Below are 54,754 nucleotides of genomic sequence, written 5' to 3'. Positions count from 1 at the left end.
GGTGTGGTTTGTGTAAGGTTGACGCTCTAAAGGATCAAAGTAAGGCATTCCTCTAAATGGTTTCAAAAGTAGGCCGAGAATTTACTCGATTTGGAAAGTGTGTCACTATTCTAAATGGTATCAAAAGCATTCCTCGCTTGAATTTTGGATCCTCTCCAATTCGAATATGGATCCAAGATTTGGATCTGACGGATAGGATCTAGATTCAAAGATTGTTTGAATCTGAATAGTAATTTAGATCTAATCCGGGTACAGGTGGATCTGATCTGGATCTGACCAAGTTATTAATATGTATTATGTTATATACATACATATATGTTATATAGCATATATATATATATATATATATATATATATATATATATATATATATATATATATATATATATATATATATATATATTAAAATTTTATAGATATAAGATAATTTATGAAATAATTTTTTTGGATTCAGATCTAGATCCCATATACCTTTCAGATCTGGATCCAGATTCAATGTATACTTTTCGAATCCAATTCTGTATATATATTAAAATTTTATAGATATAAGATAATATATGAAATAATTTTTTTGGATCCAGATCCAACGTATACTTTTCGAATCCGATTCTGGATCCCAGTGGACCTAGAGCCGATTCAACCCATTCAAAGCCCTAATCAAAAGATGATTTTTTAGTAGCAAAAAATTTTGTGATAGCCTGAAAATTTATTTTCATCTCTAACCAGCGTTTTAAAACACGCCGAGTCGAACCGGACTCGCCCGGTTCGACTCGGAATTCGCGAAAAGGGACCGGATCGGTTGAAAAATCGGAAATCGTCCGGTTCTAGAAAGAACTAGACGATTCCGCACAGTGACTCGCCTATTCACTGTACGGGATCGGCGAGTCCGAACAGTGAATCGGCTAGTCCGTACGGATTTTTTTTTTTTTTTTTTTTTTTTTTTTTTTTTTTTTTTTTTTTTTTTTTTGTAATCCATGATAGATTTTTTTGTAATACTTGATCGATTTTTTTGTAATCCATGATCGAATTGTTTTTGTTTTTTTGTAATCCATGATCGAATTTTTTGGTTTTTTGTAACCCATAATAGAATTTTTTGTAATCCATGATCGAAATGTTTGTTTTCTTTTCTTGTAATCCATGATCGCTTTTTTTGTTTTTTTTTTTTTTTTTGTAACCCATGATAGAATTTTTTGTAATCCATGATCGAAATGTTTGTTTTTTTTTTGTAATCCATGATCGAAATGTTTGTTTTTTTTTTGTAATCCATGATCGAAATGTTTGTTTTTTTTTTTGTAATCCATGATTGAATTTTTTGTTTTTTGCTTTTTTTGTAACCCATGATAGACTTTTTTGTAATCCATGATTGAATTTTTTGTAATCCATGATCGAACTTTTTTTTTCTTTTTTTGTAATCCACGATTGAATTTTTTGTTTTTTTTGTTTGTTTTTTTCTGTAATCCATCATCGAATTTTATATAATCCATGATCGAATTTTATGTAATCCATGATCGAATTTTATGTAATCCATGATCGAATTTTATGTAATCCATGATTGAATTTTTTGAAAATTTGTGATTTTTTTTTTTTAATCCATGATCGAATTTTTTTTTGTAATCCATGATAGAATTTTTTGAAAATTTGTGATTTTTTTTATAATCCATGATCGATTTTTTTGAAAATTTTTTTTTTTTTTTTTAATCCATATTATTCAAAGAAAAAATGAGAGAGATGATGATTCTGAGGCCACCCTATCCCAGCCATATTATTCACATATCGAGTCCCAACAGCAACAGTGTAGGGATGAGCACGAAATACTGTAAATTAAATGCTGAATGGCGGTTCATGCAGGGAAAGAACATATCAATATTCGCATATTCATTCAAAAACATGAAAATTCTTAATGGAGTACCCTCATTTTTTATTGAATTCCTAAAAAACAATATTTATAATGAATTTTAATAATTTTTTCGAATTTTTTTTAAGCTTTATTCTGACCGATTCACCCGATTCCCGATCCGGATCGCCGATTTGCCGATCCGGATCGGTTTTTTGGAAGCCCGATCCGGGTCACCGATCCGTTTTTTAAACCATTGTCTCTAACTATAAAATTTAAAGCTTTAGAAATACTGTAAATCAAGCATATCTATAAACACTTTAAAATACTAAAAAATGACGACCCAAATAATACATTACAAGATGCATTATTTCCCATATTTGAAATCCATTTTTTCATGTCTATACATCTCCAGGTCGAGATGAACAATTTGAGAGTTTTTCAACATCGAAACATCCTCTTCTAGTCACATTTTGAAGTGTACCTTAAATTGGTTGTTTAGGGCCTCAACGTATATAAACGTTTTCCTTCGAATATTCATAGTTTTTATTCAATGTAACTTTATAGAAGAAAGTGAGTGCCCCTGTTTTAATATGGAAATAGTTATATAAGTGCGAGGCCCTTAACAATCAAATTAAAATGCTCCTCAAAAATTTCACCAGAAAAGGTTGTTTCGATGCCCCAAAATCTCAAATTGATCATATCGACCTCAAGATGTATAGACATGAGAAAACTGGATTTCAAGTATTGAAAATAATACATATTGTAATACATTTTTGGACTGTTTAAGATTTTTAAGTGTTCATAGATCTATTTGATCTACACTAATTTTAAAGCATTAAGTTTTATAATTAGATATGAAAATAAATTTTCAGGGCCTCACAAAGATTTTTAGTATTGAAACAACATCCTTGGACACTATTTGAAGGTACGCCTTACTTTGATTGTTCAGAGCCTCAGCCTTATACAGACCACACCCTTTTAATATTGATTGTTTTATTTTATTTTTTTAATACCAATGTTTTAAGGGGGGGAGGGGAGGGGAGGGGAGGGGGGTGTTAAAGAGAAAAAAGGAAGATCAAATGCCTAACCAAGTTCTTCATCATTTCGTGGCCCAGTTCGTCAATTCCATACATTGGAGATCACTCGGTGAATCTTTAAAAAATAAATAAACACCATGAGACTTGGGAAGCCCCCAGTTCTGGAAAACACAAGGCAATTACTTGATTCAGGTCATTTAGGAATAGGAACCCCTTGGGTCCGAGCTGACTCATTTTATTCCAAGTATATTTTGTTTAGTAAGTCAGTGGAGGAGAAGACCCCCTACAGATTTTTATTAATAATGAAAATAAAGTACAACTCAGAAGTCTATAACCCTAGAATAGGGCAGTTGTGTCACCTCATGAAGTAACGCAATAGAGAGAAAATCTGGCGGTCTAGATCGCCAAACAGTGGCATCTGAGAAAGTTGTAGCTTTCTTAGCAAGAATATCGGCCACCATATTGACCTTTCGATAAGTATGGGCTATGGTCCAAGCACGACCTGAAAGCTTATAACAACAGTTCGCAGCAACAATATTGAGTACCCATGGAGCTTTGCATCGATTACGGATTACATCAACCAATAATGACGAATCACTCTCAATTTGCAGGGGAAAACAATTTAACTGAATGGCCAGGTCAATGCCTGCTTGTAAGGCATGAAACTCTACTTAGTTATTTGATGTTATTCCCAAAGGATTGCTAAAAGCAGCAATGAAGGAGCCAACATCACTTCTAATAATGACTCCACCACCTGCAAGTCCAAGATTTTGAAATGAAGCCCTATCAATATTCAATTTGAAATGATTTGGATGAGGAAAAGACCATGTAACTGGTATGTGGTATTTATTTTTTGGTGGCACCACGTAATCTAGAGGTTGTCAACAGTTGCTCTCTCTGATAAGTGGAAGGACCAAGCTTTAGTATCTTCCATCTCACTTACATGAGAGATAATTCTCTTGAGCTGGTGTTCCTGTTTAGATGCCTTCCCCTGGAAAACTCGACGATTTCATTCCTCCCATAACATTCAAATTGTGGTGAAGAAGATGGATAAACAAACATTCAGTAGACCTTCTGATTTGAATCTAAAGGCAGTCCAGGTCCTAAGCATGGTTGCAATTGATGTGTCTTGAATAATTCTTTTACAAAATCTCTATGCAATTGATCTCCAAATACTCCGTCAGACGACACAATGGAAAAGAAGGTGGTAAATACTATCATCATTAAAATGGCAAAAGGGACACACTGGATCCGTAGGGATCACTCTTTGTTGTAAAAGGGAGAAAGTAAGAAGTTGATGATGAATAGTCAGCCAAGAAAACCATTTGGCCCTGAGTGACAGTTCGAATACCACAAAGATTTAAAGATTTGTTGAATGGTACCCCTGTGTCGAATAAAATTCCACGCATCTTTAATAGAGAATAGTCCATTAGAAGAATGAATCCATACCAAAAAATCTCGTCGTAGCTATAATGGAATTACAAATGCTTCAATCTCCTTCCAAATTCTAAGTAAGGACCAGAGGTGGGAAAAGGAAGTGTCCAAGTCTAAAGGAAGCCCTGTACATAATCAACTGCCTTAGATTTAACAAAACCCCCAAGGTCTTTATGAACCTGAGCACCATAAGACTCCCAAATAGTTTTTTTTAATAACCAAGGATCCGCCTAAAACTCCACTGCTTGGTCATTCCCAATAATCCATTTGAAATTGTGTCTGATATAAGATAATCTCATTTGAATCCCCTTCCATGCATATGAACAATTTCTATTTTTGTGGGTCCCATATAGACGAGCCCTTGAAGTATCTATACTTGAAAAAAAAATGAAATGAGGGAAGAAGGAATTGAAACAAGTCTCCAAGCTAGTTTCATCTTGCATGCAATATTGAATTATGAGATATTACGAATACCCAATCCACCATCTTTCGTGGTTTGACATACATTGTTTCACTTTAATAAATGAACCCATTTTTTTTAGCAGTGCCTGCCTAGAGAAAATTTCACTACAGCCTTTCTACCGTGTGACATGTGCACTTGGGTAAAAGAAAAGAAGGAATCCAAAAAATAGCTTAAGAGCTGAGAGCAGACTTCAATAACTGAAGACGACCTACATAGGATAAAGAGATTGCCTGCCATGTTCCAATCTTGCCAATAATTTTACCCACTAGAGAATGGCAGTATTGATGTTTCAAACTACCATGAAAAAGAGGCAAACCCAAATAACGAATCGGAAGTGATCCTTCGCCAAACCCCAGTTCCTTTAGAATTAAGCTTGGTGATACCCCAAAAAGGAAGACCTTGCTTTTTGTTACATAAAGTTTTTGGCCTGTAGATTTTTTAAAAACTGAAATGATGCAATTCATTACAAAAGTTGATTTAGAAGATACTTTGTAAAAAGTTGTTGCATCATTTGTATAAAAAAAGAGATATTTCAAAATCACAACCAGAAGGAAAAGTCACTAGGAGTATACATAACCTAATAGAGAAGCCCTGTTGTCTGCTAAGAAAGTTCATAACCAATAGAAACAAATAAGGAGACAGATGATCGCCCTGACATAAACCCCTCTTCCCTCTGAAATAACCTATGGGGGATCCATGATGAAGATCTGAGAAGGAAGGAGAAGTAACAAATCCAGGAAACAAAGATATCTAGAAACCCCAAAGCTCACATTCTGATAAGAAAAAAATTTCAAGACACCCGATCATATGCACTGCTTAAATCTAGTTGCAAGTACATATTTGGATTATTGGCCATAATAATATTGTCAGTGATCAATCTCCCCTTTAGAAATGTTGTTTGTCTAAGATCAATAATATCATCTAGTACATCTCTCAAGCGATTGGAAATAATCTTACTTACAATTTTATAGAGAACATTGCAAAGGCCAATATGACAAAAGTCCTCCATAACAGTACGAGACTTAACTTTGGGGATAAGACAAATGCATGTCGAGTTTATCTGTTTCAGGAATTTAACCCTTTTGTAAAAATCTTAAAAACTAAAAATAAATCTTTTTAAAAAATATTGAAAAACTAAAAATAAATCTTATCTCAGTAAAAACATCCTACCCGCGGTATTCTCACTTCTCATATCCCAGAGATATGTTTTCATTTCTTCTAAGGTGACATCTGCAATAAGCTTTTCTTGTTGTTGCAGATTAAGAAATGTAGGAGAAAGAAATCGGTACGCTAAATGAACATCAACATCATTCTCATGTGCAAGTAAGCCCTCAAAAAAGCTGGACCATATATTATGAATCAATCGGGTTCCCCTGTTGCTCCTTAAGCAAAGTTATCTGATCACTCTTTCTCCCGATAATAGTGGACAGGTGGAAAATTTTGGTATTGGAATCGCCATCACGCAAATACTCCAAATACTCTCTTCATGGGATAGTAGTGACTGCAACTCATTTATAGCGGCATTCTCCTTTAGCATAAGCTCCACATTAGATGGATCCCGACGTAAGTCATCATGAAGAATAGATAGTTGTTGATGGATTTTTGAAATTTGAACACTAACGAATCTAAAAGAGGTTTTCTTCCAATCACGTAAATCATTCCTTAATCTTTTCAATTTTAAAACAAACATACACATAGGAGTACCCCTACCCTACCATTCCAGGACTTAAAGACAATATCCCTGAAACTTGGGGCCTTCTACTATATGATAAAATACTTGAAGGGTTTTGGACTGCCATGAGGTAAATTAGACAAAGAAACAATAGAGAAGAATGATTAGAATTACCTTTTGGCAATAACTCTACCTTATACTCTGGATAACAGAAGGCCCACTCCATATTGGTCAGCGCTCGATCAAGCAACTCTTGTATGCATTTGCCTCTAGTCCAACTATTTGACCAAGAAACCAATCCTTGGTAGAGTCAAGGTTTGTCAATGCACAATCAATAAGAATAGTAGCAAAATCCCCTAAATCTTGAGGTAAATAGTCTCTGCCCCCCAACTTTCTCAAAGTTGTCCAAAATGGTGTTAAAAGTCCCCCATAACAAGCCAAGAATCCGTAATAGTACCACCTATGTTCCTCATATAATCCCACATCGAGGCTCTTTTAGCAATTGAATTGTAAGTATAAACACTAGTTATTGTTAAAAAAAACTCTGTTACATAAACGTTTAGTGTGAAATGTGATCATCTATTAACATCGACAACTTGAATAGAAAATATCAATGGATTCCACATCACCATAATTCTAGATTTCCCCTCCACCTCATTTGCAACTACATTATCATAGAAGCCCAATTTTCTTGCCTAATTAGCACTCAACATTGTGGGTGTTTTGTTTCCAATAGGAAAATAATACCAACATTATTATTGTTCACCAGAATACCAATATCTAACTTTCTACTAGGGCCACGAAGACCACGAACATTCTAAGAGATCATGACATATAAAACAAAAGAATTAAGAAAATAGATACAAAGTTAGGAGGCTTACCTGATTTGCCATCACTAACTGGTGTATCTTTTCAAAAAAAATTGAGCCCGCTTCGACAACATTTTAGATCCACCCAGCTGAATGATAAATTGAGGGTGAACTTTTTCCATCCCACCCCCAAGAGCCAAACTTTGCTCACTTGTTTGGTCTCGTGGTTCATGATGCAAGCTATCCAAATTGAAACCCCAGCTGACTAATGCAATAAGTTCATTATTTCCACCAGTGTTATATGGCTTGGAGAAATTTCATCTAAAGGAGTCTTCGTCATTGTCAAATAAGTCACAACAGGATGCTCGACATTAGTCAAAAGCGGCATATTGGCATTTTAAGTACCACCTGATTGATTTAAAGCATCATTTTTATTATCTTGTGTATCATGGCCTCTCGAAAGACCATCTACTATTACATCAGTAGATTGCTCATCACAGTCCGAAAGTGAAATAATTTCCTTTTCGGCATGAACCATTAAAGAAGTATCTGTAACCATTGGTGTATCTGAAATAACAAATTCATCCCTTTGTTGATGTACGAAAGACTCCACTTCATCATGCCCATGTTCCTCATTATCCAGAACACCATTCTCAGGCACAATATCCACGGCTACTAGTTTTTCAGTAGCAACACAATTCAGAGACTCGTCCTTGTCATCCCCTACACAATTTTCTAAAACTTGGAAGGCATTAGAATTATCCATTATTTTCTTTTTATAAATGAGTTGTTTTCTTCCCTTAGCTACGCGCCAATCCTCTTCTCCAGATGATGATGTTATGGGACCATTAATAACTGGTTTGGCCTTAGGAGGCAAGGTAGTTTTGCATATATATGATGTGTGACCCATTTTCTTACAAGATGGGCAAGAAATGGGGATGAATTCATATATTACTTGTTGTTTGTGTGTTTGACCTTTGATCTCGTAACTAAGTTCGTTCAAGCGTAGTGTGTTCAAATCCAACACAACACATACTCTCAGTTCTGGTCTAGATTTCATCTTTGTAGGTCTATCCATGAATAAAGGTTTCCTAACTAGTGATAAAATTAGAAAAAGGATTTCTGATTCCCAAAACACCATAGGTAGTTTTAGGAGTTTGATCCATACTGGCACATGTTGTCCCATCTACCTTGATGGTTTAACGTTAGGATCCCAATCTTGTAAAACTAGACACTTCTTATTATCCCAAGGGCCCTCAGTTCTTGCAACTTCCATCTTTACCTTGTTCTAAAAGAAAAACACTAGAAATTCATTATTCAGGGCAAAAATTTCAGAATTGCTCTCCAATCTCCACCCTCTGCTTTCGTCTGTGACCAGTTCCTATGCTTTTGGCCCTTTTCCCTAGTTGTCGACTCTCAACTTGCTATGTTAGGTTAACGCCTAATATGGGGATACGCTCCTTGGGGGGTTTGCCACCTTGTTGAGGGGCTTCTTGGTCCTCAAGGTTCCCTTAAGGGATTGGAAGTCTAGTATATCATGCCACAATAGGCTAATGCCTAAGATGGGGAATGGTTAGATAGTTTCTTTATAGGAACCCTATCATGGCGATTGATGCTTTAGGGCTTAGACCTCCTTATACATGACCTGTTACATATTTTTTTGGAGAGTTGACTGAATTTAGTCTCATCTTTCACTACCCCTTGGTTTTCCTCTGGGTTCACTCTTAGCCCTTCTATGATCACCTTTCTTTTTGGTTTATCCACTCTACCACTACTTTCTTGCCCATTAAAAACCCTACATTCCAACCGCTAATTGTGTGCCCCAATCTCCATTTCTATGTTGTTGTTAGGTTCTTATTGATTTTTTTATGGGCATCACTAGTCTTGTTGCGGCGTTTTATCCCAACCTTGGCTCTTGAGGCTATTGATGAAGGGATGGTTATATTATTTGAGGGTATGGCCAGTGGTTCGGTTTGAATGGAGGAGGTTAGACAATTCCTCACTTATGGAAGCTGTTTTGCATGGATAAGCTGGGATCCTTAGGTAGCTAGTGTTTTAGGGTCCGTAGGAGTTGATGGTTGTATGTATTTCGTTAAGTCTAAGATCAGTTAATTATGAAAGTAGAGAGCTTTATCTCTTTATTTCATCCATTCTTCTTACTGTTGTAATTAGGAGCTTAGCACTATTCATAAAAGTAACAATGAATATTAAATATATATATATATATATAAATATTAAAGTGAGACTCCAACCTCCTAGAATTCTTAAAGTTAAAATTATCCACTTCCACCTCCTACTAGATAGGGCAAAACACAATCACTTCGATCCCTTATATACACCCTTTACTACATCCATTCATGCACCAGCCTTGAGGAAAACTCCACAAACATGAACAATCTTTTTTTTTAATTATTCCACCTTTGAAAACTTTGTATTCGGATCTATCCTCTACAAATTTAAGGTTACCATTGTTTATTGGTAGAATTACTACTAAACTTTATTAAACAATCACTAATATCACTATATCCAAACTAATGGGATGAATTCATGAAGCACCTTCATTCCAGGAGAGACTTACCTTGCTTACCTCATGTCTTAACTCAATCCCAAACTATCAGTACTCCATCTTTAGGGTACCATCGACCATGATCAACACACTAGAGAGATTACAAAGGAACTTCTCATGTGGTTAATGCCCAACAACAAACCAAACGGTGGATGTGGACTTGGTATTGAAAGAGAAAATGACATTCACATGCACTTATTAGCTGAACTTTTATGGGAATTGTCTAGCAAAAGAAAATCCATGTGGTCATAATCAATGGGAAGAAAATCTATTTACCAAAGTTCCAAATGAAAATTTTAGAATAGTTGGGAGTAAGTATTAGGCATGAAAAGCAGACAAAGAAACACTCTTACTAAGCGAAATACGTAATGGAACATAAGGAGTGACTCTAAACATGATTGTTAATTATATTTATCGCTTAATTAAAGCTTCTTGTATGAATTGCATAGGGAAGAAGTCATAAAAGACCCATAAAAGATCTTTAACCATCTATCAATTGTGGGATGGAACTATACCATGGCTTCTTCTTCCTACAAGTAGGAGGAGATTGTAGGCTTAGAAGCTAATAATATAAAACTCTCCTATCGACAGAGCTGGTTAGAGAGCATGGGGTCAACAAACCAAATACTTAAACTACATGAGAAAAGCCAGTATACCTAGGGCATCATGGTTTGCATGAGTAGCTTATCACGAAAGCTATGTGCTTAGAGTAACATTCATATAATAAAAGATAAGGTGTTCAATAAATGAAAGAGAAACATTCATATAATAAAAGATGGAAAATACAGATTTCAATCAATATTGAATGAGATAGAGAAAATTTAGTGAAGCCATTATAGAGTACGACTTATGTAAGGTGTGAACCCTAAATAATCAAAGTAAGACGCAATTAAAAACATTAGTGGAAGATGCAATTCTAAAGCTAAAAACTCCATGTTATGACCTCAAAGCCCCTAATTATAAATTTTGAAGCTCCAAATATCGTATAGATTGAGCGGCTCTATAAACACTTGAAAATCTTGGAAATAAATGATCTTGATAATTTGTTACAAAATATACTATTTTAGCACTTGAAATCGTTTTTCTCCATATCCATATATCTGATGATTAATTGAGAGTTTTCCAATGTCACAACAACTATTTCTGGTGGATTTTTAAAGTGCCTTCCTTTTTAATATAAATTGCTGCCTTATGTAAACTTTTTCATAGAGTGTTATGTATAAAAATTGGTGGAGAGAAAGTTGTAACAAGGCCCAATGTACATATAAGATCACACAATCTCTTACAACTTTTATAAAGATGGGAAAGTGTTTGGTGAGTTAGGGAAAACATACGTCCCCCGACCATTAAATGCTTAAGATGAGCAGTGAAAAAGGGAGATGGACAATCGACCAAAATTTAAAACGAGAAATGTAAAAATTTCAAAAATAAAAAATAATAAATATATATATATATATATCACTTTTAAAATTTTAAAATTTATTTATTCATATTATTCAAAACCTCATGGTCGAGATTATAGATCCCTAAAAACATGGATCTAGAATCCATCTTTAAGATGAATTTTGGAGGGGGTATGCACATGGGGGAGTCACTAGACTCACCAAAAGCGGATCATGTAAGGCTTATATAACGATGGAGTTCCTGGAAGTTGAACAATATGATTTAACATGGTGTGTGTGTGTATGTGTGTGTGTGTGTATATATATATATATTAATTTTTCTTTTTGCTCACTGACTAGAACAATTACAGAGGTCCAAGTACAATAAAATTCAATTGAAATAAATAAATAAATAACCAAAAGTGGTTATTACTTGCTGCCACTAATTGCATCTTCTTTTATTCATAAAACCAACACAATACTTATGGAAATAAAAAAGTATAAAAAATAAAATACTACAAACTACAAAGCAATATGGTGGAAAATTACCTCAACTAGACTTAGTAAACCCCATACTGGGTCTTCTTCTCCAATGATGTACGAGATCAATGGTCTATCTCAAATCTATAAATTATAGGAAAGCATTAATTACAACACTTATCAATATGAGAGCAATGGAACATCTATGAGCATAAACTAGACCCTAATGTCTAGTAGCGGTGGGACGTGCCCCTCTACCCCCTCTTGCACCTAGCTTGGGTGTGCTCCTAACTTTGCCTATATTAATGAAGAGATAAATTAGATAACTAACTTAAACAAATGAGAGAGAAAACCTTAAGGGGTGGCATGCCGACCTAGGAGAGAGAAAAGAGATGAGAGGTGTATAAATTAGAGGGAGAAAGGGCCCATACTTATAGAGTTTCTAGGAGTTAGGGTTTTGTTAAAGTTAGTTATCTTTTGTGATATTAGATTCAGACCACATACCATCCTTAAATCACATATCATCCTTAAATCAGTCATAATGATTCAAAAGAGTGTGCTAAAACTTTATCTTTCAGCTTCCTAAATGTAATCCCATAAATAATAAAATATAAAAACTAATATGATACTTACTTTTATTTTTTTTAATCTTCCTACACATACTTTTTTATTTAAATCAAATATTTTTAATTTCAAAGCCATTCATTCTTGTTTCAATCAAAATATCTGCAAAACACTTTCCATAAATTTTCAACTTGATTGATTACCTTGATTCACAAGGCTAGAAATTAAGAAAGTACCCCTACTAAGTAGGGTGTGCCACCCATGGGGCCCCTATGTGGGCCCCACACATATCACAATGGTCGACTTGGTGGCCCCCCATGGCCCTCTTAATAATTTATAGATTATAAATTATTAAAATGATTTTTAGAATATTGCAAATAAAAAAATTTTCTCTCTTAATATTTAAATACTGAAAATTGAAAATCTCTTAATTTATAAATCCATTTTGTAAAAATAAAATATTCAGAGACTTATAAAAATTCAAATAATCAATCTAAAAATAATTTGACATCAAAATAATCAATTTTAAATAATTTTGATGGAAATTTGATCCAACTAGGTTTAAGAATTATAATATCATTGAAACACTATATCTTCTACTGTAACACAGGGTGACACAGTCCCTTGACTCACTCTCCTGGACAACTCCGACCTCATTAAAGGATGACTCTTCCTCATCGATTTTGTTTCAGGCCCAAGCAATATGAGTTTTTCAAACGAATTGGCCTAGTATGTCAAACTAAATATGAGCATCGGCAAATAGCATTTGCCTTTCTCGGTCCCTCTAGATCATAATCTCTTGGTCCCTCTATATTATATTCTCTTGGTTCCTCAGGACCATATTATCTTGGTCCCTTAAGGCCACATCCCAATAGATTTCTTTGTTCCACTATCAAATATTGATTACATGCTCTCATAAGGCTTTTAATGGCCACAAAAACCCAACAGTTCTTGTATAAATCAACTAGTATAGAAAAAAAAGAAATATATGAGCAAACAAGGGGCTCTAAATTATGAGATTATTTAACGTTAAATTTACTATGATAATCCATGTAAATAGGGGGTCTATTAACCATTAACTTCCCCTACTTAAAAAAGTATAGATCATGATAGCATCCTTATGTTGTTGTGGTCCTCATGCCCCGTTACCAAACTCCATTGGGTAGGAGGAAACCAAGAATCTCAAATTTTCAAACTCCTAAGTTCTGAACATCGAAAAGGCAGCAAATGTTGGATTTTGACAAATCTAAGGCAAAAATTGCCCTTTTCTAAACAAGATTTGAATATCATTCTCCTCTACTAAAGTTCATGAATGTTTCGCAATAAAAGTGTGAGGGCCATTTATGAGTGCCAACCTCACTTGCACCACTATCAACTATTTCTTAGCTCCTCCTTAAAAGCATTTAATATTGTGGACAACCTCTGGGAAAGCATAGGATGTGCATTTAATAATTTATCATTTAATTTTTTCAATATTATTATTATCTTAAAATCTTCCATGGAATGTGATTAAACCAATACTTACTGGTTTTATAAGGTCATGCATATCTAGGTGAATTGTCTTCCATTTATATTGAATTATATAGTTATGTGCTCTAGCTATTAATTGTGAAAACGCTTTTTCACGCTGATGGAAAAGCTTTGCCTATGAGCAAACTTTTTCTAATGCCATGAGAAAGTGCTTCACAATAAAGCAACATTCTCTTACATAAAATTTATTAAAGGTATAAATAATTCAATGTCATATGCTGTGTAAAAGTGACGAAATATGTGATGATAATTTCTGCCATTTGCGTGGTTTCTTTTTTAGTGAAAAGCCCTCTAAGGTCCACGCCACTATTTCTAATTTTCAAATAAAACATAATATAAAAATGACTTGGGGTAGCATATTACATACGGATGAAAGACCAACTATTTAATATCTTACATATATTTTTATTTGATTTCAAAATACCCATCAAAATATAAATTACCTAACCGGTTATTAAAGAATTAAAAGAACTAAAGAAGAAAAAGTGGGGTCTGATCTTGATCTGGTCATTTGATTAAACCAACCGGCCAGGTTTTTCAACGAGCTGACTAGAACCGACCGTGTCATAGGGGAAAACAACAGGTTCCCAATATTTTGTGGCTATTGGTTCATCTCCGACTATTCCTGATCTGAATCGATGTTTTTTTAAATATGGGAAAAGTTTATATAGAGCCGAGGCTCTAAACAATCAAATTTGAGCCTACCTCAAAAAGTTCACTAGAAGCAAAATATCTTCAAATTGATCATCTCGACATCTAGATTTTTAAACCGTTAATTTTCAAGATTCTCAAGTTTTCATAGATCTATCGATCTATACTATTTTTTAATCTATGAACTTTATAAATAAATATAAAAACATATGCTAAGGCTATCAAAAAAATTTACCGTAATGAAACCACATTTCTCGATACTATTTGAAGGTAGGCTCTAATTTGATTATGCACCCTTTAAATATTATGCTGCTTTATGAGTTGGAATAGTTTTAAAATAGTTATTAAATAATAAAAAATTTAGACGTATCTTAATAAATTTCCTAAACAACATTACTATACAAGCATAATTGCTATTGACAATGTCTTGTGAGAAAAAAAGTAGGGGTAAAGTTCAAGCGTTCTATTGCCACCTCAGCCTGAACAAATTCATGTGAACCCTAGATCTCACGTGTCCAGCTGCGACACGCGTCTTTTTCCCGTGTGGGAAGTTACTAGGCGTTATCTTCAAAACGATGGGTCTTGTTTATGAATCTTAGTAAGAATTCCACTTTCTGCCCTCCACTAATGCTTAAAATGGAGGCCACAAAGCCAGGAAACTCGTGACAAGACCGTCCTCGTCATTAATGGCCACGTGTTGATACGTGTCGGATAACGAGCCCACTAACTCTTTACGTCTCACTCGATTGATTAATGAAGGAATTAATCCTCGAAAATACCCTTGATACTCTTCGAATATTCTAAAATGTGCTTTTTTAAAAGGATCATTATACCCCCCATCATGCCCCTCTTGGACATTTCTTGCGTTTTCTAATTGAAAAATTTACGTGATATCTGTTATATTTTTTGTTATTATAAAAATACCTAAAAAAATTTGTTACCACGTAATTTGTGTTTTTTCAACTTCATAACATTTTTTAAAAAATATGTAATTATCTATTTTTAAAATTTTGATTTTTTGAAAATCAAAATTTTTAAAATTTTGATTTTTAAAAACTGAATTTTTTTAAATATCAATATTATATGTACCAAAATATTCAAAATTGAAGTTGAATCGGCTTTTTTGTTTTCATGCATGCCTTTAGATTTTAACGTTTTTTTTATTTTATTAAAAAACCAAAAAAAAGGCCCATTATGGAATGGGCGTCGCCTTTTAAGTTATCATGCTTCAATACTTTTACATCATTTTTTTTATTGAAAAAAATGAAATTTTTTATTTTATTAAAGGGTTTTATTAAGTTACACCATTTATGGTGTAGACTTTTAAAGTCCTCAATATTTTTAGACATTTAGATATTATTTTTAGACCTTTAGATACCATTATCCTATAGTAGAGTAACTTTTTGTTTAGGAGTATTTTAAATATTTAGTCAAGAGTAAACTAGAAAATCCCAATAGAAACAAAATCATTTATTAACAATAGTGGACAATGATTTCACCAATATGGTGTATGACATCACCTACATGATCGATTAATTACTTTTAACTATTAATATAATGTCACTATTTTTTTATAAAAATATTAATTTTACCTTTCTAACTGACAAAAAATGCCCCCTACTTGAAAAATTTTGTATTACAATTCAAAAGTGTTTTAGTATCAAAAAAATATTGAGTACTTTAAGAGTTTACACAAACAAGTGGTGTAGCCTAACAAAACCCTTTAGTAAAATCTTAAAAGTTATGTTTTTCTATAAAATATGAATGTTTTTTATTTTATTATAAAGTAAAAAAAAATCCTCATCATAGAAGCTTTTGAAGAAAATCATAAGCTTTTATTAATACAATATTTGAGTAATAGTGATAGAAATAGATATTGTATTGTATAGAGGACGTGGTTTAAACAATCCAATTAAGACACACCTCCAAATTTTAAAAAATTATTAGGATTATTTTAAAATTTATTTTCATATCCAATTAGAAAATTTTAAACTCTAAAAATGGTTAAAATCAAGTAGATCTATAAACATATGAAAATCTTGAAAATGGATGGTCTAGATAATGTGTTGCAAGATGCTTCTATTTTTGGGAATCAAAAACCCTTTTTTTTTTTTTAATATTCATACATCTCGATGTTGAGATGATCAATTAGAGGGCTATTCACCAGTAAAACAACATTTTCCAATATATTTTTGAGGTGCATGTGTAATTCTACATTTTAAAGCTACAACCTTATATATATACACCTTATTTTTTATTATTATTATTATTATTAACATGCCGAGTTACAAGAATTAAAATTTGGTTTTTTAAAAACTGAAAATTAAAAATTCAGTTTTTCAAAAGCTGAAAATGGGCAGTTTCATCTTTTCTAAAAAAAGTGTTATTAAGTTGAAAAAGCGGAGAGAAATAACATAAAGTTTCAGGTATTTTTGTAATAACAATAAATATAACTGATATTTAAATAATTTTTCCTACCTAATTCAATTAATAGGTATTTTGTATTTATTAAAAATAAATAGTTTCAATATATAAATCTAAGGGCAACAACGGTAAATACCAAATAAGAGTGGGAGCACCAGCTCTCCATCACCCTCCATTCATTGAATGATGATCACGCTTGTGACTTCACGTCCTATATTGGATCATAATATGCTTTACCTTTGGAGAAATTAATAAGAGCATATTTGGTACGTGAGAAAATATTTTTGTGAAAGTGGTTTTACATGAAGCAACTCCCCTATAGATTAGATGTGGGATTTTTAAAATTGAGCCGTAGGCACAAATGTAAAATTGGTGTAAAAAAATATAACATTTAATCATATAAGGTAGTTCGTTCATGTTAAAACACTTTCACCAGAATATTTTCATGTGTACCAAATGTGGTCGTAGACGACAAACCTAAAATTAGGTGGCTAAGAGAGTGTCACAATGTTTGATTATTATTTTTTCAAAATATAAAAATGGTGAATAACACATTCCTAACCACCAAGTTTTACATCTAAAGTTAAATGTGACCTTATCCTAATAGTCTAAAATCAAATGGTCTTACTATATATACCAGTGTTCGAAAATTCGAACGGGCTTCGAAAATTGGCCTGTAAAGGGTAAACCAGCCGGTTCAACCGGCATTTTTGGGCACATGAAAAAAAATGTTAAAAAATAAAAAAAAATAAAATAAAATCTAAAAATATAAAAAGTATATTTAAAACATGATTAAATAAAGCACATCTTGAAAACTAGTGAAAAAATGGATTTTATAAAATTTATTTGTGCCAAGGGTATTTTTTAAATTTTAAAAAAATGGAAAATTTTAAAAAGTATTAATGACCTAAACACTTTCCAATTTTTGTCAAAATGATGAAAAACATTAAAAAACACATTACAAACAAATCTCTTGTTTTATTTTGCGATTATATATATATATATATATATATTGAATTATTTTTTTAAAATATTCGACCGAATCACAAAAACAGACCAAATTGGAATTGGCCAATGACCGATTCCGATCTAATTGAACAGTTCAATTTAAACTACCTGATTTTGCATACAAAGATATATAGGCATACTTTTTCTAAGTTTGCTATTTTTCTAGAAAAATAAATGTAGTACTAATTTCTATAAAAGGAAAAAAGCCCTTGGACCTCCCAAGTGCCAACTGCCTTTATGTATTAAAAAAGTCCAGTAATTATAGGACTGCATGGTACATCCATTGCGGTGGGTTCATGTCCAAAGCACACATGACATAACCACGTACCTTTTAAAAAGATATGCAACAAATCATAAATACGAAAAAGGCAACAAATCATAAATAGGAACGAGAGGAGAATGCAACCTTTAATGTAAACAAGACAAAGGAGGATCTCACAAGTGCTACTTAAAATCCCGGTCTTTGTCTCGATCCCTAATAGATACTCCAAACGATAATCATGGATTCATGACTATTGTATCGAATGTGAGCTATGAGCACCGGTGAAATTCTACTCCACACTCTAGGGTGGGACCAACTAAACCATAATGAAGATAGTAATTGCCTTTGAAAATTGTGCTAAATCAAAAAGGGCAAAGGTACAAGCAGGGTGGCAACAGGTTGGGTCCAAAATTTGGACACGTACCCAAACCCATCGGGTCCAGGGTCTATTTGTCGGGAGGTTTTTTTTTTGCTAATAGTACATAAATGTTGTCAATATTGTGACAATACGAACACCTAACGTGCGTCTAAAGACACATGATTGCCATTATATACCCGATGACTACGGGTAGGGGTCGAATCCGGCTGGATCCAGACACAAATAGTATTCGGGTCCAAAATTTGGACCCATACCTAGACCCAGACCCAAGGTCAGGTGTACCCGTAGAGTCCCGGGTCCATTGCCACCCCTGGGTATAAGTCAATAGAATGCATGTATATAAGGTACACCACCACAACATCCACCATCCATTCCCTTTGATAAAGGGAGATTAATTACATGTGCTGTTATACCCGTCTGTAGTATAGCATTCAACTCTGCACATACCTTCAAGCATTTCAAGAAGAAATAATTTAGGAGTCTGTAATCGCCACTTATCTTAAAAAAAAAAAAAAGCAAAAAACAAAAGCTCATTTCTACTACCCATGGTTGAGTGCAAATAATATAGATGACAAACATTGTTGGTGTGATACATGTCCATCACATATAATTACTTGATAACGGGCAGACTATGACGATACATGTCACACACCAATAGTATGGTACGTGCCTTGAACAACGTTGAAACTAACCATGTGTATTGTACTCCATATGATCACACTGTTGGCTACTTAGACCCGACATGTAACATATCAACTCATCCAAAGCCGGTAGAAAAGGAGTTAGTTTCAGCTTTGAAAGCCACTTTTGTGACGTCGAAATTCATTCTCACTGGATCCTATATTAACATTAACAAAATAACAAACGGTTGATGCTAGATATGAGTACCAAATATTATACTATGTGAACTGATTATAATCAGCTATAGTAATTTTGTTTATGGACCTAAAGGCTTACCATCCCATAAAAAATTCGACGGTTAAGATCAGCTAACAGTACTTGTGATTTTTTGATATAAATTGGATCAACATGAAAATCTGTGTGTAAATCAAATCATCGCGCACCCAATAAAATTATTAAAAAAAATATTTTATAGATTTTAAAATGATGAAACTACCGTTGAATATTAGAGGAGTAACTTGGTCATTTTTAATTATTTGATTTTTATGTATATTTTTATTGGGTGAGTGAGGTAGAGCATCTACCCTCCGAATTTTAGATTAAATAAAATTTCCAAAAAAACTAAAATTTCGTAGACAATTTATGCTCTCAACATTCCTATCAAAACTTGATGGTTTATATCCTTTACGCCTATGACCAAAATTATTGTAGTGTTTTGGTCATAAGCATTTTGTGGGGTTTTCTATGTACATACATACGGATATATGTACATATCTATGTGTGTCTTAGTGATTTAAAAAACATCGGGTCAACAAGGAATTGCCTAGTCCGACCTAGGAGTCGGTCATCCCATGCCTATTATGTCAATATATAGGAAATCATCTTGGTTTACAAGAGAACCGGTACATTATTATAGTAAAACGGCCTTTTTTTACTGTAAAAACGCCTTTTTTCTACCATAAAAATGTTGATTCATTGATCTGGATTTGTTTTTGTCCGGTTCATTATTTTTTATGCAAAGCAAAATGTCGATCCAGATTGTCGATTCACCCGTTCGAACCGATTTTTACGATACCCTATCCACAACACCGATCCATTTTATAAACCACTGCTAATTCTTGTCATTTTCAGCATATTGAATTCAAATTAATTTGTCATGGGATGTATTAAACTGGAGAAAGCGAGATGAGCAATAGGCACAAAGCATGGGAGGGGGTGTCACGAGCGTGGCACATACGTAGAGCACGTGTCCCTCGCACGCAGTCACGCTCTCTTTCATCCAATTCGTGAGGCTTCCGTACAAAATGGAAATTACTATTGTACCCCTTGGTTCAGTTTTTTTACTCTCTTAATTATCGATGAGAAATTACTATAGTGCCCCTACCAGATAGCCTCTTGACTTTGGACGACAACGGCTTTGAATTGAAATAAGCAAGGAGCCAAATGTGACTTTTCAAAATAGAGGCTATTTGACCTTTCAACATAGACAAGAGTTGATGTGAGAAACCCTTAGTTTCAAACCTTATGTTGCCTCTTTTTTTTTTTTTTTTTTTTAAGGTTTTATATAAGGTTTTTTTTTTTTATATATTTGTAGTTTTTTTTTTTTTTAAAAAAAAATGTTAATGAGAAAATTTCATTAATAAAAATGACAACCTCCAAAGTATAATAACATAGACAGAGAAGCAGAGGATGAATCCCTACTACTTAGAAAGATCGATCAAATGTTGACAAAGCATTACCAAACTCAAAACCTCGATGACCGAACACTACCAACAAGTTTAGAATGCCTATTGCCCGTATCTCGAAATGCCTATTTGTAGAGTTTGTAATAAAAAAAACAATGATGAGAGAGAGAAAGATCAACACGAGATATTTATGGCTCAGTAATGGTGCCTACGTTCACGAAGACCAGTATTTCATTCATGAGGCATTATTCTGGTTTATCAGAGATATATAGAGTTGCAATTATTGTCTTTTAAAAAATAAATCTCACTATAATAGTAATCTCACAAAATAAAAAATTCAAAATAAGAGACTTTAATATCTTGTAATATACAAAATAAGAAACTCAATATATTTGGTTTTATAACTGTCAATAAACACCATTATTTCCACAATAAGCATACAAGCCAAGGTTTGGGTCCAAAACATGAAAGCATCTATAGAGTGTCGCGCAACCAGTGGCCAAGAAGTAGGGTTTAAAATTAAGGCAAGGGAGAAGTAGGTGGAAAGAGAAACCAAAATGAGAAAAAAGTTAAAGAACCAAGAAAAGGGTTCATGTCTGTACCTCATTAGCTTAGAAGGGAGCAATGGACTCTCTCTGTAGTTCTCAATTTTACAATGTTTGTCCTCAGTGTTTTATGTGGTTTACAACCTTATTCCTGAGCGTTTTCTCTAGTCTAAAACCTTGTGGTACAACTACTTCAAGAAATACCAACAGCTTATATAATTACCTCCAGTTCAACTATAACACCATTGCACAAGATAATTTGATCTCGAAATTTTAAGGGTGGTATATAATAAAAGGATATGGTTTGCATAATATTGCAACTTTAAGCAGTGAAATTAAGGTGCACCTCTAAATTTTATCATAAGATGTAATTTTGATGTCAAATTTTTTTTAGCATAACTTTAAATCTTATTTGATCTCTAATCATAAAATTTTAAATTTCAAAAATAGTTCAGATCAGTAGATATATGAAAACATGAAAATCTTGAAAATAGACAGTCCAGATAATTTATTGCAAGATGCACTGGTTTTGTGACAAAATCTTTTTTTTTTTTATATCAATACATTTCGATGTCAATATGAATTAGATGGCTTCCTAACATCAGAAACAACATTTTCTGATGGATTTTTGAGGTGCACCTTATTTCTACATTTTAAAGTTACATCCTTATATAAACTTTTTCCATAATAGAATTGGTTATCTTTAGCATATAAAGGTCACAATCATTTTTAGTCAACATATTTGAATTCAAGCAATTTTGGGCAATACCTTTAATGGTTGTTTCGACTATCTAATTTTACATCTGATAGCTTTGTTTGAAGTATCTGTAATCTTGCAAACCTAATAAAATTGGCTGCAGCCCTATCAAAATGAGTAAAGCCTCATCTCATAACTCATCAGCTTGAACATTATGATGTGAATAAAATAAGGATTTTAAGTTTTAAAAATGATGTATATTGCAACAAATCATTTGGACTATCCATTTACCCTAATAACAAGTGCTAACAAATATGCAAGATTTGTACTATTTTTTAAGTTTCAAATTTTATTGTTGGTGTTGGAAATTGATTTTAAGCCATCATGAAGATTTCTGATGGTCAAAGTGCTTTCCGAATGAAGATTTAAGATGAGACTTTATTTTGTTTTTATAAAGTCTGTCCTATAAAAACTTCATACATAAAATAAACATACCATATACTAAAATACAAATCATATTATAGTGCGTTCATGCAACACATGGATGACAAGTTCAACAATTTCTTAAGAACCACGATTTTTCTTAAGTGGTTTGATTAAGTTGTCTTCAAAATTAAAAACAAGATGTCCACTTCTCCCATTTCTATATTGCTAAGTATCATTATTCTTTTGACATAAAATATTTCCGTACAAATCTCACATAGCTGAAATCCTCCAAGACTTCACCAGGCTTATTTGTAAGGATTGGAAGTCAATGCCATTGATATATATATATATAGAGAGGTGTGGTTTGTATAAGGTTGCAACTTTAAACTATGAAATTAAAGCGCACCTCTAAATTTTATCATAAATATAATTTCGTTCTCAAAAATTCTTAGGAGTTTTTGAGAATCTATTTTTATCTCTAATTATAAAATTTTAAACTCCAAAAATGTTCCAATTGAAGTTGATTTATAAATATTTGAATCTTGAAAATGGACAATCCAGATAGTATGTTGCAAGATATACTATTTTTAAGACTCGAAATTTTTATTTTATATTCATTTATATCGATGTTGTGATGATCAAATAGAGGGATTTCTAACATCAAAACAACCTTTTATGATAGATTTTAGAGCTGCACAATTTTCCAGTTGTATATTCCTATATATAATCCAAACTTTTGTTTCTTATTTGGGGTAATTAATGTCTTAAAACCCAGCTATTCAAATAATAATAGTATTGAGGACCGTTCAAGACCAAACTAAAACTTTCTATTTCATGTTTTTTTTAATTTTTTTTAAACTTATCTAATATTTTTTTAGTTTTCTCTAAATCCCTATCCCATAAATCCCTATTTTAATTTTTATTTAAGTTATATATATATATATATATATATATATATATATATATATATATATATATATATATATATATATATATATATATATATATATATATATATATATATCCTATGTCATTGATTCATATGAATCCAACTCGCTGATCCAGCTATCAGATACAGATGCATACAATAGACACTCTGCTCCACTTATTCGGATTTTGAAACATTTATTTCCTTTTATTCTCTCTCGAGTTGCTTTTGTAAAACTAGGTTTAGCATGATAGCATTGAAGGGTTGTGCTTCTCTACTCCACCTCTCCCCCATTCTTTCCGTCTTTCTTTTCCATTTTTAGTTTTTCCATGTTGCTAATGTTTCATATCATGACCTCCCGTTTCACATCTGCCCTTTATTGTGAATGGATGGTGAGGATGTTATACCAGATTGAGACAGCCCCATCAATGAGGTAGACTAGCTAAATTGTGCTCATTTCCTGGTTTAATCTCCACCGTCCATCTGCGGGGAGACTATTTATTTGCACGTTACTATGAGACATTTTAGGGTGATCCTCACAATAGTATGGAGTTGTGGATGAATAATTCAAACTGTGAAGAGATATACTGCTCCGGCAGGTGCATTTTTCCCCCTTCGGATAAAACTCATATTAGTAATATTTTTCGAAACCCAAGTGTTGTGGGGTGTAGCCTCTAGAACCTAATAAGTAACCTCAAAGTAAGAAAAGAGCCTGCGCTTAATTGGAAATATATACAACAAGAAAATTTATTTTTGATACAATAAGGTTATAATCATTATTAGAGTTAGATTTAAAATCGGGTGGTTGAGGATGCATAATTGTTTGGACACAAAGTCTAAAATAAAATTTCTCAAATGTTGTGGCACAATTTCATCTATTGGATTTCACATCTAATGGCTAAAAGTGATTGACCTCCTTGTATAAAAAATAAATGGTCGCATAGTATATAATCCCAAAAAATAAATAACAAAAGGTTGTGGTTTCTATAACGTTACAACCTTAAACAATCCAATTAACGTGTGCACCTCCAAAATTTGTCATAATATGAAATTTTGGTCTAAAAAATTATTAGGATTATTTGAAAATCTATTTTCATCTTTAATTATAAAATTTGAAACTCCAAAAATGGTTAAAATCAAGTATCTATAAAAATATGAAAATCGTGATAATGGACGGTCTAGATAATGTGTTGCAAGACTCACTACTTCTGGGACTCAAAATTTTTTTTATTTTTTTCCATATTCATAGATCTTGACATCGAGATGATCAATTAGAGGATTTTTTAACATTAAAATACCATTTTCTGATGGATTTTTGAGGTGCATCTTTAATTCTACATTTCTAAGGTTACAAGAATGTATAAACTTTTTCCATAACTAAATACTACTCTCTATATGCCTCAAAAAAATTAATGTCCCTAGATTGAACAAGAACGGTTCAATTTCCATAGGGCGATCTAGGTTTTTAAGAGATTGAAATCCCAGTTCCATTCATAGATTTGAGGCATGAAATAATCTTAAGTAACTTGAGATGTGTTAAGGGTCATAAATCCCTAAAAACTACGGCTAAATACTTTTTTAAAATTAAAAGGGAAATTTATCAAACCACACCTAAAATATGAACTAATTAACAAATTCACCCATTAATTAAAAAATAAATAAAAAAACCTATCAACTATTCTAACTCACAATTGTATATCATTTGATAGGATTTCTGAAATTGAATCAAAAGAAATATTTGAGATGTCAAATAGTTCATCTCTTGGATGCTTTTTAATAAAGTTTCCTATTAAAAAACTATCACTAGATAAAAGACAATAATGAGTACAGGCCATTTTAGCAAATAGAGCAAAATATTGGAGCATGCCTTTTGAGATTGCCAAAATATTAGCAGTGGAGCTAAGTTAAGAATGTGAAGAAAAGGAGGCAAAGGCGCATATATTATTAAAGGAAATTACATATCCCCTATAGTGGAGAGTAAAGTTTCATTGGTGTTAAAAGTCCCTCGTAAAAGTTTACATGAACATAATTAAATAAAGGGTGTGGTTTTTATAAGGTTGCGCTCTAAACAATCAAAGTAAAGCGCACCTTCAAATGGTGTCAAAATATGTCGTTTCAATATCGAAAATCGTTATGATGGTGATAAATTGATAGACTAATAACTTATTTGCAAAATAGCTTTTAGTCATAACTCACAACTGATCCACACACTCAAAAAATTAAAATAAGAAACATTGCAGTATGAAATACATAAGGGGTGCGGTTTGTATAGGGCCTAGGCTCTAAACAATCAAATTAGAGCCTACCTTCAAATAGTATCTAGAAATATGGTTTTAATATTGAAAATCTTTGTGATAGTGTTAAAATATATTTTCTACTTTATATAAAAAGTTTAAAGCTGAAAAAATAGTGTAGATCCTAGATCAACAGTTATATGAAAACTTGAAAATCTTGAAAATTGACGGTCCAAAAATACATTACAAAATACACTATTTCCAAAACTTGAAATCTATTTTTTTCTCATGTCTATGCATATTGATGTCGAGATGACCAATTTGAGGATACTTGAGAATAAAGACAACCGCTTTTAATAAAAAAATTTAGATATGCTCTAATTAGATGGTTTAGAGCCTTCGCTCTATATAAACTTTTCACATACATAAATATATAATTATACCAAAATCCTAGCCATCGAGCTCACAAACAATCATCAATGGATGACCCGGATAAGCATAATCTGTTAACTTGGAAGACAATGAAATTTTTTCCAACATACACCCTCTGTGATAATTCATCAAGTTTTTAAAAATTTAGAAACAAGAAAAGGGTGGATGAGATTTTCTATTTTAAAAAAATTCGGGGTGTATTTAACAAGAAAAGGGTGGATGAGATTTTCTATTTTTAAAAAATTCAGGGTGTATTTATTCTGTCATCTTCGCATAACTGATAATATCATGGACCTTGGAGTTAGAATTCAATTAAAAAGGAAAAAGGATAATAGGAATTGAGCTTGGATTTTCGGATAACTGATAATATCATGGACCTTGGAGTTAGAATTCAATTAAAAAGGAAAAAGGATAATAGGAATCGAGCTTGGATTTAAGCAGTTAGCAATTGATATTAGCAATGCTACATCTCAATTTTGATTCCTACCACTGAACTACCAGAAAAAAAAAAAGATATTAGTGATGAACATTTTATTCGTAGGGTAGACAGCCCTAAGACTAATAAGGGCTAGGTGTAGGTGTAGGTGTAGGTGTAGGTGTAGGTGTAGTTGTAGTGCGCATGAGCATTAGAGGCTGGGCATTATGTCCCCTTTGTGGTGCCTTTCCCACCAATATATACACTACCTAAGGATAGGGCCAAGTGCACATTGCTGTTGTGCACTTTGTATTGAGGACAAAGCTTGAGGACGGTTCCCCATTACAAACAGTTGCTGCATTTTGTGCCAATCCATTTCATCACAACTAGCGAGAGAATTGCAAAAAGATTTTATGAATTCTTTTTGTGATCTTTGGATGCTATTGTAGTTTGTTATGATGGATTGACATTTGTCCATTGATAATGTTATTAATGGAGAGAGAGAGAGAGAGAGCACCTTTTTCCTTTTGAATGGTGAGAGAGCACATTTAGGGCGCGTTTGTCTAGTGGAAGCTACGGCTTCCACAAAGCACTTCCTATGTTCGTTATTGGGAAGTGCAAACATTAGCTTTCGAAACAACATCAATTTTGATGTCGTTTCATGGAATCCATTACTTCTATGCTGACCCATGAAAGCGGTGGCCTCCAAAGTGATTTGCAAGTTGGGTTTTTAGCAGCCCCGTCTTCCATAGAACAAACATGTCCTTAGTGTTCATAATTCTAATACATGTTAAAAAAATCTACACCAAAAGTTATTAATCAATCAACCTTTCCAAGACGATGTTGAATCCACCTGCCCGCCCACCTTCATTCATTTAATAAATATTTAAAAGCGAAAGCATACAAAGAGACCTTTTATTTTTAATAGAATGAGGTTACAATCATTTTTGTTCATCATCTTTCAAATCAGATGGTTGTGAGTGTATCATTAACTAAACTCCAAGTTAAAATAAAAAATAAAAAAATCAAACTTTGTGGCATACCCAAACCATCTAATTTGATATCTAATAACTAATACCAATTGTGACCTCATTATACGAAAATTAAATAGTATCGTAATACACTATCTCCATTTTAAAAAAAAAATGTCGTTGATTGGTATATATAGCTGTGCCATGCACCTATTCAAACATGCTTACACCAGTCCCCACTTTTCATGGGGTATTTGTAATCATTATTCAACGTTGTGAACTGGCAATGTTTTAAGAATCGTGAGGAATCTCTCTTAATTTAATAAAGTTGATAACCGACAAAAGTAGGTTAGTGGTGTTACTTTGGCATGGACTTGGAAAGTTTAAACCCCTTGAAAAACACATATTTTGGGGGGTTACATAACAAAAATAACAAGTGCCAGCAGTCTCATCATTTGCCTAAAGTAGTCGAATAACAAAAATACCTCTACATAAACTATTTAAATCAAGTCAAATAACATAAATACTCTTTTTCATTCAACGTTAATAAGGAATTTTAATCATCATCATGAGAGCTTTTTTCTAACTATTTAGAGGTGGCTGCATAAATTCTAACTACTTAGAGTTGGCTGCGTAAATCCTAATCTGCTACTCTGCTCTATCAAGGGTCATTCCCTCAATGACATCAAAAATTCCCATATGTATTGACACTACTTCCAATTATATCTTTTAACGCATTCCCTTTGTCCCTTTTGAGCCTTTTAATCGAACCAACTTCTATCTATCTCTTAGAGCCTTTTAATCGAACCAACTCGTACCTCTTAACAAATGTACTAAGCTTGCACTGCACATGCTCAGCTCACGTAAATCTATTTTCTCTCGTCTTATTGTTCATTGGAACAACACTTAAATTCTCCCAAATATATTCATTTCGAATTCCATCTTTTTTTTTATCTAAAAAATTATACCAACACACCAATTTTGGGTTAAAAGCCCAATACAACAAGGTATGTAGGTCATTGGCTTGGGCCACTTAAGGCTAAGTCACCAAAATACTCATTCGAATTCAAGATTCCAAATCATGAAGAAAATTTCGTTAATTTAGTTATCTCAATGATTCTTTGAGGTACATAGGCCATTTAATGATATTTTCCTGTGAAGTTCTCAAAATTGCAATTTCCACTTTCATTGTAATGTTAGTTCGACAATAAGTAATCTGTTCAGTATTTCTGATTTACAAATAAACAGATAACTGTTTAAAAAAAGAGCAAATTTTACATAAGAATCAATTCACCAGAGGTGGCAACATCAATAAAAGATGGATATCATCATCCAAGTACACAACACCAGCAAGTTCTGGACCAAATATACCTCATTATCCTTGTTTTTTTATTTGCTTGGTCTAACCAAATTCACTTGAATTCTAAGAAACCAATTAAAAATGGTAAAAAGATGCACCACAAGTCAGGCCAAATTCAAGCTCAGATGTGGTTCAATACCAACCGCAAGCCGAGCCTTTTTCCCCAGTATCTTTTATACCAGTTCAGCATACAGCTTGGGCCAATGCAAATAAATTGGCACCTCATCTTTGTCACAGAAAACTCTCCCATACACTGAAACAACCAGTAAGTTGTCACACTCCAGCCAAAATTGCCAAATTTCAATAAAATATTCTCCAAGTGATCATTTGACATCGAACCACCCCTACACATCCGACAATCCATAACTCTCATCCATAAGCACAAACTGGAATCTTGACCACCTTTGAAGGGCATGTGAGCTTTATATAGCATATACATTATTTACAATATCTGCCCATCTTGTGAAGAAGGATCCAAATTCTTTCAGAAGTCATGCTTCTGAAAAGCCTATTCAATAACATAGACAGAGTTCACCCTTGATTTTAGTGGAGATTGGAAACTTCCATCAACAGAGATTTTACATGTTGGCTTTCCTCTCCCATCTCTCCTTCGTGTCGAGCCTGAAAAGAAATTTTTATAAGCATATTAGTACAGAATATACACAGTATCAATTAAGCAGACAATATGAGAGAGAGAGAGAGAGAGAGAGAGAGCATCAGCCAAAGTTCAACTAGAAAACCGAAGGCATTCGGAAATTGATGAATAAAGCAAGTGGATCAAAGAAAAAGTTGATACCCCCAGTGTAGCTTCTGGCGCTTTGTCAATGTCAAAGATGGTGTTTGCTCCTCATGCAAAGAAGAAGAATTCCCGTCAATGAAGTTACATGCATATACATGTTCTGGGGATCCCTCAACTACCTTTGTTTATACGAATAGCATGCACAACATCTTCATTTTTCTGAAAAATATTTTGTGACATACAAGATGGCATAACTACCTTAATACTTACCCACCAGCAGCAGCGGCACTAGCAGTAGCAGTAACAGCAGCAGCAGTAGTAGAAAGAGTAGTAGCAGCAGCAGCAGCAGCACCAATAATAATAATAATAATAATAATAATAATAATAATAATAATAATAATAATAATAATAATAATAATAATAATAATAGTAGAAGTAATAATAGTAATAATAGTAATAATCATAATCATAATAAGTGTTTGCTCAAAAATACGCACATCAACTTTTGCAAAGACGGAAACACATTTGAACAAAACGAAACTCATCCCAGTGAAGGGGCTTTTTATTAGATTCTGGGAATTACAGTTCTGGGGTACTTGTAGACACCCTTTTTATTTTATATTGGAACACTTCTATTTAATTGATTACATTGTTGGAATAGGGCAGAGAAAATACAAATCAAATGGAACACAAATAAGATGGAGAAGACAATATATTGCGGGTGTTACGCTTATACTCCTAGGACCTCCCATATTTGAAGTACACCGACTTCACAGCTTAGGTATATAGATTATGGAATGTTCTAAGTTAGTCATGCCACACCATTAAGTACTCCAGCAACTTTTCTGCTTACGTAATTGGTCACCCATCTTCTCCCCTGTCTAGTGTAACATTACATCTGTCTGGACTGATTCAACCTCATATATACCTTTGATTTCAACAGGTCAATATTATAAATAAATAAAGGTTTTTTGTATTCGATGATTAGGAAAGAGAATAAGCCAACAAGTTTTTCCCTTTCTACATATCTTTTCCTATTTTTAAATTTGAAAATTTTTTGTTCTTAAAGAAAACTTCAAAGACTTGGTACGGAATTGCTGAGCAGTTTTGGTACTTAGCAATTCAACTTCAGCCCAACTAAGAACAAGGCCCAGCCTAAGCCTAGTCCTCAAACTATCTCACCAATTTTCTCAGCCTTTCCTTTTTAGAAGCATTACAATTCTACTGATAATTTGCCACTCAAGCTAACATTTAAATTCTTAACAGGTCACAGAAAGATTAGTTTAGAGACTATGGGTTAAGCACAACATTTCATCACTCACAATGCATTCATGAATTAATCTTATTACTGACAAATCACAAAAACACCAGCACATTTATAAAAAAATAAGGGGTCATCACTTAATCCAATTAAGAACCATGTGCTTACTTGTTCCTTTATACAGGTACCCTCTACTGTAGAGGCACTCAAAGTCTCGGCAAGGGCACCTGCAGATCTAGTTTGACTCTCTTGTGAGATAAATTTGTGTTTACTGGCTCCTGCAATCACATATACTCATGTCAATTATTATCCACACACGAAAGAAGTACTTGAAACATAATTAGCATTTAGTGCACATAACCTTTCAAATTTTTTAGAGTTCTAGACTTGGCAGCAGACGCCTTTATCTGTAAACGTCTCCTTCGTAGTTCCTGGGCATAAGAAAGATAAAATTCAAGAAATCAGCTTCTGAGCAATAATATTTGAAAAAGAAAGTAAATGAGTTTGGAAAACAGTATTCATTGGTAAGTGGAAAAGAAAAAAATTGCAGACGTAAAGGAAATACCACAAAAGAAAGAATATCAGCAAAAACCAACGCACAATTCAAGGATCAATTCGAACTTGATTGCAAATCTAAAACTTAGAAAGTATATACCAGCAAAAGGTTCAGTTTTTCTTTTCTTTCATCATTAATTATTGAACAAGCCTATGTTACATTAATGAAGGCTCAAGCCCATGAGAGGTTTCTCAAATCATTCCCAAGCTCAACCATCGCTTTTTAACCTAATATCCTTTTTGTGGCTTATGCATAACGTGAAATTGGCCCAGAGCCTGGTCATCAAAGAAAGAAGGAAAATGATTCTAGCCTAAGACCTCATTGGAAAAAAGCCGTGGTGCATGAGTAAATAAAATCAAGTACTTGAATATGAGTATTCTTTTTTTCTGTCTCCCACCCAAAAGTAGCTTTCTAGCATTGTAAACTACAAATCATGATATGATACACTAGTTCTTGCACACACACACATACACGCATGCATGGATCAGACGGGAAGACCCACTAGGAGTACAAGGTCCTCATAGTTATAGGGAGTGACACATGGCTGAAGCTCCCTATCATGGGAGCACATAGAGTATTGTTTAGTGAGTGGCCTGATATATATGCTATATGTATATGGGAGCATTCAGGGAGCGCCCTTATACATACACATGATACTTGGGAGTGTATGTGTGTACATTATTTGTTTAAGGGGCCATCACTTGGTGTGACGGTCAACAGCTCGGGTAGCCAGCGCAAGAGTACCGGTTCGAGTTCTGAGAGTGGCCACTGTGTGCATAAGTCAAAGGTTACGACCGTTTCCAGCCCACCCCTCCCTGGACCCTGCTTAGGTGGGGATCAGCACCGGGTTACAACCCTTTTTTTTATATGTATGCCTGTGGTGTGTATAGATATTAGATATTCTATTTTATTTCATTTCTTAAAATGATATTTAAAAATTGAAGAATGCATACTACACTTTTTTAGCATTATCTATAGGAAAATGTTTTCATAGGGCTGCAGCCCAATTAGAATAAGTAGGGGCTGCAGCCCTCCTCACCGTCTATTAATTTGGGCCATGAGGATCTTTTATAAGAGAACCTGGGGACCTAAAGCCCTGGTTACCTACACCTCTTCTTTAAACTTTTCAGGGATCTCTCTCTCTACACAAATAAAAGAGGAAATTTTGATGGTTGCACATCCCAGGTTCCTTCGAGGAAATTTCTCTTGTTATATGTCTCAGTAGGTGGTTGATTTGCACGAGTTTTGAGATAGATGACGGGATTCATTTCATTCAATCCCACTAGTAGATGCCCATCCTGGATGGTAATCCTCATTCTGCAGTTGATTCGCATGGATTTTTAGGGTTTGATGAGATCGACAGCAAATTTCTAGGTTTCAGGGTTCAAAGGGGAGATCAACTTTGTAGAAAAGAAAATGCAGGGGCTAAAGTTTCATGGCAATAGCAAATGCTTTTCAAAAAATTGGGAAATGGAATGACTTACAGGATAGTGTATAGATGTTAGGTTTCATGACAATGATGAATGGTTTTGTATTTTTATTATTTTGTTTGGGTGAGAACATGCTCTGTACTATTGTATTTTTCAGATACATGATAGCTTTTCTCTCAAAAAAAAGTGAAGTTGCTGAAAAATTAGGAAAGAGCAATGATAAGAAAAGAGAGAGAGGAAAGAGAAAGGGAACATGTTGGGAGCCTCTGTTTGGAGCTTTTCTCATGGAAAAAGATCAATGAAACACCAAAGGAAATCAGGAGGCAAGAGGCTTCTGAGAGAGTGGGAACTAGGGCACAAAAAGCCCCAGTTTTCCTTGTTGGACAAAGTACAAAATCTGCACAATCCAAATACATAGATGGTGCAGATGGCTATATCCTACTTCAATAAATGTGGCTACAGCAATGTAGAATCTACATCCTCATCTATGTATATGCAGAGTGAGAACCATACAACCTGGAAGTCTCATAAAATTTGAGAAAAATGAAATTGTAAGGTCTCGTAAGAATCAAACTCAAGAATTGCTTGAGTTCCAACAGTGAATTAGGCAATTCACTACAGCGAACTACCCGGTTCTGGACAACCAGGGCAATTCCCCGGACCATTAGGGACAAAGGATACCTTCGGGTTTGAGGCAAGTCGAAGTTAGTTCGCCGCTTTTCAACAAATGATGATAGCCACAACTATGAAAAAGGAAAAAGAAATCGTCAACATGTAGTCATTGGCTAAAAAACTGCCAATAAGTAAAAATAGCACAAAATCAAAGATGTCGGTAAAAAATTTTGAACCCCTCATTGGGATCAAGATCCCTTCAAACCAAGAACGCACCCCCATTTTCAAAGGAATCATGATCCCATCCCACAGAGTTGATATCAGTTTTAGTAAGGGAATGAGATCCCTTCTATCTAGGGATCAAGATCCTTATAAGAAAGGGATTGAAATACCTTGATGGACGGCAGCAAGCTCCAATAGGGCTCTGACTCCCGGAACACAGGAGCAAGATTCCGAGGTGGGAGTGTCACCCCGCAAACAAGCTCTTCACATCTATGGCTCGGCTAAAACCAAATCACCAGGGTCCCAAGCTGATTCACGTAACCTCCACTCAAGAGGCTCATCTGAAACTCAAGTTTGGCACATCAGCATGTCCTCATTAGCCACTCAACCATTTCTATCTTATCACTATCACCTTGCCTCAGTACCCATTCCCTCTAGAACTTCTCATTTTCTTGTAATTCCCTATCATCCATAAAATTGTAGGCAGATTAACTGCTTCTCTCTCTTATTCATCCTGCTATGAGTTGGGCCCAGTCCTCCTAACCAGGCCATAGGGCTGAGGTTACCCTTAAATTACCATACAACTCCTTAAAACGTGAAAATCAAGGACATATATTAAGTCTCTTCCCCTCTAGATTATTACGGACAAGTATTTTATCCTTAAGAACTAGTCAAAAGAAGAAAGCATAAGATGCCTAGATAAGGATGCAGATGCCCAGATAAGAACAAGTATATTGAGTCTACCCCTTCAGATTACAGTTTTTTATAGTCTTGTCATCTTATATGTACAAGTATCCAGTATTAGCATTGGCATCAACATAGTATGACAACAGCATGTTAAGCATATACAAGTGTCTACACATCACAGAAGAAAGCTCTCAAGGGACATCTAGTGCCGACACCAAACACAGTGAAGCACTAAAGCAAGATGGTAGAGAGCCCCTTCAACCCCAAAATCCCTCGTATCATCTTGAACAAGGGTGAGCCATGACAATCTCACCTCACAAAGCTAGAGGAATCCTCAAATTATAACAATCGAAACTGCAACAGAAATTTACTTCTTTGAAACTAGGTTTTGTATCCTGTGATCTCAAAGTAAGTAAAGGTCATCGTTGAGGACAAACCTTTTTGCTAAGGATTCCATTTATTGGTTGATTTTACGTTGTTGGCAGTTTAATTAGTTAATTTAACTTTTAGCCCTCGCAATCTGATTTTATGAGAATCAGATGACCACAAATTACACACGATCCTGACAGTCAAGGCATCATTATGTGGATCCTCACAGCATACTCACATTTTAGAGCCCCAAAAAAATTCTTTACCGTTAAGTAGAACTTCCATTGATATGTTAAGGATCCTTGATTCTTAATAAGAGAAATCGTGACTTTGATGTTTAATAAAATGAAGAGAAAAAAAAATACCACTTCAAGGAGGGAGCCTCCTAAACATAGCCCACTTCAAGGGAGGCGGCCTCCATAACATGCAAACCACAAAAGATAATTTTATTATTCACCCATTCATCTTGACAACCATGTACCAATCCAAAATAACAAAACCTATAACAACAATATAAAGTAAATAACCCTAGGCCTTATCATAATCTCTTTCTACACGCTAACATAAATTCTCTCTACAACTATAAAAATAAAAATCATATGCAAATCCTGTACTTATCCATTCCCCTTGTAACCCTAAGAATTCTAACATCCCACCCCCCTTTAAAACAACAATGTCCTCAAGGTACCAACTAGCAAGTAAGGAAATTGCTGCTGCAGCATGCAGAGGTGCTTCCAAGTTGCATCCTTGTGGGCCATATGAGCCCACTTGACCAGCACTTTCATGACTACCTGATTATTGTGCTTAACCATTCTTCTAGCCAAGATAGTGTGTGGTTTGATCATCACAATGCCATCTTTAGTTAGAGCAAGAAGCATGCTTCAAACTGTATGATGTGGTCCAATATTTCTCTAGAGACAAGAACACAAAAAACAGAACGAATCCTTGTCCCTCTTGTAGTTCTAACTTGTAAGCTGCCAGACCTATTTTCTAAGTGATCCTGTAAAATTCATAAAACTTGGTCAAGCTGCGAATAGAAAAACAGTCCACCAGAAACTCTGTTTCCGACCTTTAGCAGTCCGCTTGTTGCATCATATGATCCTGATCAACATGAAGATTTTCCTTCAAAACCTTTAAATCTAATAATGATTCCATATCTCTTCATCAACTTGATCAACCTTGGTAGAACTAGGGAGAATCAGCAAATGATGAAGGTAGTCGCCATACACCACTTCAAATTGTGTCATCTCTGCTACAAAGTGGAACATGGTAATATACAACCATTTTGCCAATGATAACCATCTTACCAAGTATTTTCGTCTCTCGCTAGCAAAAAATGTAAATATGTCCAATGTTTTAAAAAACGGTCTGCATGGCGCCTAGGCGGCCTAAACCAAAAATCCGCACTCCTAGACCCAGGCGGCCCTACACGGGCGGATGTACCTAGGCGGGCGCCTAGGGCTGTAAAACTTTTTTTGTTTTTTTAAATCGCCCAAAAGGGCAAAGCGGGTCCTTTTGACCTCCAAGGTTGTATAAAAACGTTCTGGGGTTTATTTTTGACCCCCAAAGTGAAAAAAACTAAAGGGCGCCCGAGGTACTGGGCGCCGCCTAGGCGCTGGGTGCTGGGTAGGCCGCCTTGGGGCCGCCTAACAATTTTTGAAACCTTAAATATGTCTCTAGACAGCAGTTTACTACTTCTGTTTGTCCCTTAGTTTGTGGATGGTAAGAGGTAATCATCTTAATTTGGGTGCCTAGCAATCGAAAGAACTGCTGCCAAAAGCCACTTCTACAAATAGCATCTCTTTAACAAATAATAGATTTTGGCATGCCATGCAACTTAAAATCTGATCCACAAAAAATTGAGCAATAATGGAAACCGTTTACAAGTGTGACAACGAACAAAAGTAATTGACCAATAACACGATGACGATCTTGCCACGAGAACTTCGCAATCCTTCTACGAAGTCCATATAAATGTCTGCCCAAGGTCGGCTCGGGTATTGGGAGTGGTTGTAGTAACCCATGATTGGCGTCCATTCCATCATTGTTCCTTTGGCAAACACCACATTCTTCAACAAACTTTCTAATTTCATGCTTCATTTTGTTCCAAGAATAGGATCAAGATATCCTTGTGTCTGTCTTCAAATACCCCGTGTGACCTGCACTAGGAGAAGTATGAAGTTCCTTAAAAATATCCAATTACGATGGTGACCAATGCCCGATCACAATCCTTCACTTATGTTGAAGCTCTCCTACTTCGTAGGAATATTCAGAGGTGCCATCCAAACCTTGTTGAAGTCTTTGGATTATTTTGAATATCCCTGGATCCATTGGCTCCTGGCCACTGACTCCTGGATCTCGATGAAGTTCGGTATCATGAACTATTGTTATCAGTTCTAAATCCTAAGGCAATGTTCGGCATTCCTTGGGTTCAATGGTGCCAACAGTGTTATCTTGGAGTCTCCTACAGAGTCTGGGGCTTGCTTGAACAGAAAACGTTGTGACGTTGGTGATGGCAACATTGGCATTGCCATTGGCTGTGTCCAACTGAAAGCCCGCATTTTGGTTTTGGTAGTTTCGTACAGACGCTAGAGGTGGCAAATCTTGACGTTGCTACTACCGCGGCTTTCCTGGCGATAATCCGTTCTTTTTTCCGGGTCTCCTCCCATTCAGCGAAGAGACTGTCTGGAGATCCTGAGCCATTAGAGAAGCCGCGTCTCTCTTTCCACGTCAAACGTTTCAGCATTACCCACATGTTATTGTGTATAGCCTTACGTCTCATCTCACCCCGCGATAGCATCATTGACTTGGATATATCAACAATGTCCAATTGAATGGAAATGCCAATTTCGGCTCTTGCAAAAGGTTCCACCACAGGGGCAACGCTACCAATAGAATATCTGTCTTTTCGAAAGATGTTGGGTCTCGAGTGGTCCGCCAGGGCAAGGGCCGAAGGCTTCTTGCACGCAACGTGTGGAATCTTACCCTCGAGAGAGAGGAGGGCACACTCCAATCCCAAAAGATCCCTACTATTACCGGGGTCTAACCTAAAAGAGTTTGGAATTGAAACAAGCGAAAAAGGGCCTTTTTTTCTTTTTCTGGCACCATCCCCTACCTTTCTCATGACATCGACTCCCAAACATCCCACCTCATTGCCAATTATCTGCATTCCAGGCAGATAGTTGATTTGAGGCACAGAACAGCTGTGCTCGCTTAGGTAGCGCTGTAAGGGCAGCGTACCACCTTTTCTATTGGCGCAATCGCGCCCATGACCGAAGAACCGAAAGAGATGCTGGTATAATATTGGATCTCCTCCTCCTGCAGGATCAAAAAAGGTTGTATTAAAGTTCCTATCAGTTAATAACATGGTAATTGCCAATCTATTCACACACTTTTGGTCAGTGGAGCACAATAAAAATCGATTTTTTTCATGCCGTTATGGTGCAGTTTGGACTATATCTTCATCTTTTCCTAATCATACTCGCTTCAATGCACACAATACCCTTTTTTTTGGCCCGCATGGGCCACGAGGCCAAAGGATTTGCAAACACTAGGATTATGCACCCATCACTTCAAATCAAGCCGGCCAAATAGGCATCAAGCTTTTGTTTGCCTGGATGGCAAAAGTAGGTTTGACCAGAGATGTTTGGCGTATAGTCTCTGAGGGCGAACCATCATGGTTCGTTCCCTGCTGATCGTCGTTGCAGAGTTCCCAGCATATAGTCAAATTCGACCAAGACATCGCTGCCTTGTCAAGCGCAAATACACCTGCCAATACTGGAAGAGATAATAAAGGTGGGAATGCTGTCACTAATATGGACCATACGAATAGGGGTAATCTATGCATGGTCATTCCTGGCCCACGGATGTTGAAAATAGATAGGGGTCAGTCTATGCTGCCCTCCGAACCATACATGACAATTTTTTGTCATACAGCTCTCACTCGGAAAACTTCAATTGCTGAGATTCTTGTATCAGGTGCGTCTCGAAGGATGTGTTGCTTAATAGGGGCTTAGGACTGATAGTATGATATTATCTGCATTTCCTAGCTTCTCTGCATGATACGCTTCGCGGTGAGCTTTATATAATGGAATCTGCTTTCGTTTCTACGCCCTGGGCAACCGGGTAACCTTAGTTTCTTATTCGAATCTCTACTTAAACGTTTAAAAAAGTGCTTACATTATTTATTTCCATATTCCTGTCACCGCAGATGGCACAGATCCAACCTAACCCAGACTCGTAAAATTTTTCGGTAAACCTGCATAACCTAATTTGGAGTAGTTGTTTACCTCGTAATCATGTAGAACCTTATAGTTATTTGGAATCGTCAGGCTCCTCTAAGTATTCAGGCATTGAAGCTTAGCTCCAATTTGTTGATTGAACCCAGTTCGGAACTTCGATTTGAAAGCCGGCTTTGGATGAGTGAACTAAGAACCATATCACTTTTTGCAGATCTCTTTCATCAACCACACCAGGATAATTAGAATTGGGCAGTCCTATTAATTAGGTCGGGATGGGTATCTGGATGTGATAGTCTTATCTTTTGATACCTTCGGCGCAGATTAATCTATGATTCAGCCTTTACGTATACGTATCTGCGAGTTCGAAAAACCAGTTCCCATGCAATCTATAAGGGGTTGGGCCATCTGAACCTTTTTCCGCAAAGCCAAGAAAGCTGGTTTTACGAGTAATGTCCCCAGGCTTACCTTGGATACTTTCATAGCAGGAAACCAGAAATTTAGGATCTGATAGAATTCTTCTCAGTCCATTATAGCGTCCCTGGTTATTTTTACAATTGTTCACTATCTTATTAGCATATGTACGGGCGTCGCTTTGTTAACCACTCTTCCGATTTCTTCTCGCCCGCAAGAGTAACTTTCTTTGCCCAAGACAGATGAAAACAACTATGGATCGTTTTTCGACTAGTCACCTTTCTTCGGATGAAAGACATTGCCTCTCGTAACCAATAGAAGGAGCGAAATTCCCTCCAAAATAGATGTGTCAAGCACGACTTGATTCACTCTGTAAATCGATAGAAGAAGGGTTGGTCGAGAGAAAGTATTCCCCGTTGCCAAGTGAAAAGGGAGATCAGAGCCGACACCAAGTGCATCGGACGATATATCATAAAATTGAACCTTATATAAGTATCTCAAAACTTATCCGTTGATGTAACTTCCAATGGTGATGATCTAGGACTGCACGAATAGCCGGGAATTCTTCGACGATGGGACTGATTGAGGAGTCATTTCCGTCAGTTCCAAACCTTGATACGAGCATACGGTTTTTTACTTTTCAATCTCAAATGACATACGGTCATAATAATGAAATAACCAAGACCTTGTTGTTTCGATCTTTTTCAAATCACTTATACCTTACTTACCCCCCGCTCCAAGTAGGCCAAACGCCTCGAACGGAGCAGACTTTAGGTTCTTTGCCAGGTCGGGACATTCAATGAGGAGAAAGGGGAGCCAGGTCTATAGACCTTCCGGTCGCCGGGAGTGCTATCATTGACGAGACGGTTCTGATTGCTGAACACGGAGGTTGAGTGGGAGTCGTAAAAGAAGCAAGCAAATAGGTATCATAGGTTCCATTGAAGAAAAGGTTTATTTAACGGTGGTAAAATGCAAATGAATCGACGAGGGGATGCGGAAGGGTGACGAAAGAGGTCTGCAAAAGGCGAGTGTGCCGTGTTCCTTCATTCGGCATGTGCAGGGCGTATCACTCTCTTTGGGCTATGGGGCTGTTTCATTTGATCCAAGAGGTCCTATCGTAGCTGATCCACGTTGCACTCTCGTCTGGAGCTGTTATCTTGCACTCCAGCCCCGGACGGCGGTCAAGACCCTCCTGTTTCTATGTTGAGAGAGGAAGCGACATACGTCAATAAGTACTCAATTGATCTTTGTGAGGTACTATATGTTGGACTAAAGACCTCGAGGACAGAGGGTCAACGACGACTCTCCGACGGTCTTCTCGAGCACCAAAGCTTATTATGCCTATGCCAATAAAGTAAGATAAGCACTTGGACCTAAACGCTAGGTAGCCTTAGCTACTCGCAGCCGAGAGCTAGATTCAGCCCTTTCTCTGTCAAAGACGGTTTGGGACCAAGGACCATGAAAAAACCTGACAGATTGTCTCACTCAGGATCATGGGAGGCGACAAAGTGGGTATAGAGGGCTTCCGCTAAGTCGAGGTACTACAAACGATAGGCTTGCGGAATGGCTCAAAGAAAGCGGCATAGCATAAATAATAGGGCTAGGGCGACTGAGTCAGGAGGAGAGGGGCTTCCAATAGAATGGAACTGAAAGCGGCCGCTCATGGCTCGCTCCGTGCTTATGCACTCCACTCGCTGGGTCTTGATTCTCCCGAAAAAGGGAGCGCCTTAGGAACAAGTTGGAGTGGAGAGGCTACCTCTCCCCGGGGCAAGAGTGACCTGGGCGGAACGAACGCGGAAATCAGAAAGAAATCGGTTGAACGTTCATCCGGCTTTTTGAATGACTACCGGAACTATACGAGCGTAAGAGACTCAAACCGTAGTCAGTTAAGCCCGTTAGTAGAGCTCGTTAGTTAAGCTCGGAAGGTAGTTGCCTATCTATGGTTTTCAAGCAACCCCTTTACGAAAGTTCTTTTCTCATCGCATCCACGAGTGGTTGTGATTCTTCACCGAAGCTAGAGGAGTCCGAGAAAGAGTCGAGACAAGAGCCGGCACCAAAGATCAAACTCTTGTGGACTCCCCGCCCTCCAAAGGTGCCTGGGGAACGGGCCAGACGGAGCAGAGACACGGGAGTGGGAACCCCCAACGGGGGGAACGAGAGACAGACGGCCATCTCGGAGCACATTTGTACCGACCTACAGGTAAGACCGGCGAGTCCCGGGAAGGCAAGAACCCCGATTGGGAGTCAGAGGATCCGTAGTACCCGCCCACCTTGTCGATTGAAAAGACCCGGCTTTGGGTAAGGGATCTATTCTCTGCAACAGAAGGATTTGACCCTCATCTCATGCCAAGAACAAGACATCTTTTTCCAAATCAAAGCAATTGTATTCCACCGAACCTTTTGAAGATACTACTCTTGAAATAAGCAGCTGAAGTCCTCCCCGAAAAGAAAGTGTTTTTTTTTTTTTTCAATAGCTCGCCCCAACCCCCTTAACTAATAGATGGGCTCCGGCCCCTCCCTATCGATCTAGTAATGAGTACTAATGAGGGGCATTCAACATTCTCGATCTGCTTCTCCTATCGCTTTAACCGACAAGATGAGCATGTATCTCGATATGTTTGGTTCTCCCATGCCGAACAGGCTGGCTAGTGCAATGCAGCTCTTATTATCACACTCAATTGGAGGAGCTATCGCAATTCCATCCAACTCTTTCTTTCTTTCAGCATCTTTCCCACCCATAACAACTCTTTCGCAGCTTCACTCTCACTCCTGTATCCAGCCTTCATGGAGGAGAGAGCACCAGTAGGTCGGTTCTTGCTACACCGAGCGGCAGCAGCAGCCTCGGGCTTGAATACAACACCAGTGGTGGATCCCCCATCTTACGAATCACCACCATCGTAGTCAGCATCACAATCTCAACCATGTCGACAAGACTTGCCCATATGCTCGTAGCACGCGTTTGTTTGCGACCCAAGCAGCTTTGAGAGAGCGCGCAGCCCGCTATTATTTATTCGCTCCTTAATAGCAGCGGCTTATTATCTTTCCGACCGGTAAATAAGTAGCAGCAAACGTGCTTTTCCAGGACTTTCTATGAGCCGAAAATACCTTTTGCATGAGTCTCAGGCCCAGATATAGTCGAGCAGGACTGCCTACCCACTCATTGTAGTCTATACGAAGTAGCATAAACTCTTTAATAATCAACACTTCAAGGCACAACAAAGGTAGGTACATACACCATAGGTATAAAGACCTCTTTAGCATCTTGCATATAAGAAAGATGAAAAAATCCGCTTAAATCATTCATCTGCACAATTTCATTGCCTTTGATGGAGACCCAGGCCGGGAGAATGGGAAAGCAATCCCCGGACATTTCGGACTTTGCACATCATCTGCGCCTGCCTTATACATGGATTCCGAATTAGTGATTGGAACTACTGGCGAGTCACATGAGGGACTAGTGATGAGCAAGTCATCGACAAAGCCAGCCAGCCTGGAAAAAGCATTCATTGTGCCGGTGAAATCACACAAACACTTTTTGGGTCTACACGCATAGCCAGCCCAGCTTCAAAATGGATGCGCGCGCAACAGCTTCTCACCCCTTGCCTGCTGGATGCGCGTTAGCGCTTGATATACAAAGGGCGCGCGAGGCCCTTGATTAGTCAGCGCTTATGGCTTTCAAGACAAGTGTAGGGCCCTTGCTTCTTTCTGAGCTTGGTTTTCTTCGCTTGCTATTCAAGAAGTGCTTTCTTTATCTCTTGCACATTCTTGCTTTCTTACTCGTATCAACGTTTTTTCACAATCTTAGGCTAGAAGCAAGAAATAGAGTCAAATATAGGATAAAACCCGGCCAAATGGGTTCAAAAACGGGTATCTTTGGTGCAAGCTCCAAACCATTAGTTTACTAATTCCAATGATTAACACATGAGATTTCTACTACTTAGACTGAAAGCGTTATTCAACTACTACTACTAGAGCTATCGAACGAGGGTTTAACGTTAATACTAGTAGCTACTACTAGAACATGATGGTGAAGAAACTACTTGTTGGGTATATATATATAGAAGGGACCTCTACTTGTTCTATAGCGATGGCAGCTAGTACAACAATCATCAAGTTGCTAGTAGTTGGCAGGTCAGCTAGTAGGGGCGCTGGCCACCCGCCTGTAACGGAGGGCAGACGTATGTTCCCACCACGCAAGTCGTTCGTTCGGTGTTCTCATTTTATAGTAGTATAGTATAGTAGCATCCACTATATAACAGTAGGGTACGATCCTCTAGTTGTTTCCTCCAGTCGAACATCAGTTAGTAGTTCAATGGTAGTAGACCGGCCACTACACCTTGTGCACGTGCAGTATAGTCGAGTCCCCCAGCTAGTTTATGGTAATGGAGTCCAATCCCGAACTACCAGTTGAGTCTTATTCATAGTAGTAACGAGTTGGAGGGAACAGATGGTCGTCGTTCTATCCCCCAGCTGTTTATTATATATAGTTGATGTTAAAATAGAGAGCTCCCCAGTTGTTTATTATAGTACCAACACCTAGGTTGATGTTACGCCCATCACTACTGGAGCTAGTAGATAAGAGGTTCGGAGTACACCAACCACCAACCACACTGTCATAGACAGCAGCTCTAGTAAGTTCAGTACCATCAACTATGTTATTGGAGTAGCACCAGCATTGTTATTAAACCACCCATATCACCTAGCTGATCGAGTATAGTAGTAGCTGGCTTAACAAGTTGGAGGAACGAGTGGAGGGTCTCAAGGAAGATGAGGGTTCATGTTCCCATCGCGAGATACAACCATCAGCCAGTGGGTCCTCTGCAGCAGAAGCGTAATGGCCGAGCTCGGGGGTTAGTGAACACGTTGATGTTAGTAGTTCAAGTAGTATATATATATATATAGGCTGGGAGGGATCAAGTAGGAGCAAGATGATGTTTCAGGATGCGGGACCTCGAGGTTCTGTTATAGTAGTAGATCCTCAAGTAGTGTTCGAGTAGTCTAGGAAGTCGGTCGGGAACACGCTTCGTTCGGTCTTCTCTTCCTCTGATCGGTTGAAGGGCAAGTGCAGTAGTGAGTATAGTTATAGTACAAGCAGCAGACGGATCTCCATCATCATGTTTATAGTAGTAGCGGGCTGGACGGGGTAGTTCAGGTGCTATGCCTAGTAGTCTGCCTAGTAGTAGATCGATACGTAAGTTACGGGTCCCCGCTGCCGGTCGAGCCAACAAGTAGAACATCTGGAGGGTCTCGAGGCATCGAGTATTGCATCATAGTAGTAGCTGAGCTGGGGTCATTGTTTCGGGCTGGGGGTGCGCTCGTTCCAGTGGGGAGTAGCTGCCTGCAAGCCATGTCCGATACTCCATCCTCTATATATAACAGCTTGAGGGAACAGACGTGATGAGACTCTAGTTCTAGCGTTGGGTCTGCTATTGGATGGGTGCGAGCTAGTACTTGCGATGTCATAGTCACGGATGATGTAGGTGGTGGGTGGATCAGCCTCAACTCCCCGGTCCTATTTCTACTACTAGCTAGTACTACTGAACGACTACCTACCTTGCCGCTAGTCCGGCACACGGAGAGTATAGTGACCTCTGTACGAATCGCTGATGGGTCAGTAGTGGACCCACTCGTTTGATAGTTCATGACCTCCGAGATCGTACTAGCATTATTGCTGCTTGCTTAGGCCTTCACCTCTTGTTGTTTGGAGCGGTCACGTCGTTCTCTTTATAGTAGTAGAACAGCGTGATATTGCTAGTAGATGGTTGTTGAGTTGATTGGCCGGCCCACTAGTTGTTTAGAGTTAGTTCATAGTAGAGGCAGGGTAAGCCACAGTAGTGAGTTGATCCGGTCGGGCACCCGCTACTCGTTCCTCGGCCATTCGTCCACGTTGCCATGTTCGCTCTAGTGCACCACCTCCCCTACTTGTCGCATAGTAGCATTCGAGTACGAGGCTGAGAGTCTGGACACGCATACTATACTACTTGATCCTCCAACATGTTTAGCACTACTACTATATATAATGATGGCCCGGCTTCCTACTAGCATACTTGAAGTTCATAATCAACTCGCTCTATATACAGAATATTTCACTATACCAGCTCTATTCACAACTAGATCTACCCTCTGGAGGGATCAGCAGCCTGAACAACATCATATACAAGTAGCTGCCCATGCTACTACTTGGCACTAGACGTGGTATTGTACTAGTACTAGCAACACCATTTGTAACACGTTGATAAACTAACTAGGCAAAGTGTGGCACTCAAAAAACTCAAAAATTTTAGCGCGCTTTGGTATGTCTTTTGGGTGGTATCGTCGACATTGTTGGGGGCAACATTACGTCAGATTTCAAACTGAAACATTGTGCCCCCACTTCTGGTCACCGTTTTCTTTCATCAAAACCCCCATTTTCTTTTGTTCACCGTCTTCTTCTTCATGTATCTAGCTCATCCATCCGACGACAACAGGAACGGTCCTTTCACACCGATGAACTCGGATTCGAGCCGCCAACTCTAGGTGTCGGGCTTGTGGGCCCGACTCCGCCTCAAATAGGTATATGCTCTTTATTTTCCCTTTTTTATTATTATTTATTGTCTTGTTATTTTATATTTAAAGTATTTACAAAACCCCCCCATTTTCCTTTTTTTAATTTTCTATTTTTTTCGTCTATTGCCGCTACATTACCAATGGCATCGTCAGAATGGGTGGCTCCCAAGTTCTGATTTTGAGTATCGGGACTGTTGGTATCTATCGGATCTAGATGGAATATGACCTACTTTTGACACTGGGGGTGACCAAGCTAACATTGCCGGTGGGGGAGCATTGAAGGATACTGTGAAATTTAGTAGGTTTCTAATTTTTTCCTAAAAATAAAAAAACTAGAAAATTAAGCAAAAGGAAAATTGGGGTTTGAAAATGCTTTAAAAATAAAATAACAAAATAACAAGACAAAAATAAAAAATAAAAGAACTAAGACTATTCCAAAGATATAAAAGTGCTGAGTACAAACACATGGGGAATGCAAAAAGGCTTTTGTCCAAGTACCAAGTATCAAGGCCTTTGAAGACTACAAAATCCTAACAAATTTCTTCTTATTCCCTACACCGTCCCATTACAACTAATTGTAGAACTCAATGACCCCCAACAGCCAAGCTTAACTTGACCATCAAGTCCCGTACTTAAGTTGACCATCAAGTCATGATTTGACATAGTACACATGCCCCTCTTTTATTTGGACCGTTGCAGTACCCTAATAATCCTAACATGATCTTCCAGTTATTCCGAAAGAATCATTATATCCATGATCCCAATAATAATCTAAATAAGATAAAAACAGAAACTTGAACCTGCTCTTTATAACAAAAATTTTGGGAAGATTTTCTAGGGTTTACTCCACCAAGGATCCAATTACTTGCAATCAACATTAAAAATAAAATAAAGCGATAACTAAAAAGCAACAGTCCCTCGGTGCATGTCCTCGACACTAATAAAGGGAAGAACAAACATACAAAACTAGCAAATACGGTTTTACTATAAATTATCTGGAACTTCAACCAATTGTAATGTAATGAATGATAATCATGGAAACCAGCATACTGAATAGATACTTACAACCCCCATGAAAATTAAACAAAACGACATGAAATCATATGGGATTTAATCACATCCATTAAGTAGCATCCAAGACAGTCAAAAAAGTGGAGAGGAGAACGGTGAATAGAGAAAAAAAAGATGGGGGGATTGAAGAGTACCTTCAGCTTGGCGAGTTGGTCTTCGGTGACAGATGAAGACTGGAAATTAGGTTGCAGGGCAGAGGCAGCCGCCATTGCAGCCTCCCTTCTCTCTTCATCCTCCATGCTCTCTCTCTTGAATTTCTTGGCTTCAATAGTGCTTCAAAGAGGAAGGCTCTGGGCGATTTGTGCCGGCACCCAAAATTTGGAGTGGAGTGGAGTGGAATGCTCTTCCTATTTCATTCACGAAGACCGTGTTTTCGAGTCCTGGTTTTTGCTTTAAATTTCGGTCGATATACATATAGGGTTCCGTTTCTATAAGGATGCAACCTTAAACGATCCAATTAAGGCGCACCTTAAAATATTATCATAACATGTTATTTTGTTATAAAAACTTCTTAATATTATCTTAAAATATATTTTCATACCTAATTAAAAATAATTTAATTTCAAAAATAGTGAAAATCAAGTAGATCAGTAAATATATGAAAATCTTGAAAATGGACTGTCTAAATAATGTGTTGCAAGATGCACTATTTTCAAGACAATATTTTTTTTTTTTTTCATATTCATAAATCTCAATGTCGATATGATCGATTAAAGGGTTTTTTCAACATTAAAATAATATTTTTAATAGATTTTTGAGGTGCATTTGTGATTCTACATTTTAAGATTGCAACTTTATATAAACTTTTATCTATATATATATATATATATGGAAAAAGCCAACTATAGCTTGGCCAGTTATAATGGATAGTAATATACTAGATTTTTATCATATGGTTCATAATGCATATCACTATATTAATATTTTTTCTAGAAATCGAATCATAATAAAATTTTAGATGTGTGTACTAAAAAATAGGGTACACGATTAAAAAATATTTCCTAAAATATAGAATGACTTAAGTACCCCTGAAAAATGATTGGGGTCATTTGGCTATTTTAAATTATTGAAAATAATTTTTTTATATTTTTATATGGTGCGCAATAGTGTTAGGTATATACACCCAAAATTTCATTTTAATCAAATTTATAGAAAAAAAGTTAAAATTAAAATAATGATATGTATTTTGAACTACTCGATAAAAATCAAATGGCCGAAATTCCACTTTTATTACTATTCATTTACTATTGCACAGCGATTTGTTAGCTTTTCATATATATATATATATATATATATATATTACTAAGCTCTTATTATTATCGTGCCATGCATCTTTTTTCGTTCAATTCTTATCCCACTCTCTCTCCCACATTTCTACACACGCTCTCTTTTATTTCTCTTAATTTACTCTTTCCATCTATCCTATGTTTCTCCATTATCTTGCATTCTGCATCCTACTCTTTCCATCTCTCCTACATTTCTCCATTGTATTTCTATGCATCCTACATGCATCCAAAGGCATAAAAATAGGTAATTTTTTTTAGCATGATGACACCTCATTTTCTAGATAACTCATTTTTTTTAATGTGATCACACTTTATCTTCTTTCGTTCTCCAATTCAAATAAATTCCTTTCTCTCCCTCTCTCATCTTTCTCCTTCCTACTTTTTCTCTCCCCCTCTCACAATTCTCCTATCCACATTACTCTCTCTCACATACATGCACGCCACAACTCTCTCTCTTCTCTCCCTCTCTCATGCATGCCACAATTCTCACGCTCTCTCTCTCAACTTTAACCTGTGCTTCACACACAAGAAATGTGACTATATTAATACTCTCCAAGGCAATCATATTTTTTTCTTTTATATAGGTATGTTGATTTCAATTTTATTTTGATATTGTATATGGATTTTTGTTTTTTCTTCTTTTCATTTTTTTTTAGTTTTTCTTTTTCAGAAACTCATAGTTGAACCCCATCTACACGCCATATTCAATTCTTATCCCTCTCTCTCTCTCCCATATTTCTATACACACTCTATTTTATTTTTCTTAATTTACTCTTTCCATCTCTCCTATGTTTCTCTATTTTCTCTATTTCTGCATACTACATGCATCAAAAGCTCTCTTTTATTTCTCTTAATTTACTCTTTCCATCTTTCCTAAGGTTCTCCATTATCTCTCTCTGCATCCTACATGCATCCAAAGGCATAAAAATAAGTAACTCCTTTTTTAGTATGATGACACCTCATCTTTTAGATAACTTATTTTTTTAATGTGGTGACTCCTTATCTTCACTCTTTCTCCAATTTAAACAAATTCATTTATCTCCCCAATTTAAATAAATTCATCTCTCTTCATGATTTACTCTCACTCCCTCCCACATTTATCTCTCCCATATTTCTCTTCCGGTCCCACTTACCTCTCTCCCACATATCTCTCTCACATCTTTCTCCTTCTTACTTTTATCTCCCCCTTTCACAATTCTCCTACCCACATTACTCTCTCACACACACACATGCACGCTACAACTCTTTCTTCTCTGTCTCTCTAATGCATGCCACAATTCTCTCTCTCTCTCAACTTTTAACCATTGCTTCACACGCAACAAATTTGACTATGCTAATACTCTCCAAGGCAATAATATTTTTTTTTGTCATATAGGTATGTTGATTTTCATTTTCTTTTGATATTGTATATTATCTGGATTTCTATTTTTTTGTTTTTAGTTTCCTATTTTCTTTGCTTTCTTTCTTTTTTTTTTTTTTTTTTTTTCAGTAACCCATAAATGAAGCTCATCTGCATATCATGAAAGAAGCAAGAAAGATGAATACAACAGCCTTAGCTACTTGAGAGAACCTAGATGAGTCCTTATTTCGCTACTCATTGGATATTAGAATTTTTCGTACAATGGCAAATCACACAAGTTTTTCAAGCAAGTAAGGCGGTGTTCTCATTTATATAGTGCTTCACGTTACGCGGTCGGCTAAAGGTGAGTTTCTTAATTAATCAAATTGAATTTTTTTTACAATATTTTTCCCTATGGCTTATTTTTCTACTTTTTTGTATGATGAAAATTCACACAAGGTTTCTTTGGGCGGTCAAGACGGTGTTCTCATTAAGTTACGTGGTCTGCTAAAGGCAAGTTTCTTATTTTTTATTTTTTATTTTTATACTTGCTACCAACGTTCATTGTTGAGAGATAATTTATATGAAAAATATTGAATTATGAATATTTTTCTTATATATAATGTTAAATAACATAGTGATTACTTTTAAATTTTAATTCGATTAGATACTTTTTCAAGATTGATGTCTCATATAATTCCCACACATGATGATGAAGGAGAAGAGCTGTTAGGAAAATCTGCAAGTGAGATTTCTAAGCTATTTTCTGAGATAAATATATCTATACGTATTCAAGATATAAAAATTGAGTTTTTCAACTGCAAGTATTTTCAAAAAAATTTAACATTGATATCAGAAACTAATTCTTTGTATTTTTATTTCAGGTATCAAACAACAAGCGTACATTTTTAGAATTACGGCTTCGATTAATAACTCATATTCAACGTTGAACTTGGTTTTGCAATCTTTTCAACAACCATCCCATATTGTTCCGATGAAACTCAACTTAGACAATTAATATATGTTTTTTCTTTTTTATACTTTCGCATGTTAATATAAAAATTCTTCTTTCCTTAGAGTGATGGTGAATTTATTTTCCTATAGTTCTAATCTAATTCCTTTCTACCTCACTATAATCCATTATAACTTTTTGGAATATACTCAAAGTTTATTGAATTTGGTTAGCTCTAATTAGTATCAAATAGAAGAACTTACGTAGATTTGGATTAATCAAACTCCCTCTCTCTTCATTAATAATTGAATGATGCCTTTTTTTCAACTGTTATTTCAAGAATAAAAATTTATCCAATTATAGCTCTATCAAATCACGTGCATAGGAAATAGGTTGCGTATGGTAGTAGCATCCCATACTCAATTGCCACATCGTGGTATCCATTCCTACTGCTGACACTCCCAACTAACATCTTATAAAATGTAACTCCCCAATCTATTGAAAAAAAAAACAAGTAGGGACATGTCTTCCCTACTAAATTACCAAAAAAAAAAAGCTATAATGAGTAGTATAAGCTACTAGCTTTCAGTTGTAACATCTTCATCAAAGTAGTTCAAGATTCATATCATTATTTTAATTTTAATATTTCTTTTCTATAAATCAAATCATAATGAAATTTAGACGTGTGTAGTAAAAAATAGTGTGGATAATAAAAATATATATATAACATTTTTTAAAATATAAAAAGATCAAAATATCCCTGAAAAATGGTAGGGGTAATTTGGTCATTTTAAATTATTGAACATAATTGTTTTATATTTTTATATGGTGCGCAATGGTGTTAGGTATATATACATGTAATCTCTTAATTGGGAAAGTATAGAATGAGATTATTTTACCTTTGGTACAAGGTGGTCACATTAACTTTAACCATTATATGTGAAATTGGGTGCCTACAATTATTCCATTGACCAAGCTCAAACTTCAAATAAAATTTTTTCGAACTTTGTGGCACGTCCAAGCAATCAAATTTCACATCAGATGGTTGTAAGCAATTGAGACCACCTTCTATCAAACGTAAATGGTCTCACTGTATACCATCCCTCTCTAATTAATATGTAAGAAAAAATAAATTTTTTAAAATTAATACTGATAATTAAAAAAGGAGGGCTTTTTATTTGGGAAAAAGTTTATATAAGGGTTGCAACCTTAAAATGTTAAATTACAAATGCGCCTAAAAAATCTATTGAAAAAGGTTGTTTTAATGGTGATGGTTCATATGGCTTGAGTCACAATGTCACAAGCTAATACTTAATTGTCAGATCTTGATTAGACGGCTCATAGTGTTTTATGTTTATTTTTTTATTCTACAAATAGTTTTACATGTATAGATGTGACAGGGTGCACATGATAAAAATATTTAAATAATATTTGTGGTGATGAAAATTTACTAGAATACCCTTGAAAATTACATGGGCATTTTAGTCCTTTATTTTTATATAAAAGATTTGTTTTTTTTTAAATTTTTTCCAAGTTCACCCTAATTTTATGATGGGATGCCCAAATTTTCATCCAAAACTGTTTTGTAAAAAAGAAAAGAAAAATAAAACAGTGTTTGACGTGACATTGCCATATGAACAATCACAACCGTTTGATTCAGATAGAACGGCTAAGAACTGAACTCACATATAACTTACATGTTGTTGGGGTCACATAGAAACATTTCCCATTAAAAAATAGATCATTGAGTTTTTTTTTTTGGAATGATCACTCTACGGTCATACCAAAGATCAACGTGTGATGACTCGGGGGGAGCAAATATAGTCATACATTCCTAGAAGCACATAACACTTTTCCTTCAATGATTTAAAATTATCCTCAATCAAATTTAAGAATATAATTCCCAAAGTCTATAGTGTATTTTAATAATAGATATGGTTCTTATAAGGTGCCTACCTTATGCTATACAAGGCACACCTTTAAAGTTTGCGAATAAATATATAGTTATAGTATCGAAAATCTTGTAGTGACTTGAAAAATCTATGTTCGACCTTACAAGTTTATCAGCCAACAATAAAAAACAGGTCAAGATGTTCCACATTAAAAGACTCATCCACCATCCATTTGTGAAGCCAAAAGTGTATATTATCACCTCTATTAAACATCCATCTGGAATTTCTGACAAAGTATCTTTTTACAATGTAATATCCCTTTCCAAAATGTCAAGACTTGCTGATCTCTCCCTCTTCCAATCAATTTCATATTTCTATCCACCCATATTTGCACTTAAAACCGCTACCCAAAAACTGATAGACATTAGAGCTTTATTCATAAGCTTCAATCTTCTAATCGCAAGTTCACTTATCGTTTTCGGGTGCAAACTCTCTCCCACGCCCCAAACAAAACTTCTGATATGTTTCATTGCCTCCCGATAATAATATTTTCATCAGAGACTCTTAACCTGTGAAACACATCAGTAAAGACGTAAGACAATTGAAGAGATTAGACAAAGTGGACTTAATCAACATAAAATGACCCCTAAAAGATAAGTACTTCCACTTCTAAAGGTCCAATTTAACATTGAAGTATTGAATCATGGGGTTCCTCTTCCACCAATTTGGGCTGTCTTGAGTCGGATATGGGCATACCAAGGTACTTAATTGAAAAGTTACATCTTAAAATTGATGCCTAGGTATCAACTGTCTATGTACTACATGAAATCCGCACCGTGACAATTTTTTCCAAGATAATTTTAAACCCCAAAGCAACCTCACAACATCTCAGGAACTGCCTTAAACAAGGAATTTGACTCGGCTTTGTGTCACGAAAGAAGAGGGCGTTATTTGCATAATGAAGATGAGAGTTACTTGAGCTCTCTCTTGAAACTTTGTAGCCTTGGATCATCCCCCTTTCTTCCTCTCTCTTAAGCATCTTGCTGAAGGCCTCAGCCCCTTTCTTCCACTCACTAGTTCAGTTGTGTTTTACTCATAACACGTTAAACAATGAAGTCTCCCAGCTTGATTCCTTATGAGTTAGATAATCTTTACCATGGGATCCTCAACAACCTTAAATTCACTACCTTTGTATAATTCTCTATCACCTAATTGAGAGGCATGGAATGGATCTTACTATTATTTTTAGGGTGCAGTTGCATACAGATGCATCCGTAGCTGTAGAGGTAAGGTGCGCCTTCAAATTTTATCATGGTATATAATTTTTATGTAAAATGTTCTTAGGATTATCTCAAAATCTATTTTTATATCTAATCATAAAATTTTAAATTTCAAAAATGGTTAAAATCAAGTAGATCTATAAACATATGACAATCTTGAAAATGGACGGTGTAGATAATATGTTGTAAAATGCACTATTTCAGAGACTTAAAATCTTTTTATTTTTTATGGTCATACAACTCGATGTCGAGATGATTAATTCCGATGTATTTTTGCGGCGCATACGTAGCTCTACATTATACGATTGTAACCTTATATAAACTTTTTCTTTATTTTTATTTTTTATCGGTTGCTAAAAATTAGGACTAGTGGATCGAGCCGGTCACCCATCGGTCAAATCAAACTGGTAGGACAAAGAATTTAAGCAAGGTTTAAAAAGTTTAAACATAGTTTAGGGTCCTCAAATCGTTCTAAAAATACTTTTATTACATTAAAAGACTTTAACATCGTTTTGGGGTGATTTGATCTAAGTCTAGATTTTGTGAGGGATTTGGATCGGTCACCAACTGGTTCGAGTTGAACCTAAAACATTGGCTTGTCCGGGCCGCTTTTTTAACCATAATTCTATAAGTTTACGTGGTACCACTACCACATACTACCACATTACTATCATCACTATCATTTGTTAGTCTGATGCCTTGATGAATACCGAATTTAAAAAGTTTGTCAAAAGATTTCCTACTCTTACCTATCCATTTGATGTATCGAACATAATGCATGGGAGGAATACTTTTTAGATCTCAAATTTTGGGATATAGTCTCTACAATTCATAAACTAATCTCAATAAAAAAGTTATGAAATAAACTCTTTGTGTACTAAAAAAAAAATTCTCTAGGTTGAATAGATACAATCAAGTTTTTATAGGGCTAGATCTAAGTCTCACAAAACCCAAAATCCAATTTTTTTTTATTTTGAGAATGATCATCTGATGATTCTTACGTGGTTCTCAATATTTTATACTAAAATATTTTTCCTAAGTAGGTATC

General features: G+C 35.7%; 1 protein-coding gene across 3 annotated transcripts; it reads right to left on the bottom strand.

Annotated features, from left to right (window-relative positions):
- Positions 1 to 28,613: 28,613 nt before the first annotated feature.
- Positions 28,614 to 47,281, bottom strand: LOC18432176 (uncharacterized). 3 transcript variants are annotated; one of them, XR_016046845.1, is made up of 6 exons: positions 33,803 to 33,973; positions 33,480 to 33,541; positions 31,174 to 31,243; positions 30,981 to 31,090; positions 29,609 to 29,658; positions 28,614 to 29,433 (listed from the first exon to the last, which is right to left on the bottom strand). XR_016046845.1 is itself a non-coding variant. In XM_020665976.2 (5 exons), exons 1-5 carry the CDS (start codon positions 47,194 to 47,196, stop codon positions 29,391 to 29,393), a joined length of 381 nt encoding a protein of 126 aa, XP_020521635.1. In that variant the 5' UTR covers positions 47,197 to 47,281; the 3' UTR covers positions 28,614 to 29,390. The 3 variants fall into 3 exon arrangements, 2 of the variants coding, with proteins under 2 accessions (XP_020521635.1, XP_011622601.1); XM_020665976.2 differs by lacking the exons at positions 33,480 to 33,541; positions 33,803 to 33,973 and adding an exon at positions 47,092 to 47,281 and having other exon boundaries at positions 29,609 to 29,661; XM_011624299.3 differs by lacking the exons at positions 33,480 to 33,541; positions 33,803 to 33,973 and adding an exon at positions 47,092 to 47,281.
- Positions 47,282 to 54,754: the final 7,473 nt, after the last annotated feature.

Source organism: Amborella trichopoda, chromosome 13 (genome assembly GCF_054954075.1).
Source record: "Amborella trichopoda isolate Santa Cruz 75 chromosome 13, AtrichopodaSantaCruz75HAP2 v2.0, whole genome shotgun sequence".
In the NCBI taxonomy this organism is placed as follows: domain Eukaryota; kingdom Viridiplantae; phylum Streptophyta; class Magnoliopsida; order Amborellales; family Amborellaceae; genus Amborella; species Amborella trichopoda.
The sequence above is the reverse complement of the archived record's forward strand: the minus strand, read 5'-3'. Positions and strand labels throughout refer to the sequence as shown.

What these genes read in the sequence shown, in the direction of transcription:
- LOC18432176 (XM_020665976.2), bottom strand. Translation starts at nt 47,196, where the DNA reads ATGGAGGATGAAGAGAGAAGGGAGGCTGCAATGGCGGCTGCCTCTGCC. An exon ending in GTACCTGTATAAAGGAACAA is followed by an intron (nt 29,662 to 30,980) that starts GTAAGCACATGG and finishes TCTTCTTTGCAT; the next exon opens with GAGGAGCAAACACCATCTTT. An exon ending in CGCCAGAAGCTACACTGGGG is followed by an intron (nt 29,434 to 29,608) that starts GTATCAACTTTT and finishes ATTTCTTTTCAG; the next exon opens with GCTCGACACGAAGGAGAGAT.